General features: G+C 31.8%; 4 protein-coding genes and 1 pseudogene across 5 annotated transcripts; 4 read left to right on the top strand and 1 right to left on the bottom strand.

Moving 5' to 3' along the window:
- Positions 1 to 16,234: 16,234 nt before the first annotated feature.
- Positions 16,235 to 19,544, top strand: LOC7483444 (protein NRT1/ PTR FAMILY 4.6). The gene is made up of 5 exons (XM_002318574.4): positions 16,235 to 16,392; positions 16,489 to 16,594; positions 16,751 to 16,968; positions 17,884 to 18,324; positions 18,417 to 19,544. Exons 1-5 carry the CDS (start codon positions 16,390 to 16,392, stop codon positions 19,404 to 19,406), a joined length of 1,758 nt encoding a protein of 585 aa, XP_002318610.3. The 5' UTR covers positions 16,235 to 16,389; the 3' UTR covers positions 19,407 to 19,544.
- Positions 19,545 to 35,956: 16,412 nt separating this feature from the next.
- On the bottom strand, positions 35,957 to 36,911 carry LOC7484752 (uncharacterized). The gene is made up of 2 exons (XM_002317955.4): positions 36,685 to 36,911; positions 35,957 to 36,525 (listed from the first exon to the last, which is right to left on the bottom strand). Exons 1-2 carry the CDS (start codon positions 36,832 to 36,834, stop codon positions 36,082 to 36,084), a joined length of 594 nt encoding a protein of 197 aa, XP_002317991.1. The 5' UTR covers positions 36,835 to 36,911; the 3' UTR covers positions 35,957 to 36,081.
- Positions 36,912 to 44,529: 7,618 nt separating this feature from the next.
- Positions 44,530 to 47,425, top strand: LOC7484751 (hypersensitive-induced reaction 1 protein). 2 transcript variants are annotated; one of them, XM_002318573.4, is made up of 6 exons: positions 44,530 to 44,691; positions 45,235 to 45,428; positions 45,759 to 45,879; positions 45,999 to 46,090; positions 46,223 to 46,319; positions 46,770 to 47,425. In XM_002318573.4, exons 2-6 carry the CDS (start codon positions 45,240 to 45,242, stop codon positions 47,126 to 47,128), a joined length of 858 nt encoding a protein of 285 aa, XP_002318609.1. In that variant the 5' UTR covers positions 44,530 to 44,691; positions 45,235 to 45,239; the 3' UTR covers positions 47,129 to 47,425. The 2 variants fall into 2 exon arrangements, with proteins under 2 accessions (XP_002318609.1, XP_024437699.1); XM_024581931.2 differs by lacking the exon at positions 44,530 to 44,691 and having other exon boundaries at positions 45,214 to 45,428.
- A 6,720-nt stretch (positions 47,426 to 54,145) lies between these two features.
- LOC127904110 (peroxiredoxin-2E-2, chloroplastic-like) lies at positions 54,146 to 55,244 on the top strand (annotated as a pseudogene).
- A 344-nt stretch (positions 55,245 to 55,588) lies between these two features.
- On the top strand, positions 55,589 to 57,775 carry LOC7483443 (mitochondrial outer membrane protein porin of 36 kDa). Its single transcript, XM_002318572.4, has 5 exons — positions 55,589 to 55,774; positions 55,899 to 55,985; positions 56,630 to 56,691; positions 56,882 to 57,123; positions 57,213 to 57,775. Exons 1-5 carry the CDS (start codon positions 55,726 to 55,728, stop codon positions 57,520 to 57,522), a joined length of 750 nt encoding a protein of 249 aa, XP_002318608.4. The 5' UTR covers positions 55,589 to 55,725; the 3' UTR covers positions 57,523 to 57,775.
- The last annotated feature ends 14,314 nt before the right edge of the window (positions 57,776 to 72,089 follow it).

The following is a 72,089-nucleotide window of genomic DNA, read 5'->3' as shown; positions in this document are numbered from 1 at the left end:
TTTTTGTTCCTCGTATGTTAAGAAGCAATTTGCTACACTGATTAGTAACCAAATAGATGTAAGTGCGAAAAAATTAAATGAACAAGTTATTTGGTTATGAAGGGAAAACCTTTTGAAAAACTCTTCAAAAGACACAAAAAAAAAAACTCTTCAGGACAGCCAAACCCAAGATAAACAATTCTTACTAGTTTAAAAGATTACAAGATGAGTTTTTTCAACTACAAATTCTTTATACCTATACTACCTTGCTTGTCAAGACAAACACTCTGTTTTGTCTTCTACCATAGTAGCTTGCCAGAACACCTGGTGATCTTCAAGCTATTGGCATCTTAGCTGGAACATCTAGTTGCTAATAGTTAATATAAGAACTCTTTCTAGAAGTTTGTTGGCTCTCCAACCCTTAAGCGAACAATTATCATTAAAAAATATATGCTATGAAACTCTATGTAACTTTTTAGTTGGTTGGGCACTCTTTCTCCGCTACTAGTGTTGATCGTTTTTCTAATGTTTCTAATTATCCTTCCTTATATACACATCCATGTGATATGGATAAGAACCTTTGATAAAAAAATATCTTCAAGCTTCCTAATCTATTATGTTCTTAATAGATTGCTAATATGTTTCACAAAAACACTTCTCTAACAATTATCTTCAGATAACTTGTATTTATATTCTTTTGATTAAACGTATCTGATCTTTCTATATAATTTATCCAAACAAAACATAAACAATCACGCTATATCCTATAAGATAAACTTGACTAATTCTTTATCCAATTTGGATAAACTAACAATCTAAACAAATTCATCTTTATCAATGCAAATAATCCTTCATTAATCAAAGCCAATCATTTTGACATTTACAATGAGATAAACATTGGGTGTACGGGCTCAAGCCTATCTTTTTTACGACGACGCCATTTTTTCCATTTCTATTTACTTGGTGAATTGACATATCTATAACCGACTACTCCTCATCAAGACCCATGACTAATAATAGTCTATCAGTAGATATTAGTTAATAACTAGATGGGACCATATTAGGTTCATTGAACCCAATTCAAATTTTAGGAAGAGTTGTCGCTAAACATCTATTTATGCAACCAAGGTTCATGGACAATGACCGATAAAGGTTATTTATCCTAGGGTGTGTTGTTATTATCAACCACGTTGATGTTTTAGTTTTAGATTTTTTCCCCGATCAGTATTTATGCACACTAATTGAAGATGACTCATGTATGCATAACCATTATCAATGGATAACCATTCAAGGTCAAAATATTTGCATCACACATGAATAGAACACCTTTTCACCCCTAATTGATACCTAAGAGTAATGAATTTTAAGGGTTTATTTACTCTAGGAATTGTTGATGGATGTTTGACTAATGCACTTTAAAACAAGGTTTTGATTTTGTAAACAAAATTACAAGATAAGGGTATTATTCTCATTCAAATCCAAATTAATGACTTGTTATAAGTTCATTTATCTTTAACATTTTAAGTGAATGATACATATCAAAAATGAAAAAAAAATGTTAGAGATTAAGCAAACATGATTTAATAAATGAAATATTTTTTAAAACATTAGAATGTTGACCTTTGTTAAGCAAGGTCTTTTAATATGAGTCGAACCCTTGGTGGGTTTTATAAACAAGTTACAAAATCCACTGCAAATTTATGTATAAGTGTGAACATTATCCTTTTATGTAAAATCAAATTCATTTATAAATAACATAAGGGATTGGCCAAGTAATCAAATATAGGCAAGATGCAAATTTTGAAGAATTCGGCCTAGATACGCACAAAAAAAATTGAAATTACATTCAATGTATTCATAATGCACACAAAGCAAGTCATATCAAAATATCAAACACATAATAAATTCAAATGTCAACACACATGTGCAATCAATCTTAAAGTTTGTTCAATTCAAAAAAATCTTATCTCGGTACACACTAAGATAAAAAACTAAACTTAAATAATTATTCAAAAGATATTTGGGGTTCAAAATGGATCTTTTAGGGGGTCAAAGTGGACTAAAAATGGATGAAATAATGGCTGGACAAGAGGAAAGAGTGATGGCGCGTGACAATTATATGCTAGTGAGGGTTGTTATGTTTAGCATGTTGTTCCACATGCCACCAATACTTGATTGATACATGGAAAGGACAATAAGATATGTCACTCCATGGTCTTTCTTTTAGTGCCAACAATGTTATCCACCGTTACTAATTAAGAGATATTAAAACCAATGAAGTTTTGGTTCCTTTTTGTCTCTCTACTAGTTTTGTCTTCTCTCTCTAACTACTCATATAAAGTTCATTAGGTCACATGATATATGTGGTGTTTAGTACTCGTCAAGAAGAGAAAAATTGGGGTGGTGGTGCTTTGTTTAGAGGTTAGAGGAGAGAGAAATTTCAATGACTATTTTTCTTTTTCCCTGATCTACAATGATGTAAGGGTTTTAGCTTTAATTGATGAAGGGGTTTTATAGAGGGCTCCAATATGAAGAGAATGGTGGTTGTCTTGTCAAAAATAGAAGTCAGAAGTGAGGGAAATTAAAAAGAAAAGTTTTGATTGTTTCTTGGTTCGCTACCACTATTAAGAGAGAAGGAACATCATTGTTATTGTTGTCATGGTTTAGTTGTTAGCATCATGGTTCAACTGATGTCATCATAGGTAGGTTGTTAGCATCATGGTTGGGTTGTAGGTGTTTATGGTAGTGGAGGTTGGTGTTAATGGTGGCTAGGGTTTGATTGTGGAAGAGAGAAAGAAAAAGATGAATAATGATTATTATTTTTTTTCACACAATGGTGGTTAGGGTTTCTGGAGAAAAAGATGAGGTTAGGGTTTTTTTTGTAGTAGCTCCCCCTTTTATTTCGGCTTAATATCTCTATTTATACTACTATTCTTAGGGGTATTATTATTTTTTATCCCTTATTATAAGAATATCCTTATATTATCTTTTTTGGTTCTTTATATTTCTTATTTTGCACTTTAGCTTACTTGTCCATTTTGCTCTATATTTTGATTTTCTTATTTTTTGTATTTTTTTTTTCAAAAAATAATGCTAACAACAATTTAATAAGAAAAGTAATCAAGAATTATGAAATGGACGTGTTAATGGTCGAGATGTGTAGAAAGCGTATTCTTGAATTTTTGTTTTTTTAAAACAAAAAATGTTTTGGCATAGGTATAAATGACTAAAATGCATCAAAAACATGTTTTTCTGATTTTGTTTTTATCTTTTTTGTATTTTTGGAATATATTTTGGAATTGAGAGTCAAATTTCAGATTATGATAGATGCTCCTTCTTTACATTGCTTACGATACAAGGCCTTTTTTTAAAAAATGTTTTTTCATAGACTTTATGTAGTAAGTTTGTAAGGAAAACATAGTTTATGGAAAATTTTAGAAAGCTGTAAAGTCAAGAAACGACTTCACTAAGGAATTTTGAAATTTTCAGAAATGTGGTCATTTAAAGAGATGACCTACCTCATGGTCTAGCAGTGACTTATTTAACCATAGTTGAATTGAAGTCTTCTGATAGTAAAGTTAACTTTCTTATTGCAACGCTTTTTCTCCTAATAGCAAGGATGATTCTCCCACTTTTAAGGCTTGACTTCTTGATGACAAGGTTGGTTCTTCTCATTACAGGGCTCTTCTTTTTCTTCATGATGGCAGGAATCACTTTTTCCTGATGGAAAGGTTGAATCTCTATATTTTTTTTTATAAGAGTAATTTGTATAAAAATAAAAAATTGTACAAAGACATGAGAGGCATACCCCAAGAAGTATAAAGACTCATTGCTTAGAGTTGATAGACCTCAGGCAACATGCATAAAACAAACCAAAGAAAAAAATCAAAAGGTTCAATACCCAGAATGCCTGAACAAGTTAGGTATCTAGTCGACCGATTCCTGAAAATCCCATAATCAGTCGACCGGTTGTACAAAGAAACCTAGAAAAGTTTTTGACAAATTGGTTAACTGATTTCTAGAAGAGCTTGAAACCGGTTTTGCAAAATAGCTAAAATGCAAAATAGAGCTCAAAGGACACCATGAGCGGTGGTACCTCATGATACTAGAAGGTGTTATATGGATCTGAGGGTAGTTGGGATCTGATATCGTGGTGCAAGCTCAATCAACCTGGACTGGATAAGCTAAAAAATATCCTTACTAATATCATAATGAGGTCGATAAGTCTATTGAAAGACCTGATTATTTTTCTCATACCAAATAAAGTAAACAATGGCTTAAAGGACTAACCAAGAAAGCAGATGAGTGAAATCCTTCTTTCAAAAGTGCATATGAGCCTACTGAATCAAAGTTCACCATGTCATAGCAGGCCAGCCCATAAGAATCTTGCTCATGGTAGCCTCCTAAAATACAGCGGATAAAGGGCACTGAAAGAATAAATGGTTGTGTCTCAACATCCTACAAAGGATACATAACGAAGAGGTGATGATCTAATATGTATGGTGTTTGTCTATAATGTGAAGCCGACCTAAATAAAGAAGCCATTATATAAAAAGGTGTCTTGGGATGAGACCTGGAAACTAAAGAAGGTGATGCATAGAGTCTGTGGGTTTAGAATCTCTAAGAACCTTTTAAACAAAGTCAATAGTAAACTTTAATGATGGATGACCCTTCCAAACATAGTGATCTAGAATATCAATCCAGGGATGAAAACAAATTAAGTCCCAAAGGGGCTGAAAATCCTGCAGATGACCCATAGGAAAAGCCCAAGCTCCATCTGAAATAATATTTAAGACCTTTGTGTTCCAAGGTAATCCTGTTGAAGATAAGACCTTGAAAGATAAAAGGTCACAAAACTATCTCTCATCTGGAAACTAGTAGTTCAACCATAGAGATGTACTCATACCGTTGCCAATTCAAGAAACGAACTTCCCTATACACTAGTCTCTACTGAGTAGAATCTTCCTCTAGGACCATAAAGTGACTGATGTAAGTCTAACATGCAAAAAGAATCTCCCTCAATGAAAGTAGCTATGAACTTATTGTGCCCATACCGAGGAGTTGTTTGAAATGAGCTGTCATACATGCTTTGGAATAGTTGCTCTATTCCAAGTGTTTACCTTTTTAATCCCCAATCCCCCTCCTTCAGAGAGTAGCAAACTGAGGCCAATGCAACCTTAGCCCCTGAGTAGGTAAGAGAAGAACCTTTTCAGAGGACAAAAACTAGAATACTCTCAATCTTCCTAACAATAGAGCAAGGTAAGATGAACATAGTATACCTGAATGAAGTAAAGAATAAATTTGATCAGTTGAAGACGACTAGTATAAGTAAGGGATGCTAATGTCCAAAGCTTGATCCTAGAGATAATCCGCTCCACCAAAAGCATACAATCATTGTGAGTGAATCTGGTTATGATTAAAAGGATAGTAAGATATTTAAACGACAAAGCTCCTGTCCTAAACTCTAGATGATCTTAAAAAGCAGTTCTTAGGTCCTCATCCACCCCTGATAAATAGCAAAACTCTTATCTTGGTTAATGACTAATCCACAAAGCCTAACAAAGGTATCTGAAGCTCCTCACAAAAGGCCCACCGAGTGCATATCAGCATGAACAAATAATATAAGATTATCAGCAAAACAAATATGGGTGATAGAGTTCTGTTTATATCTCTAGTGAAACCAAAACCTGAGATCATGAGTGGCCTCCTTAATAATGCCTCACAAGTATAAAAAGATAGGGAGAAAGGGGGTCACCCTGCTGAATGCCTATAGTAGACGGGAAGAACCCATGCAATTCTCCATTCAATGCAATGAAAAAGGTAGCTAGAGAGAGACAAGCCTAGATCCATCTAACCATGTGATCCGGAATGCCAATAGCCATAAGTCTTATTATAATGGCAAAACTAATGTTCTACATCACTAAAGCTCATTATGATGGCGAGACTAGGTACTTGAATATGGGAAAAGGTGGTCCTTACCTTAGTACATGCATCTTGCAAGCTTAGCCTTGCTTCTAAGTGCACCTAGTCACTATCCTAACTGATCATTCCCCTAGATAGATCCTTCATAAAACATATATATTTAGATAGATGGTCAAATGGACATTGATATTTGGGAGTTTGGCTTACAATATCAATATCGGTCGACCCTTAAAGCACAACAATTTATGGATTTTATTAAAGAATGCTTATTGAATAAACCATCCATGGAAGATCAATTTTTCATGCCATCTCTATTAGATAGATCCTGAAATTTATTTATAGATATGGTCTATATTATTAAAGGATATGAGGTATGCATAATGCTTATTAGTCCAAACTAGAAAGTACATAAATATGACCTCTATTTTGAATTCCCCTTCTTCAACAATGTGGTAGAGTATAAAACACTAATCATGAGACTAGGTTTGGCATAAGCTCTTAAGTCCCATCTTTTTTTTTATTTATAGTGACTTCCAACTCATTCTTGGTTGGTGTTAGGGGTAGTTAGAGGTTATCCCTTATAACCATATATTATCGTATAGTACAATATCAAGGTATAAGAAAGGGACATATGATCTCTATCACTAGTATTATAAGAGAAAACAACGAATAAGTTGATCTCTTATTTGGCTATTACCAACCCTACATACATTTCCTAGAAGGAGTGGAAAGAAATTATAAAGATGCCTAACATTAAAGGGTGTAGAGTTTTCTAATCTTATATATTAAAACTAATCCTACCATAGCTAATTAAAGGAACCTTATCATATATTATCTAATCAGTGGAGAGCTGCTTTCAAATAGAATATAAGTGAAACAGCTTGTAGGAAAAACATTTGGTTATTGCTTAATGAATGAACAACTATATAAAAGATTAAGATCATCCTTAATCCTTAAGTGTAGTCTCTATAAAGAAAGCCGATATGTACTTTAAAAGATACATGAATGGATACAAAGAGCTTTGGTTGCCTAAACTATTTAAGTAGGATTCCATTAGCATATTATCCTCTACATGTAGTAAAGCTAGTTAAGAAGTATGACAAGTGACAAAGGTTTACTTTTGTCCATCACCAATCATCCTCTAAAATGACACCAATCCCTTCTCTCTAGATATTCTCTCAATTAAGTATGGATATCTTAGACCTTTTTCCCCAAAGCATCAAGAAAGAGATTGTTTATCCTTATGGTTTTAGATTAACTCACCAAACAAGTTGAGGTTGAAGTTATAGCTAACATCATAGCTAGGAAGGTGTTTTTTTTTATGTGAAAGAACATAATATGCTAATTTGGGCTTCTAAAAGTCTTGATAATTTATGATAACCTATGTTTAATTACAATAAAATGAAGAAGCAATGCTAAAGACTTCAAATCGAGCATATACATTTTTTTAATATCCTATCCTCAAACAAATGGAAAACTCATTTCATAAACATGATCTTCTAAAGACTTCAAATCGAGCATATACATTTTTTTAATATCCTATCCTCAAACAAATGGAAAACTCATTTCATAAACATGATCTTCTTGAAAGGGCCTAATAAGAAATTAGATGGGGTAAATAGGGAGTGAGCCGAACTATTGGATGAGATTCTATAAGTGTACAAGATTATCCAAAATTTTCCGCTGGTAAAAACATTATTCCTACTAATGTCTAGTGCTAAGATCATGTTTCTAGTCAAAATCAATTATCCCAACTGTCAAGTCCAATACTATTTCACTTAGGCTAGTTAACAAGATTTGATGACCACCTTAGATATCCTAAAAGAAACTTGACTAGTGACATCCATCAAGAACAATGCATATGGATAAAATACTATCTAATAACATAACATCTAATAAACAAATGGATGCTTCTATACATAAGATCTTGTGTTAAGAAAGATTAAAACTACATATAATATGGGAGGTAAGTGAAAGCTAGCATTGAACTTTGGTCATTTTAAGTTGTACTATCAATAACTTGTAATAACTTACATGAATTATAAAACATCAATAAACTATTCTCTTTAATAAAAATCTTATTTTATGCATTATACTAACTAAATTTTTTAGGCTAAATCCCCCTACCCCATATATAAGGGGCCACTTTGTCCAAGTGTAATGGCCAAGAAAACTTAACCCGGAAGAAGTTACTAAAAACCTATATTAGAAAGGATCAAAACCCATATGTATGACTCAAAGCTATTAGATTTAATAAGATGCTTCATAATGGATGCAATTGAATGAGTGAGACTTATATAGGCCCCTATCACTTAATAAGGACTAGATAATGGATAAATGGCATTGGACACTAAGCATCAGAATTTGAGGATGTTGGATCCTAGGTTACAAGGGATGATAGGCATTATATCCTTGATAACAAGATAGAAATATTTTAAAGACTTTTAATCCTATATTTTATAAGAACCACCCTCGGGAACTTGGATCCTAAGATAAGTCTTACAAATCCTTCCTTAGAGTAAGCAAAACCAACTTACCTTATTTGACCATCTTATTATACACCTTTGTCATCTCTCTTTGTTCAGTTTTCCATATTTAAAGGTAATGAAACTAGATATGAGCTACTTGAAAAATTCATAAAAGTTATCAAAATGTTGATAATGAAAATAAAAGGGAAACATTTGAGAGGAAATTACCTTAAAAGCATATTGAAAGCTTATCATCATCTTTCTACTAAGTTTCATCTACATCCAAATATCCAAATCCTTAAATATTTGACTTAACCATCCAAATTACTCTATGTAATTATTCCCATCATCACCCTAAAGAGTATGAGTATCCCCTAGCAAGACCTTTAGTACCTGTCTATAGTCTACAAATAAAGGTATTAAAGTGAAAAGAATCCACCCTGGCTTAACTTCCTCAGGTGAAGAGGAATATTTTAAAATTAAAATGAGGCTATATTTATACCTAAGTGATAAAGGGGAAGGGAGGGTGCTTTGTAAGAAACTTCTTCAATTGAAGGTGGAACTGGTTGCATTTAGAAGGTTGATAGAAAATAAAAGATGACCTCTACTTATATTGAGGCCCTAGTAGGGGAAGGGACTGCTTCATTTGCCTCATTTTCTTTTCTTGTTTTCCTTTATTTGCTTATATTTAAAAAAAAATAAGAGTAGGATTGTAAAAAAGACTTCCTTTAAAATGGTTCGGTTCACTCTCCTTTTCTTCTAAGAGGTTGAACTTCGAGGTAGTGTAAGTCTTCTTTGAATCTGAATGTACTAAAGAATTGGGTATTAAAAACTCTATTATAGATGATTCAATTATGGGTGACTCGAGTGCTAGGGAGGATGGAGAAGTATTAACAATTTGTCTTTATGTCATGCAATTTTTTGTACTTGATTAAGAAATACTAGCCTTAAAATTCTAAGAGGAAGTAGCATTTTTAGGACTGCAAAAGTCATTTAGGGTTACATTATTTTTTAAAATAACAACTGCTATAAATCAGGAAAATAAAGTTAAGATAAAAGAAATTAAAAACGTGTAAAACTATTAGACATGTTTTCCTCTAAGCTCTCTCCATAAGTTAAAGGGTTTATCTTATAGCTAACCTTCATCGTAAGTATCTGGTCAGTAAATTTTCAGTAAGTATTATGTAGTATATAACAATTATTATATAACTCAACTTGCACTTTCAAGAAATAAGGACACCTCTAAAAATTATTTATCCCATGTGGCTATCAACTTGTACTAAACCATGAACTAATCCTATATCCATTCCTTTATATGGTCTATCTTGACAATAATGGTGTCATATTATGATCTTTTGTCTCAAAATAAGGAGTAAAACTAGAACATTCCTTTTTTACCCATATGTAACATATTATTCAATAACATATTTTGAATAACACTAGGTTAGGTATCATCCTATATGACTTGTAGAACTTTTAAAAAGCTATTTTTATGGCCTACCCAATTGAGTGTAGTTGGCTAGCACATAACTTAAGATGCCGAAGGAACTTTTCTACAAACCCGACTAAGGGTAAATTATACTTGTATATAAATATGCACAACTTGGTGATTAATCTTCCCTCTTCAAAGGGTACCCTAATTGAGTAATTGTGACCTAACATTCTTCTACTATAGTTAATATTAACTAGAGGAATAATGATCTTATAAGGATCATGCAATTAGAGTGTCTCCTTTATAATAACCTCTTGGGGTACCCCAACCTGTTTTTGGGTTCCCTTGCCCCATCTAAAAAGTGTGTATCACTCATTTAGAGCCCCTAACTTGTGGTAACCCCCGACCTAGAAGCTACTCATGATTGATCTACTATACTTATGATCTAAAATATATTTGATAAGGAATTACCTATCCAAAAACTTTTTGATCAACAGAAAATGGCATAACCACTAGGAAGTCCAGTGAAAGATTCTAAAAAATGATGAAAATGACTTGAAAGAATCTTAAACAATGAAAATGACCATTTAAAACCTTTATAAGCACTTACAAGAAACAATTTAAAGTTTGAACATCAATAGAATGATTTATTGTAGAGTTTTCTCATTATAAATTGCTTTGGATTAGAAAGATTGAGATTGAAAGATAAAGTATAGGAGAGATGAAGGAAAAATGCCTTATATAGATCATCCCATGTGACCAAATATGTAAATCACCTAACTTACTCTTATTCAGGTAGGCCAATCAACGTTGGGCTAATGGCATATATCCCATCTAACATGGCTAAGTTAATGGTGACTCTTGAATTTTAAGAGACTTGGACCTTTAGCATCATCAAATGCACACATATATGGACTTCTAGACTCTTTGAACATGCCCATCATACACGTACATTCCTTTATTTATATCATATTAATTACATCTTGAAAAAACGTAATTGATTATACCAATGAAGAGAATTGTCACTTGACTAGGTGTAGGATACATGTCACCCTTCTAAGTCATACTTTATTTTCCACGCTTATTTAACATATAGGCAACCTTGAACACAAGTTAACAACTTTATGAAGGATGGACAAACACCTTAATCTTATTTCCATCCTTGCAACTAGGACTCGAGGGTGTAACTAATGCACTTGAGCGTATGTGTACCTAAAAAAAGGCTCAATAATATCATTATAAGCCTTTATATATAACTAAAAACTTGGATGACATACCTAATCCATCTAACCTGACTAAGAAATATGAAGTATATGCCTTAATGAATACCCTCAAATAACACTTTGAACTACTATAATACTCTTCATACAATCCATACCAAGTATTAAATGCTCACACATCCCTATACCATAATTGAGCCTATAGAACAGTGTTAGGGCATGCTTATACCAAGTGGATGCCTCATATGACATAATCCTTCCAACTCAACAATGAACCACCAATTATTAGGGGTTCTTATCATAAATGATGGTTTCTAGGATAAGTGTCACAATATTTTTTCCTCTCTACCCTTGTGTTTATGCAAGTGACATGACTCATAGCTACATTAATATCCATAAGTCGTCAAGCAAAAGGTTTTAATATCTCAACTTACACTTTCCTATTATACTATCTTTTTTCTTCATCTTTTGATTATCATTTATTTTCTTGCATCTTATTTGAAAAACACATATAAAGCTTATCTTGTCTCTAAAAATTTAATCCTTTTATTGATTTAACCATTAAAGGGTCCCTAAAACCCAAAAGGTCTGGTTTTGCAAGTTTGCAATCCCCTCACCACCATTACTCTAGTGAAGGATCAATCATCTTGTTTTTAATGTGAAAGCTTATTTACCTTTAAGGATGAATACCCTCGTTATTAGCTACTTATATGTTATGTATAAAAGAGAAAAGATATATCTATAAAGGTTTTGTTGTGTTTTATTTTTTTAATATAAAAAACAATTATGTAGTTAAGAATAATTTAGATATTCAATATAAATAAAAAGGAAAATTTGCAATGATAGATGTTTAGGCTGTGCTAATTGACACTCTCTATAAATAAATAATAGGTTTAGAATGTCAATTTTACTATCCTTAATAACTCTTTTTTTCTCAAAAACACTAATTCAAATGGTAATACCCCTCTTAATAATTTACTTTTTTCAAAAAACAAATATGAAAGAAACTAAAATTTCATAAGGATAAATTTCAAATCTTAATTAACCTCCGACCATATATATATATATATAATCATTCCACTTAGAACCACCAACCTAGTGTATAAGCTCTTTTCAACTTGCAATCACTTCAATATAGTTAAATATTTGATTGGAGTTTATCTTAGTATATTTTTAGAGTAGGTTATGAGATTATTGTCAATGTAAAAGGATAATGTTGTTCCCACTTAACAAGTAGTTATTTTCACTCCATAATGTTTTTTAATGACTAATATGACCTTATTGAATAATTGTTTTAATAACTCAATAATTTTAAATTATGAAAAAATTATTGTTTGTGTTACTTTTAGAAAAATAAGAAGAGGAAAAAACACTACATAAAAAACCTATATTTTGAAAATTTTATCTTATCTTTGTTTGGTTCAATTTTTTACTTTAAAATATTTATATATTTTGGATGAACTTGCCAAATAGAGATTGATATCCATGATTATAATATTTTTATTTTTTAATACATACCTTCAATAGTTAACTCGTTACATAATAAAAAAAATATAGTACAATGTTAGTAATAATGTATGATTTATACTGTATGGTTTTTTATACTCAAATAATTTAGGATTTTATAAGATTTGTAATATGTGTTAATTTAATATTAAGTTTGTGTGAAAAATATTGTGTGACTTGTATTTTTGAAAAATAAAATCATGCATAATCTACTTCTTTGTTTGTATATTCTTTTTTTTTTAAGTCCATTTTAAATTTGTTATTTGTAAGGTTTGAATAAAATTGAAGAATAATTCAATAAGATAATTTAAGTCTTTATACTAAATAATGACATTAGAATAGCTTAGAGTGTGGATAACACCACCTAAATAACTTAGTGGTCTTACATAGGAATAGTAATGGGTATTTACGGATCGGGTTTTTTCTAATTATATATTATCCAATATTATCTATCGTGTGAAAAACCTTTAAATTATAATCTGAGTAAAATAAATAAAGTACCGAATAGATTAAATAAAAGGATTTCAAGTATTGTAATTGGATACAATAGAATAAAATATAAGATGTTATGGTGAGAATTAAGTAAAAAGAAGAGTTGAGTGACAAAAATAGAAATGAGAAGAAATGAGGGCCAATGTGTAAATAGGTAAAAGTTAGACTATAAATGCTCTATTTTTTCTCTGTTAGCCGTGAGCTTTAAACAAAGAGAGGGGGAAAAATTGTATGATTTTTCTACTTAAATTCTCATTGATTTCACTAATTAAAGTGAGTAATTAGAGTGATTAACTTAATTAAACATCAAGAGGGGGTTTATTTTAAGGTGGTGAGTGCATTGGAGGAAGGATTTCAAGCTAGGATTTGAAGAGGAAGAAGAAGAAAACTTGATTTTTCTTGCATTCTTTCCTTAAATCCTTATCAAAGTGAGGTAAATAACATGCTCCAAATAATTAATTCCTTTAATTTTATGTTTGATGAAGGATTATGCAAAATTATGATTATGTGAAGTTGTGGATTTATGTTATAGTTTATAGGAATAATGCAAATTATGTTTGAAACATATTAGAAAGCATGAATTATGATTGAGTAAGTGTTTAATTTGAAGTAAAAGAAACAAAAATTATTTTTCCTCATTTTAATTGAATATTTGGCCAAAAGAGGAATAATTTAGGGGATTTGAGGTTTAATACATTTGTTTGGAAAATATGAGAAGATGAAGGTTTATAAGTGTTATTATATGAATGGAGTAAGAATTTTTGAAAGAGAAAAGAAAAATCTTCACTTCTTTCCCTAGGTTGTTTTTGGCTAAATAGAGAAGAAAAATTAGAAAATAGAGTTTAAATGATATTATTGAGGAGTTTTTGGCTAAATGGAGAAGAAAAATTAGAGAATGGAGTTTAAATAATATTATTGAGAAATTTTACCAAATTGAAGACAATTGATGTTGATAGGTTAAATTAAATAGGGACTTTTGTGAAAAAATAAGTAAATGTTTCAAAAAGAAGGGTTTTGTCCTCCTTGAATTAAAAGTCAATTAAACTTAATTAAGGGTGTTGGATTTAATCAAAGAATATGTAATGTGTATTAGAATTTTACCGGTTCAAATTAATTAATGAACAATGACAAAGTAATTTTTGTAGGTACAGAAGAGGCCGCAGGACCTAATTAGCAACAAGGGACCTCTTCACGCGCACAGACACCAGGTAGGTGTTGGACACCTTGGAGTAATTAATTAGTTTATATTTTTTATTGTAGAAGGAATTTTATAGATTGTAAAGTCTAGTGCTAGTTACTAGAAATAATACCCTGGTGAATGGGCAAGCCTTGAAAAATTATTTTCTGGTTACTGGAAATAATGCCTTAGTGAATGGGCAGTTATTGGAAATAATGCCCTTGTGAATGTGCAGTTACTGGAAATAATGCCCTGGTGAATGGGCAAGCCTTGAAAATTATTTCCTGGTTACTGGAAATAATGCACTGGTGAATGGGCAAACCTTGAAAAATTATTTCTTGGTTACTGGAAATAATACCCTGGTGAATGGGCAAGCCTTGAAGATCATTTCCTGATTACTGGAATTTATGCCTGGTTGAATGGCCATGTTAAGAAAATTAATTTACAAATTAATGGGATAATCACTCGATGTAAAATAGATTAATTGTAAAACTTTGAAGTTAAATATGCTGTTTTGTGGGAGACACTCCTGATATTTTTATTTTAGTAGATTTATCCCTATGTCTAGAAGAGAATTTATGAAATTAAAAATTTCAAAAAGAAAATAAGACAATTTATTCTATGATATGAAAGTCACTTTAATGTATATGAATAATTAGTCCTTAATCAATTACTTATTGAAATATACAATTGTTTTAATCATGTTTAATGCGATTATATTTTTAGATACATCGCACTCTAGATCTGGAAAGTAGATGCTTGGATAAATAATTTTGTTATGTGATTAATGTAATTGGAAGAACTAATATTTTGTTGTAATATACTTCCATATCTAAAATTGTAATGTTTAACTTATTATCTTATAATGTTATTATTATTAAGTTGAATTATGGTTGGTTGTATATATATTTGAGCACAAATACTTAAAAAAAAAGACGATGCATGTTAAGAATTTATTAGTTTTATTATAGTGTTCTATAGAAAATAGAATTGAGATATTGAAATATGCTTGAGTTTTTTAAGTCCAAATGATGGGACGAATATTGTGATTGATGTTACAGGTTGAGAAATGATTGAGTCGATAACTTGGTATCTAAAAAATACAAAGAAAACTCTGCCGAAATTTCAGGAAAATTATATATATATATATATATATATATATATATATATATATATTATTTTTTGTTGAATAATAAATAAAAGTCATACAATGGATATCTATATAATAGCCGAAACCTAATAAATAAGGTATGAATATTTAAATCTTTTACTCGATATGTAACAGTCTCAAATTGTAAACTCAAAATATATAAGTCATACAATGGATATCTATATAATAGCCGAAACCTAATAAATAAGGTATGAATATCTAAATCTTTTACTCGATATGTAATAGTCTCAAATTGTAAACTTAAAATATATAATATATATTTATAGTTATCAAATTATATATATATATATATATATATATATATATATATATATTCATTTAAATTAGTTTAGGTTAATATCCAACGATTTAGGGTTAAATCTTCATCTCTTATACTACCATTACCAAATTATATATATGATTGTGGGATGTGGGACATCAGAAATGGACTCTGACTTTTACCTTCAAATAGTGGCACCGTCCCATTATAAGATGTTACTGTAAGGGGCTGTGGGGCACCTGTTTGTTTAATCCTTTATGACCTTGCGTACCTAGAAACTTCAAGTATGGCCGACGAGTATACATTGTTTGCTGCAATGCGGGCAATCATCTAGCATCACAGTTCATTCCAAGTTATACATCATATCTACCTTTAGATTTACAAACCAAAACCAGGATACTATCTTCATAAACTGATAATATAAAGTTTGGATCGATAAGAATAAGTTGGACGAAATTTACATGGGTAAGAGGGTTTGATTCTTCAATGCGCCCCGATATTTGTTTTCGGGTAGGATAAGTGATCCTGAGAAAAGCAAACCTTCCCTCCCTTTCTTCCTTCTCTTTGATATAGGATGAAAACGTCGACATCAACAACGTAAAGGGAAAATGAAGAATCATTTTCATCGAGTCTAGACCTTTCTCCTTGGGTTGGACCACCATTTTCTCAGCCTATAAAAGGACACCATACACCAGAAGTATTTCTTTAGCCAAGGGTGATCCTATATAAAGCTTCTCATAGCTGCAAAAATTTGAAAATAGAGATGGTAAGATTTCGTATAACTCTACTCTCTCTTCCTTTTTGTCTTAGCTTCACTGCTCAGTTCACCAGGGTTATTAATTCCTTTTACCCATTGTTGTAGGATGAAGCACACATGTTGAATACTTGTGAAGGTTACGTAGACTGGAGGAACAGACCTGCCGTGAGAGGTCGGCATGGTGGAATACTTGCTGCCTCCTTTGTCTTGGGTAGTCACTCAATTACCTCATGCTTCTTTTTGTTACTGTAACTATTTGAGAACCTTAAGTGAACTAATAAAAACACGACTTACAGTCTGCACTTATAGATGAATATTTACATACATACATACATACATACATAATTTCTTGTATTGAAAATCACAGTTGTGGAGGTTCTGGAGAATCTAGCATTCCTGGCCAATGCAAGCAACCTTGTTCTTTACCTCTCCATGTACATGCATTTTTCCCCATCCAGCTCGGCCAACGTTGTTACCAATTTCATGGGCACAGCCTTTCTCCTTGCTCTACTTGGTGGCTTTCTAGCAGATGCTTTTTTTACCACCTATTACATCTATTTGATCAGTGCTTCAATAGAATCCCTGGTAAGATTCTTAAAAAAGTTTTAGCTGTTTATATTTGTATTGAATCTCCCTGCATAGTTTCATTTTTCAATAGAAACTAGCTAGTTTCTGCCATCCATTATGCAACATAAATGTTATCAATGGAAACTATATTAACAGTCAACATTTTGGCTACCAATGAGTGGCGTCGCAAGTAGGGAACTGGTTGAGAGAGCATCTATCAATTTGCCTGCCATTTCCCTTTCAAGAGTACCATTTAGTGGAGGGTCAGGCACAAGAATATCTCCTGAGTTTTTCAAGGATAGGCCATAAAACGACCTGACCATGCCCAAACATGTGCCACTGCCAATCGTATTGCTTCAATGTTGTTAACTTTATAGATGGTACTGGAACAAATCTATGCCCTACCGGATAATTAATCTCCTGACCCACCGTTGAAAAAATGTCCATGTTTCTTAGAAGAACTTGATACTTCCGACGACTGTAAGGACACAAGAAAGCTAGAATCGTCCAATCATGCACCTAAAACAACAAGGTAAAATGGCAACTTGTACCCTAGTAAAGTTTGATTGATTTCTAGAACAGAAACGAACACTTCGGAAATGACAATAAGATAAGTGACAGTTTGACGCACGTATGTAATATTTTGTGTGAAAATCTGATTGTTAGAAAAGAAAAGACGTAATCAATGATCCTAACACTCTCTTCTTCAATATAGTAAATTGTAAGACCTAGTGAAAATAAGCCCTCAATCTCCTCAACTTCAGCCTACAAGTTGTTCAAATTCAGTGTCACAGCAACAAACATAGCCAGACTGCAGAAAATCTTTTCGTAGCCTTGCTAGTTTTTCTTTTCTTATCAATCCTCACTCGTGAGTGCGTTTAAAGATTTCCACAACAATTCAAGATCTTTAACTAACTATGATCTGCGGAACAGGGTATGTTAGTGCTTACAATTCAAGCTCGTGTAACCTCGTTGAAACCACCACCATGCTTTTCAGCGAGCACCAGTATCTCATGCGAGCAAGTTGATGGCAGGAAAGCATTGATGTTGTTCGCAGGCCTCTACCTGGTGGCACTCGGTGTTGGAGGGATAAAGGGTTCTCTTCCCCCACATGGCGCTGAGCAGTTTGATGAGAATACTCTTCAAGGAAGAAAGCAGAGATCTGCATTCTTTAACTACTATGTATTCTGCCTTTCCTGTGGAGCTTTGATTGCAGTGACTCTAGTGGTATGGGTTGAGGACAACAAAGGATGGCAATGGGGATTTGGGGTTTCCACTGCAACTATACTTCTCTCTATCCCAATCTTCCTCATCGGCTCCCCAGTCTATAGGACCAAAGTTCCTATAGGAAGTCCCATCACAACTATATTCAAGGTAAAAATCCAGATAGAACACAGTATAAAACCCTTTCATGCTGCAAAATAAGAGCTAGGCAATCTTAACCTTTTTCCCCTTTCTCCCCGTAGGTTCTCGCTGCAGCGGTTTACAGCACCTACAAATTCAGGGATTCTAGCAATTCTGCCATTGGAATGGACACAAGCAGGACATCCTATACCACAGAAACCAGTGAGGGAGAAGATAGAAATACGAAACGAAAGGAACTAAGTCAAACTCCAACAGAAAGCCTCGAGTTTGTTAACAGAGCAGTCAAGAACAAGACAGTCAATCCAATGCTAGAATGTACAGCTGAGCAGGTGGAAGAAGTTAAGATAGTGCTAAGAATCCTCCCCATCTTCATGTCTACTATAATGCTAAACTGTTGCCTGGCTCAGCTTTCCACATTTTCTGTCCAGCAAGCATCGACCATGAATACCAATCTTGGCTCCTTAAAAGTCCCACCAGCATCTCTTCCTGTTTTCCCTGTTATATTCATCATGATCCTGGCACCAATCTATAACCACATCATCATTCCATTTGCGAGGAAAGTGACAAAATCCGAAATGGGGATAACTCATTTGCAAAGAATAGGGACAGGGCTAGTCCTATCCGTCGTGGCAATGGTAGTGGCAGCCCTGGTGGAAATGAAGCGAAAGAGAGTAGCAGCCAATTCTGGATTAGTAAATTCAACAAAACCTCTACCCATCACATTCCTTTGGATCGCATTGCAGTACTTGTTCCTGGGATCAGCTGATCTTTTCACATTAGCGGGCATGATGGAATTCTTCTTCACAGAGGCCCCAAAAAGCATGAGATCTTTGGCCACATCTCTATCATGGGCCTCACTAGCCATGGGATACTACCTCAGTTCTGTGCTTGTATCTCTGATCAACACAATCACAGGTAGGTACCGAGACACGCCATGGCTCTTTGGTAGCAACTTGAACAAGTATCGCCTGGAGAGGTTTTACTGGTTGATGTGCATACTAAGTGGATTAAACTTGTCTCATTATCTCTTCTGGGCAAGCCGCTACAAGTACAAGTCCATGAGAAAATCCCTTTCTCAGCCTAACAATTAGTAATGCAATTAATTAGTTAATATAATGAATTAGACTTTCCATTCTTGTCTGTTATTTTAGGGAGACGAGAGAGAGAGAGAGTCATGGTGTTTAAGATCCTGAAATTCTATTACTATATATTAATTAATTAGTAATTTATATCCTTTTGCAAACCAAATTTGTCTCCCTATCCTACTTATACAACTGTTTGAAAATCCTCAATCGAAAATTAAAATGCAAACCCAATATTAAAAATATGATGACGACGACGACCTTTTTTTTTCAAATTACACATAGTAAAGAGCTTTATCAGGAACGAAAACAAAACAAATTGTAATAATAATAAAATTTAAGTTATGATTTTTATTTTTTTCCAATAACTATTTCCATTGATGAATTGGTCTCATTTTTCTCAAAAATATATTTAAGATTTTAATTGTATTTATAGGAAAACAAAATATAACATTCAAAACTTTGAAGATTTGCCAGAATTATCTTCATTTTCAGTTAACAGTCGTTGTGGTGATTTAATAAAGTGGAACTTTTAAGTATATATTAAGTGTTCTTGTGTTTTGAGGAGTTTAATTCAACTGGTTAAATTCTAAATTTGTTTTTTAAAAATCACTAATTTAAATTCTATAAATTTTAGGATCACTAGAAATTTACATAATCGTTAACTTTAAGACCCATAGAATATATATATATATTTTGTTGTGCTTCTAAAATATAACTGTTTTTTACCCATATTTAAACTACTAAAAAAGTAATGTTATGTTTTATTTTGAAATCAAAAGCATGAGATTTTTTTTTTTTTTAGAAAAAAATGTGTTTTGCTTTTAAAGTAATGTTATGTTTTACTTTGAAATCAAAAGCACGAGATTTTTTTTTTCTTAAGAAAAAAATGTGTTTTGCTTTTAAAACTTAATTAAGCACCCCCATGCTTTTAATTAAAATCAAAGAAGTTTATTGTGAAGTCTACTATTTTCTTAAATAAAATACATTTTAAAAAAAAAACATAACACTTTTGATTGCCAAATATTGCTTTGCTAATTCTATTTTCATCTTACAACACAATATTAAATAGCAATGAAAGCCAACCACAACATAACAATATTAAACAAATTATAATCAAGGTTAGGATACCAAATTTAATTTGGCAACGGACTGGTTTAGAATTGGGAATATAGAGCTTTGGGTTTTTTATTTGTAAAATCTATCTTTTCTATTTTTTTCAATTTAAAAAATGTTATTTATTTATCTTTGTCAGAGAATAATATAAATTCTATCTTAGAACTTTACCTAACAATTTAAGTCATTGAGTTGAGATGGTTCTTTAACATGGTATCAGAGTCTTGATGACAAAGCGATCATGAGTTTAAATCTCATCATCCTTATTTATTTGATAAAAATTAAGCATAAGGTAGTGTGAATTTATGTAAGTTTCAAGTTTAAAGGGCTTTCACTTGAGAGAGTGTGTTAGAGAATAATATAAATCATATTTTGGAACTTCACCTAACAGTTTAAGCTATTGGATTGAGATGGTTCTTTAACAGTTCTAACAGTCAATAATAAAAATTATTAATTAATTTATTTGCATTTCCAATATTTCAGATGAATAATTTGAAGATTAACAAAAGGTTAATTGGAATTGACAATTGATTAATTAGAAAATAAAGGGTTTTGAAAAACATATAAAACTAATGTTATCATATTAAAGTTAATGAAGTCTTAACTAAGATTTTTATTCATGACATTCACCTTATATTTTTTTTTTTATATAGATTTTATTTTGAAATAGGACTCCTTAGACAAAAAAAATCATTAGTAAATGTTGTAAAATGTTAATAAATTTTTGAGGAGATTATATTTTAATTTCATAATATTAAAATATAAATACTAGTATCTAAGATACAATATTTAATCAGGTTTCATTTTTCTTAGTGAATTTTCAAGAGTTTTTAATTATAGATATTATTAAATACAAGTAATAAGAATTAAAAATTAAAAACTATTATTGATTACAATTTGTTATATTTTATTACTTTTTACAAACGACTACTAAAATTAAAATTGACTATTTTAAACAAAACCATTAAAAAATCATCTATGGCTATACTCTTAATTTATATTCACCTCATATATAATTAAAATTAAAATATTATAAATTACATCAAAATTAAGAAAATTATTAAAATATTAGAAATGTTCTTCGTTATTGCCTTGTTTTATGTTTGACTCCTTTGAATGAAAGGATTTATATTGTTTTTAACAAACTGTAATAATATTGAAAAAGACTCCTTACTCAAAAATAGCATGAAATTTATATTTAAGTGTCTATATTCTTTAATATTTATTTTTTATATAATAAAAACATAATTTCTTTAAAATAATCAATCAAGTAGGATATTTCTATATCACTTACACTACATATTCTTTGTTTCTTTCTTCTAATAAGATGAAATTACAATTATGAATTAAATTCTAAGTGAAGGTAAATAGCAAACTTATAAAATCAAAAACATATATAAGAACACCAAGATATCAAACCTTAAGTTAAGTATATTCGTTCCAATGAGAACTACATATCTAAGAGAGACCAGGTGAATGAGAGAGAGGAGTTGCAAGTAATTCAAAGGGTATTGGAATTAAAACAAAAGGAGAACAAAGTTGTAAAAGAAAGCATGTAAATAAAGCAAGAAAATAAAATTATAAATACTAGAAGAAAAATAACTTGAATTGAATTGAAGGAAGAAAATTTCAAATGTGAAGCCTGACATCGTTTCCAACTATCAGATGACCTATTTATATCAAGATATTATTTCAATTACATTTAAACATGTAATTCTAATTTTATTAAATAACCTATATCATAGGAGGTATATTAAATTTTAATATAAACTAAACTCCTTATTTTGAGTATAATTCCGCCTTTTGATCATTTATGTGAATTCAAACCCCCAAGTTTAATTATTTTTTCTTGGTTGATTATGACTCTTAATCACCTAGTTAATTGCTTTATATTTTTCTTAATCAATTAAGATTCTTTAAGCTTGGTTAATTAGTGCTGAGAATAAATTTTATCTTTTCTTTTCTTGTTTAAACATGAAATTATTATTTTTATTTCATTAACATAGGGATATTTATTTTTTATATAACAATGTCCCCCATGTTCCTTTATTTTTTAAATGAAAGAATATTTCCTCGTCATATTTGTATTAAAATTAATCTATGAAATTGAACATTAATGATGTGGAAAGTGACATTATTTATCCAAAAAATTCTATCATGTTCTTAAATGCGTCGGAGTTGTTGGCCAATTTATTATTTTTTGAATGTTACATGTGCTCTAGTCTCTAAACTTGATGTTAGATTTTAACAAATCATAGCTAGATTCATATACTAGCTATTATATTACAATTCAACTCTTTATCTTTGACAAAAATAAAATAGCATTATCCTTAAATGTTTTCAAAAAGAGAAAATTAATTGAGAACCTTACACCTCATTTCTTGATGCACTAGAAAATATGAATAAAGAATGTTTTGGCCTACTTTATAAAAACATACACAAGAAGAATAAAATTGTCATTTGGCTTAAGATATTGAGAAATAAAAAACTTATCTGCATGATAACCATGTAAATATTAATACATGAAAGAAATGAATCCCAATATGGCTCAACATCACCCTCGTAGATTATATCAGATGATTGGGTAAGATGCAATGAAGCTTGTCGGGTGCAACAGAATGGCTTCACAAAACTTTAGTGAATAATGGAAATGTCAAAAGATCTTCAATGTTATTTAGTTGTCTAGAATCACCACCAAACCTAATAGGCAACTATTGACCATTTTTTCTCTATTTTGGTCAAAATCCAACATCTTTTTTTTAGGTATATAATGCAAACTATTACTTTGAATGAATTAGTCTTAATAAAAAGCCTATACCTTATAGATAAGGAGATTTGTGCTTCCATACAAATTTCTACAAGTCTTTCCAAAGACTTGTTGTTGGGTGCATTAGAATTTAGCGTGTTGATAAAGAGAGGAAAAGAAAAAAAAATAGATTTTCCCTCTCAATAAGAACATGTGGCTTTTTGCTATATTAGATATGCAAAAGCCTTAAATATTCCAAGTCTAAAAATCCAAATAAAGCATATTTGAAAACAGTAGTAACTTTGACTAAATATAGGATAGTTGTCTTAAAACCATTTATATTTAGCCACATCTATGTGGCTATAATGCATTAGGCAAATACCAAACAAGATATAAAGATCATCCTTTTGTGATGAAAGGTAATGTTTATGGAGTTTTATAGTACACACATGCAGGGGTTACTTATACTTTAAGAAATTTATCAATATGAGGGCAATCCATAACCTAGACTTTATTTGCTTAGGGGAGAGCCTATTTAGATCCTCTTTTGAAGACTTTTTTTTTCTTGAAAGGCATGTAAAAACCCTTTTGTTCATTATAAAAAGGATTGATGTTTTTATGTCTCTTCTTGCATTTATAAGATAATGACCTCTATAGGTACTACTTTCTCAGTATTAATGATAAGACTATAAGAGAAAGGAAAATAATATAGTTTAGAGAAGTATCATTACCTTTAGGGATCTACACTTTATGCTAGTGATAGATCCAGTGTCAAGTAATAACTATTGTTCGTATGAACCCTACAAGCCTCATTTTATAGTTGTATTCATGATTTGTCCAAGGTATTTTTTTTTTCTAAAGTATTATGTTGTGAATAAAGTTGGTCTAGACATAATAACTTTTGAAGACCTAAAAAATATGGAGGAAGTAACTAAAATAGCAAAGCATCACTTTGTCTACTTAAACATACAAAACTATTAACTTTGTAGGCTATCGACCATGGTTTTTGTTATTATATAAGAAAAATATAGACCTTATTCACACCAATTTCTTAAAAGAGATGGTAGAGAAATTCATTTTCTATAAGAAATCCTCTTATAAAGGAAATTAAAGAAAAACCTTTGAAAGTTTAATAAAAGGTCAAGCAAAAGATATGTTCAAGATGTTTCTAGTAAAAATTGTTTTTTTTTTAGTTGTATCTTTTTTAACCCTATTTGATGTTTTAGAGAATTCTTCTTTATTTAACTCCTTAAAATACCAATGATTCATCAGTGACATCCAATCCTATTAAACCTCTAAACCCTTATATAATAAAAAGAAGAAGATAATAATGATGACGAGACTCCAATTATTGGTTTAAGGTATACGCCTAAGGTAAAATTTTAACTGTAAATGATGTATTTGTTGTTTTTTCTTTTACTTGTATTATCCTACTTCTCTTGCATTCTTTAGGTATTAACTCCTAAAATTACTCCTCTACCTTTAATTCATGTTATAAAGATGATATTGAAAACTATTTTCCATCCTCTTAGATTGAGAGCTTTCTAATCATTAATTATTACTCCTATCACAGCTACTCCTAAAAGTGGACACCATCAAACATAGCTACTACTTTTGTTGACCAGAGTGATACCCCTTCATTGTCATTAAAAGAAGTTAACCACTAGTTTCTAAAGCTACCTCTTTTGTGCCCTCAAGGATAAAACCAATAAGAATATATACACTACATGTAAAAGGTGGTTGTAGACCATTAGAGTCCACCTTTGTAAAGGTGGATATTGTGTTACTATAAACTTTTTTCTTTTTAGAGAATAGTGGTAAATATAAGAGGAAAATGACGACACTAGTACAACTGCAATTGATGTCCAAGAAGCCCCCCTACTTCATGAATATAAGATTGGAAATGTCCTCATATTACTATGGCATGAAGTGAATATAGCAGGAAATAGAGTAAAAAGCACCCTAAAGGGAAAAATCATATCATCTATTGAGTCTTATATTACTAATTAGGCACTATTAGTTAATGCTCCTATGAATTTTATAGAATATAAACCTTTATCTCCTATCATTACTATAAAAGTCTAAAATAATAGGAACACCACATTTTTTTTTATTATTAGGAATGAATAAATCGAGCTTCAAGTCATGTTAATGATGACAATCCTATTTTCAAGCAAAAATGTAAGTTTTTGTTATTGATTTCTCAATCTTTTTATATATGGATATTAATAGAAACCTTTTCTCTTATTTAACCAGGAAATGTTAATGATCTTCTCTATAAAATATTATCCTCTAAACCAATAAAGATTTGTTCTTCTAAGTTGAAGCTTGATGGAGACATCCAATAAAAAGAGATTTTGTTAGCCAATGTCAAAGAATTGTTTGCCATACATACCCTAGAAGACAATATTTTAGTCAATCAAGCCTCAATTAATCATTTGCAACAACTTTTAGATTTCTCAAGAGCCTCGTGGTTTAATAGATCTTAACACATATGAGTCCTTAGCATAATTGTAGAAGAGTATTAATCATTTTACCAGTATTGAGTAGTCTATCACAAATATGATATATGATTATAAAGTTTCTCATGAATTTTTAAAAATCTAAAGGCAGTCTTAGAATACTAAATATTTGACTACCTTTTGTTTAGGGATGCCTCAACACAAATCTAGTCCCAAGAAACTAAGGTTATGAAAGAAGAGTTTGTCATGGCTAAAAAGGAGTTTAATAACACTAGGTACTCTACAACAAAAATGATACATGATTATAAAGCTTCTTAATAATTTTTAAAAATCTAAAGGTAGTATTGGGATACTAAATATTCAACTATTTATCCCTTAAAGATGCCTCAATACAATTCTAATCCTAAAAAACTAAGGTGGTTTGTATGAGGAAAAAGTTGGCCAAGGTTAAGGAGAAGCTTAATAAGGCTAAAGCTAATTTGACCTTTTATAAAGATCAAGGCTAGAAATCATATAAAGAAAAATATAATTATTTAGGAGTCAATAAACAACATGTTGGCACTTCTCAAACAGTAGAAACCAATAAGGAAGAAATTCTTAAATGATTTTTATGGTGTTAGCTCAACCTTAGAAACCATTAAAGCTAGAATAAGTAGCAGTTTCCCTTAGTAAACAATCCTAATATTTTATTATATGTACTAAATTTAATATTTATAAAATTCAATTTTGCATATTTTGGTTTGTTCTTTAACTTCTTGAATACTGATATTCATTCCAATTTTTATGACTGATTGTACTTGAATAAGAACTAGCTTGTTATAATTGGAAAATCAAAAACCTAAGTTATTTTATGAAACGAGGCCTAAATTACAAATAATATATATTTATAAAAGTGTTAGACTTGTGATCTCTAGACTTATCTTCTAACTTTTTTAGGGGTACTAACTTCTAGTGTTTTTTTCATGTAGAGTAAGTTTTTTTTTTTCCAATATCAACCATTGATTAATAAAGAATGTAACACCTCATCTTGATCAACTAGATGATATCACCTCATGTAATAACTTTAGGAACAAAATATAGACCCTCCTTGTTTTGGGATCATTTCCCAAGTTTTGGATTCTTATAGTCAATTGGTGGTATGGCCTTTCTCACCGGATCACCTACTAATACAATCCAACATGTACCAAAAAATGAATAATCCAACATATACTATTAAACTTCATCAAGATTACTAACTTCTTATGTTTTTTTCATGTTCAATTAGAATAAACAACTAACATTCTTGACATCTTTTTGCATAACTAATACAATCCTTAGTTATACTTGGTAAATGAAAGTCATGGTTCATGATAAGCCATCTCATCTTGATTCTAGATTGATGGGATCTTAAGAGTCTTTCATGAACCTCAAACATAACTAATACAACTTTTTTTATCTTAAGAATCCAAGCAAGAGTTTAATTTTATGAATCTAGATAATATATTAACTAAGAGAACATGGTTAGTCGCTTTCATTCTAAAAGATCTAAAAACATTTTAGGAAGGGTTTTGCAAAAATGTTTTAATCTTCTTTCTTCAATCAGCATTTGTTTTATTAAGATACTCTTCTTGTACTTGGCAAAACATCTTAGTAATGGTTTTAGTGTTACTGTCTTATACAATTTCAACCATGGAACTTATGTTGCTTTGGTCATTGGTACCACCCTATTCGATATTAGTAATATTTGATCGATTAACAAATCTTATAGAGATGTTGGGATTATACAATGATGATCAAAGGCCACTTTATATCATAATCTACATTGAACTAAGTCGTTGGCTTTTGTATTGTATTCTTTTATTGAAAAAAAAGGATTAAAAAACCTTTTGATAAGGTTTATAGCCACTTCATGTATAGAGTTAAGGTAGGATGTTCACATTTATATTCATCAACTAGCTGGTTGATAATAAACAATGAATCTCTTATCATTGTGATTAACTATACCCCTAATTCTATCAGTCTTTCAAGACTTTATATTAAGGCTTTAGATTTAGCATGATTATTTGTAAAAGGAAAATTAAGCTAAAAAAATGTAATTTAATAACCTACTAGGGATATTATCCCCACTCCAACCTTGTTTTTAGTTTTTAATCCATCAAACTATAACTACTATAAAATAGATTTTGTCATGATAATATTTATATCTTGTTCCATCTCATAACTGATGTTAATGCATAGGTGATTAGCTAAGAAACCATCCAATGCTAGGTTTTTAACTACTTTTTTATGACATAGAATGCAAGTAAAACTTATGCAATTTTAATGTTTATTTTATAATACAACTTGTCATGGCATGCACTACGTCGAATGATGGATCTGGCTCTTGGATCGAGGGGAGTTTTGGGTGTACTGGGATTAATTATGATTTTGAAGGAGTCGCCACCTAGTATCATGGTCATTAGAAAATCTACTGATTTGTGAGAGTTTAGATAAGAAAACTAGTTGTGCATAAGAAAGACGCATCTCCTTCAATGCACCCTACCTATGGTAAGCAACATTGTTGATTGATTGTTTTTTTTTTATAAGTCACATTTCTATTCGTTAGTATATCTAAGATTCAAGATAGATCCCTCTTAATAAGAAGGTTTTTATCTTATCAGGCTAAATCCTATCCATTTTATGACCCAAATTTAATGTTGTATTTCTTCTTACTTTGTATTTTTAATACCTAAGGATATAATTTATAATGTAATTTTATACTCCCAAATATTAAAGTTTACAGTTATTTCCTAACATTTTATTTTTGTTAATTCATTTAATTTAATATTGGAAATATGCATTACATTGTAAAATTCATATCCCAAATGTTAATTAAAAAATTAATTTTTATGGTTTTTTTTTTAATTTTGGTCAAGTCGTAATAGATAACCATAAACTAGTTATAATTTCTATTTTTTGTATTTTTTTCATAGCATGATAAAAATAAAATTTTTGTTTTCTTATAAAATATGCATGAAGAACTTTTAGAATCTGTCTGTATGCACACGAATAAAACATTTTTTTATTTTTCTTGAATAAGGAATTTTTTTATGTTTTTTGCATTTTTAATTTTTTTGAAAAAAAAATGTTATTTTTAATATCGAATCAGTATCTTACAGTGTATGTTTATAGCTTTGATATTAAGTGAAATGGTTGGAAAAAAACATGAGAGGCCCATAAATAATTTTAAAATGCTCCCTGAATTTTTTTATAATTTTTGGAAATTATTTGGGGTTTGTTTGGCAAAACAAATATGTTTTTAGGATGGTTTGAATTAGACAAAGAACAAAGACCGATCCATCCCCGGTTAGGAGAAAAGAGTACATATGTATCGTGATAATGACGACCAGGGGGGAGATCTATTGATAGATATTGTCTCTCATATACCCGTGACTTCAGTACACTCTAAGAGGGATGAATCAGCTGGGCGTTATGATGATTCTACTTCTTGACGAGCAGAGGCATCACTGTTTCTGGTATCAGATGAATAGGAGCAGACAAATAGGCCTCCACTGAAGGCGCCAACTATTGCGCCTACACCATATTTAGACCCTGCCTTTTTGGAACATATAATTAAATTTGTGGCAATGGGACTAGTTGGAGCTTCCAGCACAACACATAGAGGAGAGAAACTTGTCACTCTAGTACATTAAGTGAAATGCATGAAAGGGATTGGGGTGTGTAACATATTCAGGAGAGGAAGATGCTGAGATTATAGGATATTGGTTGAGAAAATAGAAAGGGTGATTAATCAGATTTTGATGCCAAATGAGCTGCAAGTTGATTGTGTGACCTAGTTCTTATTCGAGAGTGCCCACTCTTGGTGAGAGACTATTAGGGAGAGGAGGTATAGAGAGGTATTGACTTTGTAGGATTTCATAGTAGAATTTGAGGAGCAACATTACTCTTGGCTGTATAGGAAGAATAATGAACAAGAGTTCTTAGATTTGAAGCAAGGAGATATGACCATCCTGGAGTATAAGAGGAGGTTCCAAGACCCATCTATTTTTACATCTACATACCTCTGTATTGAGCAACACTAGATAGAAAGATTGCAAAATGGACTCAAATCAAATTTGAAAAGAATACTAATAGTCATGCAGTTTCAAACAGTGTGAGAGTTAGTACGATTTGCTCAAGCTATGAAGAGAGTCGCTAGGGATTAACAGAAAAAGGAAGTTAAACGAGGACAAGTGATAAAAGCGAATATGAGGTATGAGGGACTTTATATTCTCCACTAATAGGCCTCCCCTCCTGAAAAAGGAAACAATAGGCAACCATCTAGTTAGTTCTAAAATAGAAGAGGGAGTTTCACCTTATAAGAGAGTTCAAAAGGATTCATATAGATTAGTGGAGAAGGATCCTCTGGTGGACAGGCCCGTCAAGGGGCAACTACTATAGAAAGGTCAATTGAGTAAAGAGGGCCCATATATTCACTATGTGCTAGGTGCAATTTGAGACACCCTAGGGACTGTTCATCTATATCAGGAAAGTGTTACATTTGTATTGGAGAGGGACACAGGTGGGGAGACTACTAGTATTTGGGTAGAGGTTGCTATTACTATAGAGAGACAAGCCACATAAAGAAATAATGTCCCCGTCGATCGGCAGCAGCTACTCAGGGTCAGAGAACTGCTATACAGAGTCGATAGCAATTAGTCATTGTTGATAGACCGGTCAGAGAACTGCTATACAGAGTCGATAGCAATTAGTCATTGTTGATAGACCTATAAAGCCGGCCCAGTCTATGGTAAGTGCTAATAAAAGTCGACCTAAAATTCAGGAGGAGAAGACCCAGGACCGAGTGTGCCATATGACATATCAAATTGTAAATAACTTGCATGTATTGCCTAATAGAATGGATATGAGAGTAATTGTTAGTACATCATTAGGAGAAAACATAGATGTTGATGATGTATATCAAGGGTTTGTAGATTTTATATAGGGAGATTATAATTAAGGATAAACTTGATGTCTTTGAGTTTGTATGACTTTGATGTAATATTGGGTATGGATTCATTGAGTATACATTGAGCACAAATGGATTGTTTCACCAAAAATTTTGTTGTTTACTTGTATTCTTTTTTTTTTGGCATATTTTCTAGTTAATAGAATAGATATTGAATCTTGTCTTATTGAGTGTGTCAATTTGTTGATCAAGTAAAATATTTTTGAATTATTTATGCTACTTGCTCTTTGTTTCTTCCTTCAAACAAAAAGAAATTACAACTATAAACTAAATCTTAAGCAAAGGCAAGTAATAACCTTGTAAAATCAATTGACATGTAGGGAATTAAGATATTGAATCCTAAGCAAGGTATATCCATTCCAAGAAAAACCACACACCCTAAAAAGAGTAGTTGAATGAAAGAGAAATATATGTGTGTGTGTGTGTGTGTGTGTGTGTGTGTGTGTGAGAGAGAGAGAGAGAGAGAGAGAGAGAGTAAAGGATAAGGGAATTAAAATAAAGTTTACAAGGTAGTAAAAAGAAAGAAAGGAAATAAAATTGTAAATACTAAAAGAAAGCTAACTTAAATTGAATTGATGGTAAAAAAATCGCATAAGTGAGCCCGACTATCATTTCCGGCTATCGGATGACCTATTTATATCGGTATAGTGTTTTAATTCTATCTAAACATGTAATTTTAATCCTAGACATGTAACATATATTAGATAAGGAGGCATATTAAATTCTAATATAAACTAAACTTCTCATTTACTAATAATCACATGAATCCTAACTAAGCTAAATCATTTGGTTAATTTAACCCATTAAAAATTCTCATTTTGAGTATGATTGAACCTTTTGATCATTTAATCGAATTCAAACTCCTATGATCGATTGTCCTTTGTCAATCATGATTCTTAATAATTTTGTTGACTAATTTCTAATTTTATTAGTAGAGTAGGACTCTTTAAACTTTATTGATTATTCTTCATGGTTGATTTTATTATTTCTTTCTCTATTTAACCATGAGTAATTATTGTTTTTATTTGGTTGACATGTGAATGATTATTTTTTATGTGAAAAAAATATATTTTTAATGTTATAATATTAAAAGTTAATGAAAATTGAATAAATTTTTTATTCATATCATGCATGTATTCATGTCATGCATAACTTTTATTTGAGTAAAGGACTCTTTAGATGGAAAAAAGAAAGTATTTCTTGAATATTGTGATACAATTGTAACTTTATAGGATAAGAATTTTAATTTTATAATATTAAAAAATAAATATTGTATTTGAGATTCAATGTTTTATTTATTTATTTTGGAGTTGTTGGAAGATTTTCCAATCATTGATATTAGTAAATATAAATAATTAAAATTCATAACATTTAATTAAAACTTTTATGTCGTATTTCTTCTTACTTTGTATTTTTAATACCTAGGGATATAATTTATAATGTAATTTTATACCCCCAAATATTAAAGTCTACAGTTAATTCCTAACATTTTATTTTTTTTAATTCATTTAATTTAATATTGGAAATATGCATTACATTGTAAAATTTATATCCCAAATGTTAATTAAAAAAATTAATTTTTATGGTATTTTTTTAAATTTTGGTCAAATCCTAATAGATAATCATAAACTAGTTATGATACCCATTTTTATATTTTTTTCAAAGCATGATAAAAATAAAAATTTTGTTTTCTTATAAAATATGCATGAAAAACTTTTAGAATTTGTCTGTATGCACATGAATAAAACATTTTTTTTATTTTTTTGTATTTTTAAATTTTTTGAAGAAAAGCAATTATTTTTAATATCGAATCAGTATCTTATAGTGTATGTTTACAGCTTTGATATTAAGTGAAATGGTTGGAAAAACACATGAGAGGCCCATAAATAATTTTAAAATGCTCCCTGAATTTGTTCATAATTTTTAGAAATTATTTAGGGCTTATTTGGCAAAACAAATATGTTTTCAGAATGGTTCGGATTAGACAAAAAACATAGACTGATCCATCCCCGATTAGGAGAAGAGAATACAATATGCATCGTGATGATGACGACCAGGGGGGAGATCTATTAATAGATATTGCCTCTCATGTACCTGTGGCTTCAGTACACTCTAAGATGGATGAATTAGTTGGGCGCTATGATGATTCTACTTTTTGACGATCAGAGGCATCAATGCTTCTGGTATTAAAGGAACAGGGGCAGACAAATAGGCCTCCACTGAAGGCGCCAATTATTGCGCCTACACCATATTTAGGCCCTACTTTTTTGGAACATATAATTAAATTTGTGGCAACGGGACTAGTTGGAGCTTCCAGCACTACACATAGAGGAGAGAAACTTATCACTCTGGTACATTAAGTGAAATGCATGAAAGGGATTGGGGTGTGTAACATATTCAGGAAAGGAAGATGCTGAGATTATAGGATATTGGCTGAGAAAATGGAAAGGGTGATTAATCAGATTTCGGTGCCAAAGGAGTTGTAAGTTGATTGTGTGACCTAATTCTTATTAGAGAATACCCACTCTTGGTGAGAGATTATTAGGGAGAAGAGGTCTAGAGTGGTATTGACTTTGTAGGATTTCATAGTAGAATTTGAGGAGCAATATTACTCCTAGCAATATAAGAAGAACAATGAACAAGAGTTCTTAGATTTGAAGCAAGGAGATGTGACCATCCTGGAGTATGAGAGGAGGTTCTAAGACCCATATGTTTTTTCATCTACATACCTCTGTATTGAGCAACACTAGATAAAGAGACTGCAGAATGGACTCAAATCGAATTTGAAAAGAATACTAGTAGTCATGTAGTTTTAGACAGTGTGAGAGTTAGTATGATTTGCTTAGGCTATAGAGAGATTCGCTAGGGATTAACAAAAGAAGGAAGTTAAACGAGGACAAGTGACAAAAGTGAATATAAAGAACTTTGTATTCTCCACTGATAGGCCTCCCCTCCTGAAGAAGGGAAAAAATAGGTAATCATCTAGTTAGTTCTAAAAGAGGAGAGGGAGGTTCACCTTATGAGAGAGTTCAAAAGGATTCATATAGATTAGTGAAGGAGGATCCTCTGGTGGACAGGCCCGCCAAGGGGCAACTACTACAAAAGGGTCTATTGAGTAAAAAGGGCCCATATATCTACTATGTGCTAGGTACAATCAGAGACACCCTAAGAACTGTTCATCTACATTAGGGAGGTGTTACATCTGTATTGGAGAGGGACATAGGTGGGAAGACTACCAGTATTTAGGTAGAGGTTGCTATTACTATTGAGAGATAAACCACATGAAGAAATAATGTCCCTGTCAATCTGCAGTAGCTACTCAGGGTTAGAGGACTGCTATACATAGTCGATAGTAGTTAGTCATTATTGATATACCTATGAAGCTTGCCCAGTCTATGGTAAGTGCTAATAGAAGTCAACCTAAAAATCAAAAGGAGAAGACCTAGGCCGAGTGTACCACATGACACATCATATTGTAAATAACTTGTATGTATTGTTTAATAGAATGGATATGAGAGTAATAGGAGAAAACATAGATGATGATGACGTATATAAAAGGGTTATAGATTTTATATAGGGAGATTATAATTGAGGAAAAACTTGATGTCTTTGAATTTGTATGACTTTGATGTAATATTGGGTATGGATTGGTTGAGTATACATTGAACACAAATGGATTGGTTGAGTACATTGAGCACAAATGGATTGTTTCACCAAAAATTTTGTTGTTTACTTGTATTTTTTTTTTGGCATATTTTCTAGTTAATAAAATAGATATTGAATCTTGTGTTATCGAGCATGTCAATTTATTGATCAAGGAAAATATTTTTGGATCATTTATGCTACTTGCTCTTTATTTCTTCCTTCATACAAAAAGAAATTACAACTATAAACTAAATATTGAGCAAAGGCAAGTAGTATCCTTGTAAAATCAAGTGAAATGTAGGGAACTAAGATATTGAATCCTAAGCAAGGTATCTCCATTCCAAAAAAAACCACACACCCTAAAAAGAGTAGGTGAATGAAAGAAAAATATATATATATAAAAGGGAGGGAGGGAGAGAGAGAGAGTCACAAGTAATTTAAAAGATAGCGGAATTAAAATAAAGCTTAAAGAAAACAAAGTAGTGATAAGGAGGCATATTAAAATATTGGTACAGTGTTTTAATTATATCTAAACACGTAATTCTAATCCTAGACATGTAACATATATTAGATAAGGAGGCATATTAAATTCTAATATAAACTAAACTTCTCATTTACTAATAATCACATGAATCCTAATTAAGCTAAATCATTTGGTTAGTTTAACCTATTAAGAATTCTTATTTTGTGTATGATTGAACCTTTTGATCATTCAATCAAATTTAAACTTCTATGATTGATTGTCCTTTGTCAATCATGATTCCTAAAAATTTTGTTGACTAATTTCTAGTTTCGTTAATAAATTATGACTCTTTAAGCTTGGTTGATTATTGTTCATGATTGATTTTATAATTGCTTTCTCTATTTAACCATGCGTAATTATCGTTTTTATTTGGTTGACATGTGTTGTTATTTGGTTGACATGTGGATAATTATTTTTTATGTGAAAAAATTATATTTTTAATGTTATCATATTAAAAGTTAATGAATGAATAAAATTTTTATTCATGTCATGCATAAATTTTATTTGAGTAAAGTACTTCTTGAATATTGTGATACAATTGTAACTTTATAGGATAAGAATTTTAATTTTATAATATTAAAAAATAAATATTATATTTGAGATTCAATGTTTTTTTTTTTTGGAGTTGTCGCAAGATTTTCCAATCATTGATATTAGTAAATATAAATAATTAAAATAAAAAATATTTTAGGTTAGGTTAGGATTAACATATTTTTAATTTTCTATTTGATTATATTTATTTTTAACTCTATTTGTTTATAAAAATGACATGAAAAAGAAAAGATGATTCTCACTCTCACTAAAGAAAAGACATGAAACTTTATTATATAAGTATCATATGAAGAATATTATTTAAATATTTAAGTATACTTGTAAAACAATTGTATAAAAACTTTAAAGATTATTTTTAAGAAGTTCTTGTTATATATATATATATATATAAGAAAATAAAATAAAAAAATAGAAACTAATGGTTTGTAATTTAACTGATGATCATCATCACAGCCAAACCATTTCTAAAGAATGGTTAATTCCTTACAACCTGCAATTTGTTCTTAGTACATGTACCATGAGTCCATATTAATCCACATCCAATCACTTTTAATAAGCATAAATATACATGTAGGAAAAACATAGATGTAATAAAAAACGGAAAACAGAGATGAGAAAAGGGGGAATATTAAAAAAAAAAAAAAACCTAAAACTCAATCAGCTTCTTGTAAACTATCAAGAACAACAGACCCAACCAGCAAGCCGGCAGCACCAACCCCAAGTGCCCCTGCCAACACAGCTTGTACGGCCACCAGCCCTGCCGAGTCATCAGGTATAACGACAATCGCCACCACTGCTGCCACCATTATGGGCAGCGCAGCCGAGGCCAACGTAGACGGCGAAAAGCTTGCCGTTTTCTCCAACAGACTCAACAAGCCCAGCTCTTCAGCCTTAGAAAACACACCCAATTTCTCTATTGACGATAAAGTGAACCCCAACTCCTCGGCTTTAGATAAGAGTCCTGCTTTTTCTACGTTGCTAAGGACTTTACGTTTCTCGAGCTTTTTGAAGACGTCAAATTCGATTTCTTCACTGCCTTCGAAAAAGATCCCTGCACCGTACCATTGTTTCTTCCAGCTCTCATCAAACTTGTTTACCTGCATGCATATATAGGCATTGCTTTAGTTGGACAGAGAGAGAGAGAGAGAGAGAGAGAGAGAGAGAGAGAGAGGAAATTTGGATGTCTTTCTTAGCAATGAACCATGGCGAAGCTATCGTAAAGGGTTTCTCGTTAAAGAACTGAATTACTTCATTACCTTCTTTTTGGGAGCCATGGCAACGATTGTAAGGGCCAGCTGTTTGGCGGGTGACTGGAGGCCAAAGCGGGACTTGGAGGTGTGGAAATGGGGGCGATTTAGTCCTCGAAAATAAGCAGCAGAAGATAATGGTGGTGCCGTCACCGCCATGGATGGTCTCTGATTATACTATTGAGAGGGTTTTTTTCGATTCGTAAATCGTAACGAATGAGAGTGGTTTCTCTGTTGATGATGAAGCAGTTGCCACGTAGGATGGTCTTTTGTGTAATCTTTATTCTCCACCAATCAAATCAGTTATAGCTTTATCCTCGACATTGCATTTTTTTTTTTTTTTATCTTTTAGATATAACTTCCTTGACCATTCTTCGCCCGTGTTGGATAAATTTTATTTCAGTAAAAAAAATTATGTAGGTATTTTTAAAGCAAACTATCTAAATCAATAAATACAAAAAAAATATTAATATAGTCCAATAATTTTTTTTCTAATATAAAAGACTGAATGTATAGGTATTGCTAACATAATTTTTAATATTAAAAAAATATAATTGTGAATTGAAAAGTCAATATTTACATATAATAAAAAAAACGAGAATCATATGCGTTAATAATAAAAAACAAAAGTCGTTTGTTGTAATCTATTTTTGGGTCCCCGCACAAAATATATATATATATATATATATATAAAATAATAATAAATAAAATAAATATATAAATATATAGTCGGAAGAATGGGAAAAATAATAATAGCAGTAAGAGGCTGGAGCGCACAGAAAATGGTCAAAACAATTGATTAAGGAGGTTAAAAAATACAAAAATTAAAATTTTGACAGTATATACTTGAATGATGAGAGCCATGTTGGAAAAGAAAATTCAATTTGAGAAGAAAAGTCCAAAATTGGATGTTTATAGACTCAATTGGATTTTATTGAAGGTTTAATTGAATTTATAGAGGGTTTGATTGCAAGAAAAATTGATTTTTAAGTCAATTTGGGCTTTAATTGGAAGAAATTAAAGTCCTGGGGTCAAATTATAATGTTTGAGAGTTGATTTGGTCAAATCAGGGGCTTAATTGCATAAATATTGAAGTTTGATGGCCAATTAAGGACTTAAATGAAGAAATCTGAAACTAAGGACCAAACTAGAAAAGGCGCGCAAATAGAGGGGCTGTAATTAACCAAATCAGGGGCCAAATTGAAGAAATTGAAAGTTTATTGATCAATTGAGGATCAAATTGCATAAATCAGAGAATAAGGATGAAAGTGAAAAAGGCGGCCAACTATAGGGCCGACGATTGAAGTTGGCAGGGATGCAATTGAATTGATTCTTAAAATCAAAATTGCATTTGAGGACGTGAATGGACAAAGAATAAATTGAGGACTAATTTGGGAGTTGACGTGTTTTGGCGCCATATTTTATTTAAATGAAACAGCGCGTTTTGTTCAAAACGACGCCGTTTCATGTAAAAAAAAAAGGGAACAAAACAGTGTCGTTTTTAGCGACACTGTTCCTCCTCCTTCTTCCCCTAAGTGTGCAGCAAGGGAAGATAGAAATTTTTGTCTTTCTCATTTATTTCTTCCCCGCGTGCTCACACCCCCTCATTGATGAGACCCCCGGGGGTCATGCCCTACAATCCACACCCATTGGCCGCTTAGCCCGGCATCATGGCAGGGCAGGAAGACACCGCTCCCCATGCACAGCGATAGGGCGGCGATAGGGACGCCCCCGCTCCCCTTTGCCCTATAAATACCACTCAACGCCAACATAAAAAAAAAAGAGGGAGAAAAAAAAAAGAAAAGAGAAGAGAAAACAGAAAGAAAAGAAAATAAAGGAGACGATAGAGAGAAGAAGAAAAGAAGACGAGGAAGTTTGAAACAAGGGAGAGGGACTGTGAGAGAAAAGTGAGAGGGACGAGACTGAAACAGGAAGAGGAACGGGAGGTGAAAAAAAAAACAGACAGAGAAGAACAAGAAAAAAGGGAAACATAGCAGAAGAAGAGGAGAGAAAACAGAGGACAAGGGTAGAGCAGTAACCTCTCTCTCCACCGTTTGAAACAGCAGCACCGCCGCCCGGAGCTTCTGTTCATAAGTCACGACCTCAGCCAGACCAGCAAGGCACCACCTCCTCCCGCTAGGTACCTCTTCTTTCCCCCCGCTTTTACTTCATTTTTGGCTTTATCTCCTCCTACATGCAGAACGAATATCGTTCTGCATGTAGGAGGATGGGAGGGGGGAAATAATCCCCCCCTGTTTTTCTTTTCTAGGTCGGGCCGGTTCTGGCCCAGCCCTGATGTCTGGGTCGGGTCCGGCCCAGACCAACAGAAGTAGAGAGGACTGTTGGGCCGAGATCGGCCCAACCCTTTTGGGCTAAGTCCGGCCCAGCCCACATAAATATAATATTATATATTATATTATATTATATATATAAACAAAAAAATTAAAAAATCTGAAAAAAAATTTGTTGATTTTCCCGCATATTTTTATCAAATTTGTTTAATACTAGTTTGTATTTTTATACCGTAAAGATACAAATCCGATAGTAAAATATCTGGTTTTCGTCAAAACATTGCAAAAAATTTATAAAACAAAAAAAGATATTTTGTGTTTCATGCATACGGCCAAGTCTCTCAAAGATAAGAAAAATCATCGCATCGTATTTTCATACAACAACAAAAATCATATTGTTTTTTTACATGAAAAAATTTAAAAAAAGGTTTTAGCATGCACTTTGGCTTTAATAACAAGTTTGTTAGAGCCATGAGAACTAGTCCAATATTTCAAAAATTCTAAAAAAATATTTTTGTCTTCTTTATGTATCTGAAATTACGAATTTATACGTAAAACGTATTCATGATATTAAAAATGTAGTTTTTTTATATAGACGTTAGAACAGTTAGGATTTTACCCGATAAGATAAGGACCTCCTTATTGAGGAGGACTTTTCTTGAACCATAGACGGACCAACAATTAGAAATATAATAACACCTTAGCTTTTTATCAGACAATCAAACAATGTAGCTTACCTTAGGTAAGACGTATTTGGGGTGCTAATACCTTTCCTTTACGCAACCAGTCCCCGTACCCGATCTCTGAGACCAGTTAGGGTTCCTAGTGACCAAAATACTCGGTGGCGACTCCCATTCCATTTTTCACCGATAAAAGACAAGAATTTCTTGTCTCCCCATATTTTCTAGATAGATACATTAGATTGAAGTGGAATATTCGTCGCACACATGCGACATCGTTAACGCAACCCCACATGTAAGATCTCAAGATAACTTTTAATGTAGTAGAAAAATAAAAGAATACTATGAGTGCATTAATAACAAATAATTTTTATTTTTATAAATATATCATAAAAATAAAGTTTATTTATATAAAACATAAATAAAAACCTATAGATGAATTAGAGTAATCTCTTCAAAGAATTAAATACATAAAAATAATTAAACAAACCATTGTTATTTGAAAAGGCTAAATAAACAATGTAACAAATTAGAGAGAGGAGGTTTTAATTTAAATATAAATTTAAAAAAATACTTCCAAATAAATACATATATAAAAGTATCAATTAAGAAAAATAATAGAAAAAAGAGAGAGAAAAATAAAGAAAGAGGATAGGCATTGTTGGGACTAACAAGTCAGACCTGCATGCTTGCCTCATTTTGAAAAGGGCATACACGGGCCTATAAGGGTAGGCCCGCATGTTGGCCTTTTTTATTTGGAAATAGGTCGGATAAAATGTCGTCTGCTTTAAATTGTTTTGACAAAAAACAAAGGTAGGCAACGCATCACATGTTTCTACTTAGATTCTAGCCACAATGATGGCCAGAAAATTAGGGCTAATGGTTTTTTTTAACTTAGAAACCATTTCAAACTCATGTTTAGTCTAAAACACCTATAAAACATGTTATACACCTTAATAAACCTGTATATAGCCTCAAATAACTAAAAAATCGATCCATAAACCCTAAAGCAACTTGAAACCAAAAAATTTATTGAGTTCAAATTTACCATTTTAGACGATAAGAAGACCAAAGAACACCTTAGTAAGACTCCCTTCATCAAATAGAACCATTTACACAAAGATCGTCTCTTTGTGGTCTAAGTTGATGTCAACCAATACTTTTTTTGTTTACTACCAGAATCTAGTGATTCTCTTTATCCTCTCAAATCAGGAGCTAAACAATAAGAAAAACAAATTATGGACCAAAATAAAAAGAATTAGAAAACCAAAGGGACCTAAAAGAAATAAATTAAAAAGTATAAGGAACCACCAAGTTTTCATGATTTTTCCACTTCGGTCCTCGATCTTTTAATTATGATCTTTTTCAATAAATTAGACTCAATTGACCATTAATTTAGCTATGAAATGGTTAAATCAAAGAGAAAAAACTTGGATGACCAAAGTGAAAAATAATTAATGCGGGAGTCCATAATGAATTGTGAAAGGAGCTACATGGCATGGAAATAATATTTTTCCTATGCCTTTTATAGTTTCTTATAACTAGCCAATTATGTAAGCTCCTTTTGGGATTATTATTCGGTAATGTCTTTAATGAGTCTAAGTACTCATACCTTATGAGATTGTCTTAGATGCATTCTTATGAGATTCAATTTAAAAATTGATTAAAAAAACTTAATTCATTGAGTTATTTGATAAATCTATGGGTCATTATATCAACCAACAAGAGGAGATCAATTTTATTTGTTTTTTATTTTCCTTAACTAGTTGTTGACATGGTTAAGATTGACTACATCAATTAAGTCATTAAGAACTTGGTTGGGTTGAACAAGTTTATTGGGTTAATGTCTTATTTGATTTAACTAAAAACCTAACACATGTTATGTTATGTTTATTGGGTTAGTTCTTTAAATTAAATTAAATCTCACTATAGTAAATAATATTAACATATATACAAAATATCCTTAACAAGGTACTCTTCAACTAATTTCTTGCACTATCAAAATTTAAACTCTTAATACTTAGTCCCTACTTTTTAACCTCAAATTAAACATTACTTAAGTAGCAGGTTAGATGTCAACAAGGTTCGTTCCCTTCTTTATTTATTTATTTATTTTAATTTAAACCTTAAAACTAAGACTCTGAGGAAAGGAATTTTATTTTCTTGGATTCATTTAAGTATATGAAGGATGTGCTCTTAAAATTATTTGAAAATGTTTTTAATAAATTGATTAAAAAATATTCATAATCATCAATTAGTACAAATGAAATCACATATTAATTATAACATTTGATCACTACACAAAATTTAATTTGGACTCAAGCTCCATCATGTTGTAGAATATAAAGTTAATGATTTTGTGTTTTCAACTAAAACATTAATAATATGTTTGGTACGAAGTAATTGTAATAAAATGTATGTAATGTAATGACAAAAGCAATTTAATGTAATGAGATGATTCATTCCATTGTTTTTGTTTTGTTTGGTTGCAAAACTTTTAGTAATGTAATGGAATCTTTGACAGAATTTTATTTTAGTCCTTGTAATTTTAATTTTTTTCATGTTAGTCCCTATATTTTATTTTTTTTATAGATTGTCCTCGTATTATGATCCAATCTTGATGTTTCGATAGTTTGTATACAAGTGAAATTTGAGCAATTTGACCATGCCATTATATTCTTATCGGTGCTAAAATTTTGTAACATGGTCGCAATTATGTATCATAAATATTAACTCATATAATTAGAAATAATATATTTATCTAATTACATTATATTGCTTGCAAACCTAGAAATCCAGTTCTTTAAAACAAGGGAAATTTGAGATGCCAAGGATTTTCATACTATAATTTTTTGTGTACTCAAATGCCCTCATATTTTATATAAAGTAGTCTAATATACTCTGATTTTTATTAATAATTATACAAATGTTTCAATTGACTAGTACGTAAGTACACTAGAATTAATATAAATTTGAACAATTATTATGTGTTTTAGTGACTTTAATTTAGTACAAAATAATAATAATATAAATTATGTATATTATGTAATTTGCTGATATATATGTTATTTTATAATTACTTGATAATTGTAATATTATGAAATTAAGTTTATTTTTTGATTCATTTTGATATATTATTTTCAACCTTAAAGTAATACGAGTTTATCTTAAAAAAAAAAGATAAATATTTTATTGTTAAATGTGTATTTTAAATTTTGAGGATAAAATGATAAACTTGTTTGTATTGCTTATGGACAAGGATGAAGCAAACACAATAAAAATATATTATTAAGTCCTTTGATTTTTAACCAAAAACAGATTAACAATTATATTTCCAACAACTACATTCTTAGCAATTGAATTTTTAGAAAACATCTAATAATCCACATACCAAATATTACTTCAATACTTATTGAATTATTGAGTTTCCTTTTCTAGGATTTTAATATAATTTTGACAAATATTTATAAAAAGAAATAACCATAAAAAATGTAAAGGAAAAAAAAGGAAACCAATGAAAACTTTGAAAAAATTGTATCTTATAAATACTATTTCTTTGCCTTAAAAACATTTATCTTTTCTATTTTTAGATTTTTAATTATTTTTAATTTTCCTAGGTTTCTCAAATATTTCGTTTTTTTTTTTCTTTTGTTCTAGGTTTTCAAGTTTTTAAAAACTTAGCTTCACGCTTTTTTAGGGTTTTAGAAAACTTTTTTTTTTAGTTGATTGAGAAGAATTTTCATTCAAAAATTAATGAAGGGACACATGAAAGTGAAAATAATTTCTTATAAAGGCCTATGAGAAAATATTATTAACCCAATGATAGTCCAAGAAGGGAAGAAGGTTTAAAGGACTCAAATCCAAAACTCAAAATCTTAAAAAACTAAAAAACTTAACCAAATAATAAGTGTAAAAATATAGATATTCAATATATAATAACTAGTTTACTAATAAAGCAGATAATATCTATTATATCTAACAATTAAAACTTAAATATAATTGTGAATTGTTGATAATTAAAATATAAGTACACAATTTAAACTTGTGAATGACTAGTGATTAAAATATGCTAAATAATATAGAAGAAAATCGAACCAACAAATTACATTTATAGGTTTATACAAGTTTTAGACTTAAATGATATCATTTAAGAAACATGTCAAAAAATAATATTTTATAATGTTATCCAATACTTAAAACTTTTGAATCAAATGATATATTCTTTAATACTTTGTATTAAAAAGATAATCTGGTCTCGTATAAACTAGTTCGAAGATAATTTTTAATTATAAACCAAAGATTAAAAATAAAAAAGAAATCAAGTTGTTCCAACTTGATTTTTGTAACAATTCGAAGTGAAGTTATCTACCACCAATAAATAAATGCTGTAAGAAAACCAATAAAACTCTATAAAATATTGTTATATTTAGTTGCACCTCTAAAATATAGAGTGAGTATATGGAAATTGTTTTGCTACAATACAAGATATATAGAGGCACATGGGTGGTAGCATGCATCTAAATGAAAAGGAAAAAAGGAAAAAAAAAGTGATTTATTCTAAACAATATAATTGAATTCAAGTGATTTAATATTTAATTTTAAATATAATAATTATAATAAATTATTAATTAAATTTAATTCAACATATAATTTAATTCAAATAGATGACACAAAAAAAGTGGCAGTGAAAAGTGATAATAAAATAATAATTTATATTCCTAAATGCTATAGAACATAGTTGATAAATCAAATTGGTAAATCTAAAGTCTTGATTACATGTCAGGTATATTAACTTGGATTAATAATTTTTTTAAAAGTCAACTTTAATTTTAATTTAATTATAAATTGAGTGAGTTAATCGAGTTAAACCCATACATTTTCCATTAACATTTTTGACATCCGAATCAGGCTAAGAAACAAGGTGACCGGGTCTTGTATCAATCTAACAGGGCGGGTTTAACAGTGCTATAGAAATAGAATAACAAGAATAGACGTCGCTCGTCAACAGCTCTGTTTCGGCTTCCTTTCCCTTTGCTTAAAGCCAGGTAAATTTCTCATCTCCCTCCCTCCCTGCGATTTCAATTCATTATTATTATTATTATTATTATTATTATTGTATCTGAATTTCAATTCCTTTAAATTCTATACTTAATCCTAAGGTGACGTTATGATTAGAAAAATTCTGTGAACTTGTAATTTAGTATGGAAAGTCCTTTGTTTCACATCATTCTCTCTCTTAAATCTCCATTTGCTTTGCTTGTTAATTTCTAAGTCCCTTTCTCTAAAAAATACAACAGAGGTGATTGAGATTTGTGTTTTTCCCCCTTCTTGGTTATGTTTCAGATGTCTCAAAATGTTTCCTAAATTTTGAGATGGGTTTTGTTAAATTTTTGGACCCAAATTAGGATGTTCTTCGCAGTTTGTGCTTTTTTTTTTATGTTTCCTATTTCCTGTGCGATTTTCAGTTTTTCTGAATCTGAAAAGGCATAATAACATAGACTGTAATCAAATCTGTATTAATTTTGCCTATCTTGTTTAAATCCCTTTTGGTTGGCTTATATGTTCTTTCGAGATGTCTTTGAGTGCAGAGAAGATGGGTAATCTGTGTTGTTGCGTACAAGTTGATCAGTCTTCAGTAGCTATAAAGGAGACATTTGGAAAGTTTGAAGCAGTTCTTGATCCTGGATGTCATTGCCTTCCTTGGTTCCTTGGAAGCCAGCTCGCAGGCCATCTGTCTCTGAGGTTGCAGCAGTTGGATGTCCGATGTGAGACCAAGACGAAGGTCTGTTTATTCACTATTCAAACACTTTTAACCCTCTCTGTCCTTTTCTATCCTTTTCTTTCCCTTTTATTTTTATAAATATGCTTTTTCCTTAGAGTGGGCAGGACATATCTACAGCATGAGCATAGTGAATCATAAGTATGCATATATAAATCTATACTGCCTTCACTTTGTATCCTATCTTGTCTTACTCTGCCTTCAATAAACAGTTGTCCAGCTATCAACAAGGGATGGTAATTTAGTTTTTATACATGTGGGTGCTTGCAACTTGGATGATTCATGGCACTCTAGTGGTAGCTGATACATACTGATCTTTGTTTTTACTTTTAGGACAACGTTTTTGTCAATGTTGTTGCATCTATTCAATACCGTGCCCTGGCAGACAAGGCAAGTGATGCTTTCTACAAACTAACCAACACAAGGACTCAAATCCAGGCCTATGTTTTTGATGGTAATAAGTGTAGTACAGTTGGATATTTTCTATTCTTGTTACCTTTGATTTCTGATTCATTTATTCTTCACATTGTAAGCTGAGCAGGTCTTCCCTGTATATATTTTTTTTCTCTTTAGTAATAAGGGCCAGTGTCCCAAAACTTAATCTCGATGATGTGTTTGAGCAGAAGAATGAGATAGCCAAAGCTGTGGAAGATGAACTTGGAAAGGTAATAATCATCTAGATTAAGTATTTGGCCTTGTCATATTGTGAAAGTGAATACATAGTTAGAGATCAAGCTTTCACAAATTTTGGCATTTTCCCCAACAGTCTAATGCCATCCTCTAATAATTTCTTGCAGGCCATGTCTGCTTATGGATATGAGATTGTGCAAACGCTCATTGTTGATATAGAACCAGATGAGCATGTGAAGCGGGCAATGAATGAGATCAATGCAGGTAAAGTATTGGTATCTCTAAACTGAGTTGATTAGTGCAGAACCCCTTTTAATGACTTCCGTTACTGGGATAGGTGGACAGTTTAATTGCAGGTGTTGAACAGTTATATTTGCAGACAGACAGTGTGCATTTCACCAGGTTGAGATTTGTTCAACTGGTTCTTGTAATTAGCTCCTTTCTAAATTGCCCCCTTTTATTCTGAATGCAGATTTTCCCATCATCGATATGTTGTTTTGTATTTGGTATTAATCTTGCACTGCATTTCTTTGGTCCAGAGGATATCCTACCCATGTGAATTCAACAACTCCTGTAGTGAATAATGGCTATTAACTCCAGTCACTTTCATGATTCTTCTGATTGGATTTTTCTGTGATATCAACGTTGAGAGATTTCAGAATCTTTGCATGTGCCACTCAACATCTTTTCCTGATAAACCTTTCTCTTTCTCAGCTGCAAGACTGAGATTGGCGGCTAATGAGAAGGCAGAGGCTGAGAAGATTCTACAAATCAAGAGAGCTGAGGGTGAGGCTGAATCAAAGTATCTCTCTGGGCTGGGTATTGCTCGCCAGCGACAAGCAATTGTGGATGGCTTGAGAGATAGCGTGTTGGGCTTCTCTGAGAATGTGCCAGGGACCTCTGCAAAGGATGTCATGGACATGGTCCTGGTCACCCAGTACTTCGACACAATGAAGGAAATCGGTGCTGCCTCAAAATCCTCTGCTGTGTTTATTCCTCATGGACCTGGTGCTATTCGTGATGTTGCTACTCAGATTCGAGATGGACTTCTTCAGGCTTCGGCCCACAAGTAATTGTGCAGATTTTCAAAGCTTTTACAGGGTTTGTGTTTGAGAGGAGCTAATGCATGCTATATATTTCTGTAAAGGTTTCGTATGTTGAATCCTGGGTTTTGGTGATTTTTGTTTTGCTGTACACATGACTTCATGTGAGAGTTGCATGAATCTGATATTCTCTCAATTTTGGAAGTTTGTGAATGATAATTGAATGATGCTTTATACTGTGCAAGTGGATACAGTAGAAGGCAAACATTAAACAGTACATATAAAAAAGTGCTGCTGTGGTTAAATTAGTAATATTTTTTTCCCCAACGATGATTGCTAGTATTCCTCATTTTCTACTTGCAGAGTTTAGCTCGCTACATGTCTCTGTCACTTCGGTTTGTTAATGGAAGTTGATCCTTAAAAGTCTTAAATCAGTAAGTAAAACTAGCCAGGGAGCAGCAGGGCAAGGGAAAAAAAAGAGTGGCGACTCTCTCTTGATCTTATTGTGGCAAGTTCTCATCGTCCCCATTGCTTTCTCGACTAAAAATTCGCCCTAATTTTCAGCTCCTGTCTGAAGGTGAGAAGAATATGCAGTTCTGATTGCCAGTTTGATTTTCCTCCTGATCTTGTTTACATTTCCTAAACATGACTAATGATCTCAATAGTATGAGGATGAATCTGCCGACATTATGTTTCTAGGGATGACTTTCTGCCAATTTTGTTCGATCTTTTCCGCAACATCGTAATTATCAGGTTTTCTATGTATCTTTTCAGATTTTCTTGATCAGGTCTTGTAGTCATGTTCATGTGTAGAAAGATAGATTCTCTTGTCCTAAAAACCCGTTTGATATTGTGATAGTAATTGTTTTTCAAAGTACTTTTTACTTGGAAATGCATCAAAATAATGTTAATAAATCAAAATCCAAAACAGCTTCTTAAATCGTTAAACACACCATGCTTAATATTTGTGAGATTATAAGCTTCAATAGAAAAAAAAAAAAGTTTGAATTCCTGGAAAGGGTAAGATATTGAATTAAGCTGATGTGTATGTTTTACCACCTTCAGCTACTTTAGAAACAACGTGGCAAAGTTCCTATTCTGTATTTTTGTTTTATTAGTTTTCTTCGCACTCAACTATTTTATACAAGAATAGTATATGATGGTCCCAGCAACGATTGTGACCGGCAAGTTTATACATGATTTGGATAATTCGGGGTCTAGAACGAGTTGGCTTTTGATTAAAATAGGTGGAGAATTGATGGTTGAAAATTTGGATTGATTCATGACTTGATTAGAGAAAAGATTGAGTCAAAATTTATTGATTTTTTTTTAAAAAAATTATATTAAAATAATATTATTTCTATTTTTTTTATAAAATAAAAAATTAACTTAAATTAATATGAGTCATACCAGACTTGTAATCCAAAACTTACTACGAGTCGCGATTCCAGATTAGATTTAAAAACTATACACTAAACTATTTGTTTTTCTTTTCGTTTTATGATTTTTCATGAAATTTTATATTTTATTAATTCATCCTTTCCTTTCTACAAATTTTACTTTTTAGAAAGCATAAATAATTTTTATTTATGCATGGATTTCTATATATAAAAAAAAACTTTCTACTATAATTGTTACTATAATTGTTAAAACAAGTTTTAATTGAAAAAAATAAAAGTTATAGCTTAATAATTTTTATAAGATTGTATGGAAAAATGAAAATAAAATTTAATTTAGAAAAATTGTATAAAAATTAATAAAAAATTATTTTTTTATTAAATATCCATGAAATTATTTTTTAATTACATAAGTTAGTGATAAGATATTATTATTTTTAAAATAAAGAATAATATTAGCATTTTATTTGGAAAACATGTTATTATTGAATGTTATTAAAAAATAATAATTTTATTTCAAGATAAGTAGTCTTAATTTCACAAATGATTTTGTTTCTAAATCCAAACTCCGGCCATATCAAAACTCGTGGCCACCATCCCTCTCCTCAGCCTGAACAGATGGAAATGAAGATTAGTGGGTATCATGGCTTGAAAAGACGTCAAATTAAGAACTTAAAAAATGCCACTGCACAATGAATAAATACTATATTATGTTTAAGTGATGACTGAATAAATAGTTTTTTACATCTCGGTGCATAGTTAATTTCTAATAAAGCCCATGATTTAATTTAAGCTATTTCGTTAAAATATCATGAGAAAATTACATTTAATCTTCCATGATTTGATTGTTTTTTCACTTTGTTTTTGTAATTTAATAAATTACACTTTATATCCGTAGTTAATGGAAATTTTCAAACGATATGAAATTACTAAATCATCCTTATATATAATATATCAAAAATTCATAAACAACATATTCCACACTCTCTTTTATCAAGTCATGAGTTCTCTCTCCCTTTCTCTTCTTCTCTTCTCTCTCTTCATCTCTTTTTGCTTCAACTCTAAATCAATTCAATTAAATCTTACAGATATCCTCCAAATTAAAAACACAAACTTCACTAGATTGCACAAGTTTCATCCTACTTTTGCATGACCGATTGTTTATAGGGTGAGATGCTTGACAAGCCAAGCAAGACATAGAAAATGGATCAGGTTGACAATTACACAAAGGTCCCCCAAATTTTCATCCCTCTTTCTAATCCTACCTCTTTCTTTCTTATCTTATGCTACTTTATCTCTCTCCTTCCCTTTGTAATTACATAATGTCTTTATGTTTTAATCTATTGACTAAATTCTTACTTTTATTTTGCTTCTTTTTTTAAAAGATTTCAATTTGTATATGGTTAGTAATAAAATGTGGGAAACATGAGTGGTTTTCATATGATATGAATCATAGGTTGCAAAAACCTTAGATATAGATGTTTGATAAATGCCTCATTGCATTAAAGCACATTGCAGAAGTGAAAGCTCATAGAACTTGTACACACTCTGTATTTCTCATATATCTTCATGGTACTAGCAGGATCATAAATCTCTCTTTTCCAAGTTCGTAAAGTGAGGATGTTGGTTCTGCAACTGTCCCCACCTTTATGCCTAGTCAAACCTCATATAAAATGAACTTTAAAAAAAAACATGTTTTATCATGAAGACATCCACTTTGTGTGGTTCTCAAAGCTAGAGATGAAGAGCTTGAGAATTTATGTCTCATATTCTAACTTTTCTAACACCACATTTTTTCTTTCTAAGAGTTGCCTCATCATATGTTTCTTCTTTTGTTCTAATTTTAGAATTATAGTTGCAAATTAGGGTGGTTGTGAAGATAAATGCCTTTAGTGTTTTTTATTTATCCCAAAAACAATCCTCTGAATTAATGGAAGTATATCATTTCTTTTTGCTGCATTTTTATTTGTTAAACATTTTATTTAACAAGTTATATCTCCTCCCCCTCCTTCTAATAAGATTAGAATTAAGTCAGTTTAGAGGGAAGTTGAACAAATAATTCCCATGAAGCAAATGAAAATGGATTGGATTCTTTGTATACCTTTGGAAAACATGTATTCCAATGTAATTTCTAACTAATGTCATGGAGTTTTTCTGTAATTTTTTTTTCCAGCTTAATGAGAAGGCCTCTTCAGCATATACATTTTATCTCTTTTTACATATAATATTTGAAGAGATATTTCAAAGTAACAGGCTGAAGTATCGATGGAGAAGAATTAATTAATGAGACTTTCAAGCTGGTGCTAGGGCTCTTGGCTACCATGACAAAAATAAAGGATTCTTCTAGTGGTCAAGGGAATTAGAATGGTAAGAAGATGAAGAGAATGGGGAGGTTTCAATGGAGGTAATGGAAGAAGAGAAAAGGGTTTGGTGGAAAATTATTGATACATTTGAACTAAAAGAGAATGAATGGATACAATCACTATATCAAAAGAATGAGGGATGTCCACCACATGTTTGATAAAAGTTCTCTTTGATTAGGGTTTTTAATATGACGAAAAAGTTGTAATACTTCATATATAAGGGCTTTTTAGTTGTTAAATAGGATATAATGGAAAACCTATAAATAATCTAATATTTTTTATTATTTTTTTTGTACTAAAACTGGAGGATGTACGATGTTATAAATTTATTAAAGTTTAGAATGTAAATGTAATTTTTCAAAACACAGAAATAAAGTAAAAAATGATCAAACTATAAGAGGCTCAATGTAATTTTCTGAAATATTAATCACATTGAAATCAAATGTTCTATCATAAATCCTCAACTTAAAAACAATAAAAGACCCAACCCCCCCTCCCCAAAATATCCTCTTATACTAGAAGAAGATAGAGAAGATGAAGCTCTTATTTTCAAGTTAAGAATCAAGCCTAGGATAATATAACTTATTAAAGTCGTGATATTTTAATAAATTTTTAAGCATTTTAACTTACCATTTCTTTTATTTTTTAACAGGTAACTGTTACTCTTGTTGTTTCTTTTTCTTTGTTCTCTCATGTAGAGATGATAATAGATGTCTCTTACATATGTCATCCTCTTCTAAGGAACTTTTGTTTTTAGAAAAATATCAACTCCTCCTACTACATTGGCTCCTAAAGTTCCTAATTTTAAGGTAATTTAACTAATTACTTCTACTATTATTGGACATCATGAAAGCATTTGACAAGGTTTCAATACTAAAAAGACAGATTCTTCACTACTCACTGCTGCTAAACCTACTATCAAAACTAATTCTCTCAAACCTTCAGTAATGAAGCCTCTCATGGATTATGTTATTCGTGTTGAAGGTGTATGCACCCTACTCAAAGCTGTTTTTTTAGGGTACATCCCTTACTAGAAAGGATAGTAGCAGTGAAGAAAGAGAAGAAATGAATGAAGATATTAATACAATTGCTTCTAATTCCATTGAAGTTCTATAAGGAGCTTAATTCATGAATGATTATATTCTCTTGCTTCCATGGTATAAGATAAAAAAAAAATAAAGGGTAATTGCATTAAGAGCAACCCTAGAGATGAGTTTATGTTATCAATCATCATCTTCATGTCTACTCAATAGTTGATATCTCTAAGGAACATGTAAGGGTTAAAGTCTTCTCTTCCTTTATGTTACTAGAAAACTATTGCACGTATGCTTTTAGATTTCTTACTGAAGAGAAAAAGGTTATAATGCCAAATTAACCCACTGTGGTGTCTTGTCTAAGCCAACATGTAAGTCATTGTGGTTATTTAAAGAATTTCAATTCTTGTGTTCTAATGTTAATAAAAACTTAGTTTTTTTTTTTTTTGTATTAGAAAAACTTGAAAATCTTACTCTTTCAAGTTGCTACTCCACCATTAATGGATATCTCATCTCCTTAAATAGACCTTGAGGAAAAAGACCAATTGATAAAGTCATTAAAAGCTAATATTAAGGAGGTTGTGCCTATTTTTTCCTTAAATGACAATAGCTTAAGTAATAAAGTCTCTACTGATTAGATTAAATAGCTATTAAAGGACACCCTTTCCTTAAACCTTAAGGATTTATTAGATCATAGTGTAAGAGAAGTCTTGGCACAATTGTAGAAGGATGTCAATCTCTTTACTAGTACTAGAGATGCTGTAATAAAAGTGTTACAAGATTACAAGGATATCCATACGATGGATAAAGATATGGCTATACATGAGGTATTGATGCACCAACGTGTCTGTTTGTGGTTGGTGATAATGACTTTGTTGGAATATACGAGAATATAAAGGACTGTATGGGAGTGTTTCTAGATGTGGTTTTGTATTGTTGTGGTGAGTTAGACAATGAATATCCATCTCTAGACATGTCTGTCATTAGTTGATCCACCATTATCTAAGGGAGATATTAGAATTTCAAGCTCTTCATAAACAAGATGCTAGCCTTTTTACATTGCTTATACTAACTGTTTGTACAAAATATTAGTGATGAGTTTATTTGAATTCTTTTTGGGAGGCATGTTTTCTATAGCTTTAGAAATAAATTTTTAATCTTAGTCCCATTAGACGTGCCATTCTATTTGTTACCGATTATAGCTATTTAGGAACGGACCTATGATGAGGCAATAATGATCTTTAATATATCAATCTAAACTTCTTTTTTATTGATACATACATGAACCCTAGTCTAATTTCTAACTTCTAATTAGTTATTTCATTAAAGATCTCACTTTGAATATGACTATATTTATTTGGTTGTGTGCATGTTCAAACTTTGTTGATAACTTGCTATCTTTTGGTCAATTGTGCCTATATGTTCACTAGATCAATTGGTCAATTTCTCCTTCAACACTCCTCATTGATTAAGAACTCTTCAAGCTTAGTTAATTCTTCTACTTTATGATCAATTTCAGCTCTCTTTCTCTACTTTGAGGTGAACAATCAATATTTTCTATATTTAAAACATATATGTTTAGTTTAGGTGTAATAAAAAATAACAAAAATCCCTCTTAAGAAATAAACTTAAAATCATATTTGATAATTCAATGAATTTGAAATAATTTAATTACTTTCAAATTTTAATATCATTGCTTTTTATTTGTTTGCTTTTTAAACACTTTAATAGTTTTGGTACTCAAATTAAAGCACCAATAAGGAATTAGTATATAGTTAAGACTGATTAAGATGCTTATTTATGTTATTTCAAAATTTTTAAGATTTATACATTTAAAAATAATGTGTAATTTCACATGTTTTAGGTGTTAATAATTTTTTTCATCAATGTTGGTTTTTTTCGGTAATTGGAGATGAGATTGAATTTACATTAGTATGGATCAATTTACATATTAATTTTTGAATAAATTAATATTTTATTAAGATTTTATTAAATCTAAAAAGTGTTATTGATGAATCCGTGAAATGTTGTTGTTATATTGAAAAATCTCTTTACTATAAAAAAAAAACTAAATAAGAACTCCATTTATTCCTGCCTTAATTAGTAAAATTTCCATAGCTTCAAAAAAAATATATATATATATATAAGTTGCATAATTTTTTTTTACATCGTACATAAATTTTAAATTTGAACAAATAGAAAAATCTACCCTAACATCGTACAAAAAATCTACCCTAACATCAAAAAAACTAATATCAAATCTTTACCACGATTTCTGTCAGGGACAAACTCCTAAAAGCCACCCTCTCCGACTTCAACTCCGACAGAGAACTCCAAACCACCACAATCTCTTCCCTAACATCCAACAAAAAATCAATCCTCTTCGTCATCCCAGGCGCCTTCACCCCAACATGCTCTCAAAAACACCTTTCAAGCTTCTTGGAGAAATTGGAAAAGCTAAAGTCAAAGGGGGTTGATACAATCGCATGCATTTTAGTGAATGATGTTTTTGTGATGAGAGCATGAAAGGAGAATTTGGTATAAAAGATGATAATGGAGTGTGCTCTCGTCTAATGGGAATGGGGATTTTACAAAGGCAATTGGGTGAGAGTTGGATTTGAGTGATCAAACTAGCTAGTTGGGCTAGGAGTGAGGTCAAGGAGGTATGTATTATTGATGAAGATGGGGTTGTTAAGGTTTTTAATTTGGAGGAAGGAGGAACTTTTACTTTTAGTGGAGCTGATGATATGCTTAAAGCTCTTTGAATTTTCTTTTGCTTTCACTTTACTTTGATTTTGGGTTCCTCTCCAGTTAATAAATTATGAAAACCTTGAATCCTTGTGTTCTGTTATACAATGGGGAGGAGTTTTCTTCTTGTCTTTTATCAAGTAATGATTGAAAAGGTTTTTGCCGAAGTTAGTGTTTTTAGTGGCTGAGTATGGTGCAGACTAGTGGTTAGGGTTTTATGTTTATTAAAGAGTAGGAGAGTTTTTTTTTTGCATGGAGTTTCTTTTGATTTTTCTTTGATTCTCTCTCTCTCTCTCTCTCATTTATGGTATGTAACTTGAGCGGCAATTTTGTAATTTTAACTTGAGTTCCTCTCTGGTTAAATTGTCCAAACTTTTTTGTTGATTTTTTTTATGCATGTAAATGAGGATTTAAATTATTATACAATTTAATTATAATTTCCAAGAAGGGTTGTTATATGTTTCCTTTGATCCATCTATTGTAATTTGCTAAATGTGGTAAAAGTTATTAGAAGTAATTAAATCCCATGCAAATGGACGGGGCTAACGAAATCACCTCTGCGCTTGCGATGAACAAGAAGTTAAATAGCCAGAATTGATGAAGGCAAATTTTGATGATTGTTAGTGAGACTTTGATCACACGAAAGTGTTCATATGAAGTTGTTGGTGCTCGGTCGTGATCAACCGAGTAAAACCCACTGAATTGCTAGTACGATCGATGAATAGGTTGTCTATGTGCTGCTTCACTGAAATATTTTAGAGAAGAAGACATTAGGCAATTAAGGTTAGGGCACAATGGGCTAATACATGTGCGTAAAGTTTCTAACCATGTCCATGTAAGATAATCTGTTTCCTTACAGAATAGTTGGTGAAAAGTCAATGAATTAATCGAATCGATTAGGCCACCTGTGACAGGACTTGAACTTGAAGTTCTTGGAAATTTCACATTTTTTAAATGTTGCGTCAGTCAGTACACGAGGAAACTTCCCCTTTGGCTTTCTCTCTCCATTCTCAATATATTCTTTTCTTGCCAGCGACAGAACAGGTTAAATGAGAATGTTAAGATTTCTCGATTGTTAACAACAAATGGGCGGGTGTCCTGGCTTATACTTCGATATTGGCAAGAAAGCCAGAGGTATAATTAATTACCACCTTCGGCTCTGAGCCTCTTAATCTCATCTTTGTTTGTCTATTACAACTTCACTTCCCTCGATATATACATGTATTTTACTTGTTTCATTTTTGTTTTTCTGAATCAGATGTTCTCTACAAAGATTATGCTCAGCAGCCACCAACATACTTCAATTACCAATGCTTCAAGTGGAATTTCGATCTTTCCTGTGAAAGTAATCTGTCTCCCTCTTCATTAAGATTTTCAATTATGATAAGTTCAATCCTTACTTTTCATGCATTGTCTCGTGCCTTCATTACTGTCTTCTGAAGAATTGGATGTGTACCTTATGCGTGCCTGTTGCTTCAATTTGCATGAATGCGGAACAGAGTAATTAGAAATGGTGTTAAGAGTGTAGAAACTACACCCTGCATCACTCGCATCTAGTTTCTGACTTCTCAGGTTTGATATTCCTGCATTTTTTGAACTTTGACGGAGATTAATCTCTATATAGTTAATTATAATTAAGTTCCTTTTTAACTTTGAGATCATCAGATAGATGATCTCAAAGTTTTCACATTTACAGTCTGTTGTCATACGTTTCCCTCCCCTCAGTGATCTGCATTCGATTGTGTAATGCATATGCTTCATTGCTCTGTATAGGCAGCCAGATGGGTAGAGTATACGGGCATTTCGTAGCTCAAATGAGTTTGAAAGAATGCATATAATCGGATCACTGATAAATGGATCTGCCTGTCTTCTTTTTGTTCAACCCTGGAATCTGAACATGTTTTCCATCTAAGGTTGGATTTGGAAAAACAAAATATTGAGCTAATTATCTAATAATTGTCAACTTGTTGATTTTCGTGATTCTTGCAGCTCAAGAAATTTTGCCAGGACTCACAACAGTTTTCAGATTTACAATTCCTGATTCTAGCAACGTAAGTAAGAAGTTGAGTCACCTTTAGCTACTCTTCTGAACATCTATTTACAGTCGTTAACGTCTTGAGACTTTTGACAACGAATTATCTCTCTTTTCTGACTTATTTTGGAGCATATTAAAGCATGACACTCTGAGATGTAGTCATCATGTTTAATGTCCTCTAAAGGCAATGGTAACTGCAATAACAGGTGGAAGTGAGATTCATGCAAAACTATTTTGGGATTACATCAGGCGTTGGCGTGAAGGCATATCAACAAGGATCCTTCAAAGGAAATGGATATAACCCGATTGTAAATTTCTCTGGTGTGATTGGAAGCACTCTTTTCTCCCTTGGGACTGACATTAGCTTTGACATATCATCAAAGACATTTGACCAATTCACTGCCGGCTTAAGCTTCAACAGTCCCTTCCTTATTACTTCCTTGACATTGTGAGCAATCTTGTGCCAAAATTGAGGGGGAAAAAGGAAAAAGAATAAAGAGTTATCTTTTTGTTATCTGAACATTTCTTATACTGCAGGGATGATAAACTTGACACTTTAAAAGCTTCCTGTTATCGCGAATTGAACCCTCTCACCAGGACTGCCATTGCAGCAGAATTGAAGCATAGCTCGTTGTTGAATGGGTCAACAACACTGACAATTGGAGCGCAGCACGCGTTGTTTCCATTTACATTGATTAAGGCTCGTGCAAACACAGAGGCCAAAATAAATACACTTATTCGGCTAGAATTGTGGGAAAAAGTCCTCCTATCCATGAATGGAGAGGTTGATTGCAGGGCCACAAACAAGATTTCGAAGATTGGACTTTCTGTGGCTCTCAGGGCCTAAATTTACATAAAACCTGTGCGTTTAGTACATGTCTGTTTCTTAGCTAACAAGATGAATTTCCAAGAGTCTCCAGTGGGGGTGAGAAGCAGATGGATTACTTGAACTACTTCATACTTCGATATGTCATGTGATCTGCGTAACATGAAATAAATAAGCGAAAGCAAAGGCGACACCCAGATATTCCTTTAATGTTATGACATGTCATTACTATGAGATATTTGCCATTATATAGATTTCAAAACATTTGTTTGGACTTTTTCTTGGAATCAAAATGGTGGGAAGACAAAAGTTTTAAATTATAAAGGTTCCTCCTTGAATCACTACAAACAGCTTCTCCATACAAGCACATGTCTGACAATTGTTTAAGCTTCAAGACTCCTTTCTCATCCTCTCCTGGTTTAATATATATATATATATATAACCGTGGGTGTTTGGGCTAGCTTACGCGCATCTTAACTAATCCCTTGAAGCCCTGAAGTTAATGACCAGGTAAACCTCCAGTGACCCTGAGGTTTGTGATATTCAAACTGGTAAGACCAAACCCAGGGTCTGACCAATTGAGCTACACACCTCAGGGTTTCCTTGTTTACTATATTAATTAGATAGGTGATGTGCGAAACGCCGCAGGCAACATCATTTTTTTCTAGGAAGACGACCCGGGCGTTTCCAAAGAAGTAAAAAAACCTCGAGATTTTGGTTATTTACTTGATTGGTTTTAATAAAGTCATATAATTCCAATAATATAAATAAATAAAAATAATGACAATAAAGAAACTGATAAAAAAAATAGCAAAGAAAACAAAAGTAAAAATAACTAACCCAAGCTCATCTTGGTTAACATACCAAATCTGCAACTTAGTTATGATTCTAGGATAATCCTGTTTAAAGCAAATTGAATAAACCAATGAAGCTCAATTTCAAATGACACAATGTTGAATGGAAAAATTAAAAAAAAATCAATTTAAAATAAAAGGCAACAAATTGTTTTTTTACTCAACCCGAATTAACCCATTAACCTTGCGAAAAAGAAAAGCGAAAAAAAAAGCATAAATATCAATTCCCAATAAATCAAACGTTGTTGAAAGATGATATTTGAAAAAAAAATCAAATTTAATAAAGAATCTAGAACAAAGAACAAAGTCAACCCATGTTAATATTCAAAACTCATGGCTTTGGTTATGAGCCTGAGATTAACCCTATAGAAGACAAACCCTTAAAAATATAATAGTAAAATTCTCAATCACAAAATAATAAGAGATGAAATTGAAAAGAAAAAAAAAGCGATAAAAAAAAATTGAAAGCAATAAAAAAAAGGGACCAAATTTAATATAAAAATAAATTGAAATCAAATATTGTGAGATGAAATTGAAAACAAGATTCAATTAGAAAATTGATAAAGAAAAAAAGAAAAAAAAGGATGAAATTGAAAACAAAATTCAACTAGAAAAAGATTAAAAAAGAGATAAATAGCAATTATGAGAATGAGAATCGAATTTGATATAAAAATTAAATAAAACTAAATGATGAGGGACAAAATTGAAGAAACAAATTAATTTATAAAAGATTTTTTTTAAAAAATAGCAATCAAAAGGATGAGGACTAAATCATATACAAAAAACAAATGAAATGAAATTTTTGTATTTTACCATGGAGAAGAGGAAGAAATTACGGAGGTGAATAAAAAAGTCCACCAAAGCCACACCGTCAGTTTGCCACCGACACGCACCCCACCACCTGTAAGATCTCAGTACACCGCTTTTAATACCTTCGTGGAGGGCAGTGTTTGACCATCATAAGAGCCCTTATGCACCACCCGAAAAGCACGGGCTTCTTCCACTCGAATGCAAGCGCCATCCATTTTCTCCTTTAAATTATATTTTATATATGTTAAATTAGTCAATTTTCCCTGAGTCTATTTGATAGTTATAAAAAAAGATATAATGAAATGACTAAAACACTACTGGACCAAATTTCAAGAAAATAAAATTTCAAATGTAATTCAATAATTATACTATGCAAAAAAAAAAAAAGTCAAAAAAGTCTTTGTCTTCTAGTTGTTTTTTTTTTCTTTAAGGGTAAATTCATAATTTTACTGTGCAAAAAAAAAATGAAGAAATAGATTTATCTCTATTCAATTTAGTAATGTCAATTGAACCTCATGGAAAAACCATTTTACTCTTCAATTTGTGCTTCTTTGATTTATACCATGAAGAGCAAAAATATCATTATATTATAGCAATATATTGTAAAATGATTCTTACTCCATAATTTTTACTGGTAGCATTAGTATATTGATTGGGGTTTAGATCAACCACTTGTATCTTGAACTTGGAACAGATGCTTATAGCCCCCACATTTATAAATGGGCATCCATGTTTAAATATATTCAATATAAGTTTTCCTCTCATATCTAGCCTACATCATATTCTATTTAATTTTATTTTATTGTCATCTAATACTTTAGAAGAATTCAAACTTTCCACATAGATTAGTTAGTTTTAACGAATTATACAAAAAACATAAACTAATTATTATTTTTTTCTTTAGTTAAAAGGAACTTATACCCCCTTTCCTAAAAGGTTTATAATTTGACCTTTTATTTGTAAAAAAAAAAAAAGAATAGAAATACACTCAATGCTTTTGATAATTATTTTTTAATAATATTTTTCTTCACCCCTTAAGCTATTCTTTAAAAAAACACATTCTTTTAGATTATTGTAAATGTATTTCATCAATAATAACCCTTTTGTCTTTCTTAGCTCTTTCTTCTTCTTCTTCTTCTTCCTTTTCTTTTTTTAATTTTATTAGTAATTTTAGATCTTGATATTGGATTAGATGTTCCTAATAATTTAAATAATTATGGATTTCGATATGTATGATCTAGCATATAGGGTTTTGTTTGGTTTATTGCTTTTAATATGTGATTTTAAACTTTATTTTTGGTTCATGTCAAATAAATAGTTGTTTACATCTAAAATAAACATACACATATCAATCACAAAGAACACTAATTATTCACCACAAAACAAGGAAAGAAAGTTGAAACTAATCGTGAATCATCATAACTGACTATGTTTAAAGAGCTTGATCAACCAAGAGAGTTAAATGAGTAGTCAACTATTCAACCAAACAATCAAAAGGTTATAAGCAAATGCAATGTGTTGATTTTAATGAAACTTTTTCAGTAGTAGCAATGCTTAAATCTATTCAGATCCTACTTGTTACCTTGGTTATGAAATTTGATAGATGAATGTCAAAACTTTGTTTTTTAATAGGAATCTTGCGAAGGATGTGTATATGACACATCTTGATGGCTTTGTACCCAAAGACCATGTCTCAAAGGTACGTAAGTTACAAAGGCCATTTATTGAGCAAATCAAGCTTCTCAAATTTAAAATCTTTGTTTTGATGAGATAATCAAAGAGTTTGATTTCATACAAAACAAATACGAACCTTACATGTACAAGAAGGTTAGTAGGAGTGTATTTGTATTCTTAGTCTTGTATGTTGATGACATACTTCTCATTGGAAATGACAACTCAATCTTAAAATCTATCAAAGTCATGGTTATCAAATAACTTTAGTATAAAGAACTTAGGAAAAACAACCTATATACTAGTATAAAGATCTATAAAGATAGATCTAAAAGGTTGATTAGCATGTCCAAAAATATATATATTATGCAATGATCTAAGATGAGATATCTTTCAATATCACTTGTCTATATCTCTCTAAGAAAATGTGTCCATAAACATAATAAGAGTGATAAAATGAGTAATATCATATACATTTTAGTTATATAATCTATAATGTATGTCATGTTATGAATTAGGCTTAATGAATCATATACATTGAGTAGTGCAAGTAAATACTAAGCAGATCTAAGTGAGAGTCCCTTGAAAGTAGTTAATAATATTCTCAAGTACTTGAGAAGTACTATGAATATGTTCTTGATGTATGGAGAAAAGGATCTCATTATGAATGGGTTCATAAATGCTAGTTTTCAATCTGATTAGGTTGACTGAAGGTTATAGTTAGGTTATGTGTTTTGTCTAAATATTGACATGGTTGGCCGAAAGAGTTCTAAGTAAGAGACCATCATTGAATCAACTACCAAGGCCAAGTACATTGTAACTTCCAATATAATAAATGAGGTTGTATAGATCAAATGTTCATCTTAGAACTTGGATTGGTTCCTAGGATGGTTGATCCCATAAATATCTTTTATGACAATAATGGAGCCATTACATAAGTAATGAAACCCAAGTCTCATTTTAGATCCAAGAATACACTATGGTGTTATCACATGATATAAAGATGATGTGATCATAGAAAAAATGCTAACTAACAAGAACATTGTAGACTTTCTATCTAAATAACTGTCCTAACAGAAAAATGAAAGCCATTTCTAGGCATTTAATATGAGATACAGAGATAGATAAGTGATTAGCTCTATTTCAAATGAGAGATGAAAATATTATGACCCAAGAGCCAATAGACATTAGCCCGTGGAGGTGTAAACATAATATATTTGCTTAATAAAACTATTAAGCCATTCTTTTATCTTTTAAGCTTATTCTAATTACATTCGATATGAGATAGATGAGTGATTGACTCTAGTTCAAATGAGAGATGAAAGTGTTGTGACATAAGATTTAATACATATTATAGATTTAATACATATTGTTTAACAAAACTATTAAGAAATTATTTTATCTTTTAAGTTTATTATAATTACATTATGTACTTACTTATTTGATAAAAGTCCAAATAATAATTTCTTTATGATATATGGTGTGAGACATATCTCATATATTGGGTATAACTATTAAATATCCCTAGTTATAGCTTTGTTAAGAATAAACTTCAATATAAATTGTATGCACTTGATCTTTATCATATAATGATAATGGGGATTGTCACTTGTAAATTATAATGATACTAAGAATAGAGTGTAAATACTTATTAGGGAACAAGTTTATTAGATGTGGCTTGTATAAGAACCTAATTGATATTTACCTAGTTTCTATGGGAAACTCATAGAGATAGGTGCAACTAGTCTTTTGATTTAAGGTTATGAGATTATCTTGTATGGTGCACCATGTAAGTTGACACTTTTTGGATGGGCCATAAAAGGTTGCACAAAAATTAGTGATTGGATATATGTTGAATCATATGGAGGTTTATGAATAACCATGATGAGATTTGTCACTACCTGTAAACGAAGTTAATGTCATTGGCCACTCATTAAGTAGATAACTTTGGGAAATATGTGCTCATACTAGTAATTAATTTTATAAAGGTCTTAAATTATCATATATATGAAGTTTATCTACTAGAAAATGAGAGCAAAATAAGAATTGGTTATATATGGCAAACACATTCTAGACCCTATATCATTTTATAACAATGTATAATGAAGAGACCGAATTGCATGGTACCATACTTAGGAAATCTTGATTGAATATTTTCAGTCACTCTGGGTGTTATAATATAGTGTTAGCTTATGCATTTAACTCTATAAGACAAGTTACATGGATACAAGTATTCATATCGTGTTCGATACAAGTAATGTTGCTAGCATTAAAAATAAAGTTGAGTTATACTATAAACACGATTGAAAGCCTAGAGGATCACACATATAAAAGAATCAGAAAACATGGTATTAATAAAACTAGTAATTTCTAAAGCTGCAAGAATGGATGCTAAATATTTGTTAAAGCATAGACTTCCTTTCCAGTATGATTCTATCTCTAGGAATCTTGAAAGAATAAGTCTGATAAGGTTCAAGACTGTAAATCAAATATTTGGGCTCGGCTTTAAGGCTGGCCAGGCTAGGAGGAAAGGAACTAGAAGAGGAAGACATTGTCATCCTATTAATCTAAGTATCATTCCCCAAGGCTGCTTATTGTAATGCACTTTGAAGATATGACAAATGTCCCTACCTAAGGCTTAGCTGTTATGGGCATCAACATATTGGAACAAAATGACACTAAAGTCACGAGCTGCAGTGAGAAAAGAAAGGTCGTGGAAAGAGAAGAGTTACTACCACAACTAACTGTCCATATTGTGGAAGAAATGTTTGCAAAGACCTTCGAGCGAAAGCTGGTAGGTGGTGAAAGGTTTCAAAGATAGGCTCTTATAGTTTTCAAAAAGTAAATGACAATGGTGTTTTAAAGTGCTTTTAATGTTTGTCTATATGTTTGTCTTTGCTTTCATATCAAGTTGGCAATCTTGGCTCAAGATGTCAACATATGGTTTTCGTTGTAGTTGAGCCTTTCCTTTTGATCAATGAAATCATGCATTTTTGTAAATTTCTCCATCTTTTTATCTTTGCTAAAAACACACTTACACTAAACACCTTCTGCTTTCAAGAAATTTGAAAGCGGATCTTTCACTAAATCATGAGCATATTACATTGAGAATGAATGGATAAATTTTGATGAGTACACAATTGCAATAGAAGAAAATGAATGGGAAGAAAATGATGTAAAAGATTCGCTAAGCTAGTAGAACATTTAAAGCGAGCTTAGAAACTGGCAAAAACAGAGTTAAAGACAATTAATGTTGGTACAGGGCAGGATGAAAGAGATTTGAAAATAGGGACTCTAATCACTACCTAGTGAAAAGGAAAACTTGATCTCACTACTACGCGAGTATGTCGATGTGTTTACTTGGTCCTACACAAAGATACCTGGTTTAGATACTAATATTATAGTATATAAAGTGCCATTAAATAAAGGAAGTATACATGTGAAGCAGAAATTACAAAGAACTTGTCCAAATATGGTGCTCAAGGTGAAAGCCAAGATAGAAAGGCAAAGAGATAGTGGTTTTTTGGAGGTGGCTAGGTACCCACAATGAGTATTTAATCTAGTAGTATTTTCCAAGAAGGGTGATAAAATCAAAGTATGTGTAGACTATATGAATTTAAATAAAGCAAGCTTGAAAGACGACTTTCATTTGCCACATAATGTCCTGATTGATAATGTGATGCGAAGCTCAATATACTCATTTATGGTTGGTTTCTCTTGGTACAATCATGTTTATGTAGGGAACTATTATATTCTACATCATTGCCAAGGTCTCTTCGGCCTTAACTGTCACCAATATTCCATTCACAATATACTTCAAACATTGATACAAGGATTATGACACAGCATCAGCGGCGTGTATCCAAGGCCTTCCTAATAACATGTTGTATGACGAGTGGATTTCCATCACTTGCAAGGTTACTAAAAACATTTGCGAGCCAATGAACAACTCTATTTTAATGGTCCCTACCACTTGCATTATGGAACCATCATAAGCCTTAGCTGTCATGGTGCTTCGTAGCATATGGGTTAAATCAACTGGTATTTCATCTAACACATGCTTTGGGATTACATTTAAAGCTGAATCGTTGTTTATTAATACTTTGCCAATGGAACAATCCTTGCACTTCACAGTGATGTATAGAGGTTTATTATAACTCAATCCTCTAGCATTCAGCTCGACTTCAGTGAAGTATAGGTAATTTATCGCATGGATTCTTCCAACTAGATGATCCATAGTCATCTGGGCCATGTCTTGGGGCATATATGCATCGTTCAACACTCTTTACAGCGTATTACGGTGGGGGCTCGAAACTCAGAAAAAAGAGATATCATGGATATCCTAGCAAGGGTTTTCTTTAGCTAATATACCACACTATACTCATTGTGCTTCATCAACTTTAGGAATTCACCAGCTTTTTCCTCACTTACGGGTTTGTTTATTTTCATATCTTTGATGACATCAACAACCATTTTTCCTTTGTCTTTTCATTGTCTTTCTAGTTTTTCAGGTGTAAAACACCTGCCACTTCGAGTTAGTCCATCAATCTCGGTCTAAAACATAGAAGTAAGACCCTTAATATTAGGAGAATTTCTGTAATTATGAAGTAATGCATTATAGTTTCCATTGTAAGTAATGGTAGGCCTTGTTGAGACAAGCTTTGGTGGATCATTCTCGGTATATTGAAGCCTACACATCTTTACTTTTTTCCCTTACAAACTTATCATGTCTACGACATCATCCTTTTCCTACTTCTCTATTTATAACGGACCACATGTCATCATTTATATCACCTTTTGGTGAAACTTTTCATATTCATCAATGTTATGTCTCATTGCTTTGTGGAACTTACAAAAATTATCACTCTTTCTTGAACCTAATTCATTTTTTGTTGGCAAACACCTGGCTTGCACTAATATATCATACAACCTATCCATGGTTACCCTTAAAACCTTCTCTTTCTTTCTTCCAAAGTCCACAACATTTACTCCCCCACTACTTAAAGCATGATTAAGTAGGGGGTTGGAATTAATGTTAGGGGCATCTTCAAAGGTTATCCATCCTGCTTTGAATAATCACAAGAGCTTCCTCTTGATTGCTGAGCAACTATCAATACTATGACCAGGGTTTCCAGCAAGGTACTCATATGTTAGATCTAGTTTGTACCAATTTAGGAAGGAAGGCTTTAGTGGTGGAAATGAAAGAGGAGCCACATGACCTATACTTAGCAATTTTACATACATTTTTTTTAAGGGCATAGGTAGAGGCAGGAGTTGTTCTTAATTTCTTTGGTAGGCTCTCCTTAAAATGTTTCTGGCTTAGTTTTATGGCGGATTGGTAAGCTGGTTTATCAAAATAGAATTGATAAAGTTAATAGTGGATATTTAGGAAGACAGGGTTTGGTAGCTTTGGATTTGGTAATTCTTTTTACTCTTATACCCTTTATTCCACGTTGCTCATCTCAACATCCTTTTTCTTCCTAGTAAACCCTTTCTTCCTGGTAAGTTTTGATATTCTACCAACTCTTATCTCTTATTCTATTCTCTCAGCAATAACAACAATATTATAAAAATATTAGGTAGAGCTACTCATAAGATGCTCATAATACGAGGGGACTTAAAAGTATTGGCAAATAGAGTCACTATCTCTTTCTTCAACAAAGGTGGTTATACATGCATTGCCTTGTTTTTTCACCTATAAGCGTACTCCCTTATGGTTTCCTTGTTGCTCTTCTCCATAACCATCAAGCTCGTTCGGTCTAAAGCGATGTAAATATTATTATTGTTTCAAGAAAGCATCAGCAAGATCACTTTATTTTTTTACCCTTATGTTATTTAAGGCCATGTATCAGCTTAACGTAGAACCAGTCAAGCTATCTTGGAAGAAATGGATAAGTAACTTCTCATCGCATGACTTATGTTATTTTTTTACAGTATGACCTCAAGTGCATATTAGGACATTCTAGTCTTGTTACTTGACAAATTCTGACACCCTAGATTTCTTAGGCACCACTATATTTGACACCAAGCATATCTCAACTGTTCTAACTAGGGCACAGGCGTCAAATCTCTCAACAACCCTCAATCTTTCATCTCAGATAGCCCACTTATCTTGTTTGGGATGATCAGAGGATTTAACCCCTGTAGGATCCCTCAATTGTTAGATTTATAGTGGTTAGTATTTAAACAGACATAATCGGGCGAGTCATCAGAATGCTTGTGATTAGTACTTAAAAGTGCATTTTTATCAAGGTTTTATATCATCAATTTGCACTTGAAGTATCAATAACTCCTTAACTAGAGCATGTTTTATAATAACAAGTCTGATAATATAAAATAGCTTTAATTTATGGTAAATGTTCATTTTAAATACAGGTATATCTCACAATTTAAAGGATTGATTGATGTGATTAACTATTGAAAGTGAAAGGACAAAGAAAAGGCTAAACTTAGAAAAGAGATGCTGATTCAATTCAAATTGGAACACTGTTCAATCATTGGGACATATCTAGAGCTGTAGATCTTGGATTTCAGTTTGGTTTATATGGCTAAAAAGCTAAGAAATAAGCCTACAACGTTCATGAAGAGTAGAAGACCCAAATCTGTCGTTTTCAAATTCAAAGCTTGGCCCCAAAAGAGAAGTCAGAATCTGTCTTGCAATCTAGCCCAAACACTGCTCAGAATTTTATCCATATCTGGAGTTCTAGAAGGTACAATGACATCAAATGTGGTGGGTGGAAAGATAAGACAAGTTCTGATGTTAGTAATGACATTTCATCCAGACAAGAGCTTGAGGACTATCTACCACGTCCACCAGAAGCACTACTCAGTATTTTAGCCATATCTCGAGTTGTAGTGATCCAAATGCTCTGAAATGTTATGGGTGGAAAGAGGAGATGATTTCCAACAACTTTTATAAAGAACACTTTGCCAAATTCTGATTGCATCAATGTCATTTCATCCAGGAAAAATGCTTGAGTACTGTTGTCCACCAAGTCCACTAAATTAATAGTTGGCCACTATATCAATAATCAATTACCAAATGAATAGTTCTGAATTTTAGCCTATAAAAAGAGGCATTTTCTATTCATTTAGGCATCTTGGTTTTCAGATCAAGATCATTTTCTTGCTTACTCTCTCTTTGTAATGTTCAAGTTTTATTTCATGTTTTATTTTCATTAATCTCTTGTTTATGCTTTTTATTTCCTTTACTACTCTTAGTTAACTTATATCATAATTATGTTCTTATCTTGTTTATTTATGTTATTCTTCATCATTATGTCTAGCTAAGTTAATGATGTCAAGGTGAAAAGGTTTCACTAATGGTGTTAGAATATGTATAATATAAACTCAACATGGACTTCAATGTTTATATCCAAGAAAGTTTGTTATTAATATGTCTTATCTTTTTATCATTCTTAATACCTTGCTTGTTAAATGGTTAATTTAGATTTGTGTTGTATAACACTTGGTACATCAAATGCTTGATCCTTCATAGTCTTCGGCCGACATCTTTGTTATGAGAGGAACTTGATTTGTTGTTAACATAAGTTAACATCATGAATTCCTGACAATATTTAAAAGTATGGTGTTACCAAAATAAGATAATTAATATGATCATGTTAAGAATTTATAATGAACTATTAAGGATAAATTATCCGATTGGAACCTCCTTTGTGAGTGGTTTTCAATTGAGTAATAAAAAGAGTTTATAATATACTTATTTCTAATACCATTAGTGGATCCTCTAACCTTGACAACTGTTTTTATCATTATTTAATCCTCACATTAATCTCATAAGTCAAAGATCTCTTTAACTCTTTGTTACATTATATATATATATTATTTATAATTTATATAGTTGACCTCCCTGTGGATCGACCCCGGTCTAGTAACGAGATTTGACCCCAAGGTTTGTAAGTCGAGGATAATCAAAGCTATTGACGGCCGTAACATAGTTATTTATTGGTTGGATGTCCCTTCCTCAGACTATGCTCACAAGAGTTACTCGAGTAAGCTATCCATCTAAACCATATTATTCTTAACGCCTTCCGTCTCTTTATGGTAATGGGCCTCAAGGTGAGCCCTTTATTCATTCTTCATCCTTTTATGAAACTTAGTTTGTAAACTCTAGCAAAGGGACGTATATTTTGAATACATGTTATGCGTATTCCATAATTCATAAACATAAATGCATATGGATGCATGATGATGTATATTAGATATGGATTAGTTATACCCCAGGTTGATATATGGCCATCATTCCTTTTTTTTTTATCAAATATAAGAAATTTTATAGATCAAAACGAAACTAAGCTGGAGACCAGCAATTCAGAATATACAGGCATGTATATATAGAGGCTAGGGGAACAGGCACCTTTAATCAAATATTAGTACATTACAAACTAAAACATAGCCTAACAAATGGTTACATAGACAACACTATAGATAGCAGCAGATTACCTAAAAAAGAAAACAAAAAGAACACAAAGCCTAGACAGATAGGCAACTAGCAACACCAACCATCAGCAGGAGGACATGTTTTAAAAACCCAAAACAAGACCATGTAAACTCAAAACTCATGGAGAAAACAGCAGCATCAAGAACCATAGCATCATAATTGTCAGAGATCAAACAAAGTAAAGTCATAAAGAAGGAGAAGGAGGGTCAAAAACCTCATGTCTCCCCTAAAACCTGTTGGCCACCCCAGGTTAAACCTTAGTAGAACTTCTGCTTTTGGAGAGAACAGCAACATCGGTCTTCAATTGCTGGCCAGAGTTAACCACAGTATGTGCACCAGCAACCAAACTTCTGTTACGACTCATGTACTACTTCCAAACCCTAGAAGGCTCCCCTCCTTTAGCAACAGTAGCCATATCCTGCATATGATCATCAATAACATGCACTATGGTTGAAGGAGTACAAGGCATTGCATATGGGGACTGCATGGGAGGGGCTGCAACTTGGCCACCTTCAGTGAGTTTGGCCTTTTTACGATCATGAACTTTCATCTAACTATCAACCACAGCTGCCACTTCAGCACACATTGGATCCATGCAATACTCACTATGAGACATGCCATTATAAACCTGTTGTTGTTCCATAGCAGCTGTCTTTGCAAAAGGGCCAGAGCTAGAATAGCCAGGACTTAGATTCGTAGAAGAGGAAATTGTCTGACTGTGCTTCTTTCTCTTATTACCACCAACTTTGGTGCAGATAGAAACGGTATGGTCAAGAACCCTACAATGTTTACAAAACCTAGGAAGGGACTCATATACAACATATTGCAACAGAGGCATTCCATTAGGCAAAACAATATTGATTGAAGTAGGCAGTTCAACAACCAAATCCACCTCTATAAGCAATCTCGCATACAAAAGCCTGGACATAGAAGTGGTGAGCATATCACAGTGAATAGGTTTACCAATCACTCTAGCAAACTTAGACAAACAAGCTGAAGACCGGCACTTTAAGGGGAGGTTAGGGAATTTAACCCAAACTGGGACCCTGGACATATCAGTAGCAGCAAAATCAAAGTATTCAAGCATAGACTTTAAAACCATATGCCTTCCAAATACTATGTAAGGACCACCACTCAGGACTATAAGTTTATCATTTTTAGAAGAGAATGTATAAATCAGCCATCCAGAGTCATGCATGGTTAGCTTAGCATTACATTTCCAGGTGCTGGAAATGAGGTTGTTCAAAGCAGTATAGCCAGGGAATTTCCCAGCAACATATCCAATTATGCATAATTTCCACATATCCTCATTGTTGCCTAAATCATCATCCAGTAGGGGACAAGATGTAGCATTGTTAAAATCAAGATAATGAACTAGAGATGGAGTCCCACTCCAATCATCATCAACAAAAGGTTTACGAGTACCTGGTGAAGGGTCGTCAGCAGGAACTCGTCCATGTTCACCAGAAGAGACACCTCCAACAACAACTTTCATAGTAGAAGGAATGCATAGGGAAGCATCACAAAAAAAAAAAGCAAGGACCCCAGAAGGTCGGGGAACTAAGGGACTCCGTTCAGGGTTAGGGGCATGCCCACCACCAGAGCTAGAGGGAAGGGAAGAATCAACTTTAGCATCATAACAATGTTCAACAAGCACTGGGTCAGGACCAAAAGGACTAGACCCATACATAGTAGCTCTAGAAGGATGACTTGACTAGACAGCACTATAACCAACCCCAACGGAGTCAAAACTAGAAGACACTAGAGAAGGGGATACTAGAGCAGGAGCCGACTTATCCTGCTTGGCAAGGGATTTTCCCTGATTCTGAGCACTAGCATCACGAGAAGAACCAGTCGAAGGTTGTGAAGGTTGACAAGAACAATATTGCTGGGCAAAATAAAGTAACGCAGATTCTTCTTTGATTTCACCATAGGAAACTATAGTGAGTCAAAAAGGTATCAAAATCAGACAGAGACAACAATCACCTCGTTTGAAATACTTAAAAAAAAAGAACGAAACACACCCACCGTAAAGAAGAAACGTGTTCCCCGAGAAGAGAAATGTTATCACAGTGAAGAGCTCTTTCTCTCACTACCCGAGAGCTTCTCTCTCCTTATGGCCATCATTCCTGTATAAACGGGTAGGGTTCTGATTTTTTCATAGCTGTCAAGACAAATTAATCTGAGTTAATGCTTAATAAAAATATACTCATCACAAAGAGATATTGCTCAAAAGGTTGGGTCTAAGCCCTTTTCATTAATAATTGATGAAAACTTTTACATTTGGAAACTAGTATACTCATCATCATTGTTTACAATGAGAAAGGCAAAGCCTTTGTTTTCTATGTCCCTAAGAAAAGCATCAGTCTTAGTCATACTTTGTTGATATTGATAAACATCTTTTTCCAACGTACTAGGCATTGTGGCTGATTCTTCAGGCATAGACAGAGGCTCGGTCAATCTACTCATCCATGTTTCTCATCTTCTCCAAGAGTAACATGTTATTCCTATTCAATTGATTGTTGTTGGTGTCAATCACCTGGTTATGGCACTCAAGTGGTCCATTCTTTTCTTCCAAATGTTTTGCCTTAGACTTTTCTTTGTCAAGCTTTTTTTCTAACAGGTTGATCTCAATTTTTTTATTATCCAAATCAGTTTTAGAGGCCCCGGTAGCTTTTCTTTTGGCTTTTACTTCAGCCAACTCACTTTCCAGCATCACATACTTCTTGTATAGCCTTTCATACTACTCAATTTGGCTTTCTAACTCAACTTGGGTCCTTGAAGACATATCA

This window comes from Populus trichocarpa, chromosome 12, assembly GCF_000002775.5.
Source record: "Populus trichocarpa isolate Nisqually-1 chromosome 12, P.trichocarpa_v4.1, whole genome shotgun sequence".
NCBI classification, from domain to species: domain Eukaryota; kingdom Viridiplantae; phylum Streptophyta; class Magnoliopsida; order Malpighiales; family Salicaceae; genus Populus; species Populus trichocarpa.
Note: the sequence above shows the minus strand (reverse complement) of the source record. Positions and strands in the feature narration are given on the sequence as shown.

Excerpts from the sequence above, each read along its gene's own strand:
- LOC7483444 (XM_002318574.4), top strand. Across the intron at positions 16,595-16,750 it reads TGCTGCCTCCTTTGTCTTGG|TTGTGGAGGTTCTGGAGAAT; the intron begins GTAGTCACTCAA and ends TGAAAATCACAG. Across the intron at positions 18,325-18,416 it reads CCATCACAACTATATTCAAG|GTTCTCGCTGCAGCGGTTTA; the intron begins GTAAAAATCCAG and ends TTCTCCCCGTAG.
- LOC7484752 (XM_002317955.4), bottom strand. The coding sequence starts at position 36,834 with ATGGCGGTGACGGCACCACCATTATCTTCTGCTGCTTATTTTCGAGGA. Across the intron at positions 36,526-36,684 it reads CCATGGCTCCCAAAAAGAAG|GTAAACAAGTTTGATGAGAG; the intron begins GTAATGAAGTAA and ends ATATGCATGCAG.
- LOC7484751 (XM_024581931.2), top strand. The coding sequence starts at position 45,219 with ATGTCTTTGAGTGCAGAGAAGATGGGTAATCTGTGTTGTTGCGTACAA. Across the intron at positions 45,429-45,758 it reads GATGTGAGACCAAGACGAAG|GACAACGTTTTTGTCAATGT; the intron begins GTCTGTTTATTC and ends TTTTACTTTTAG. Across the intron at positions 46,091-46,222 it reads TGGAAGATGAACTTGGAAAG|GCCATGTCTGCTTATGGATA; the intron begins GTAATAATCATC and ends AATTTCTTGCAG.
- LOC7483443 (XM_002318572.4), top strand. The coding sequence starts at position 55,726 with ATGGGCGGGTGTCCTGGCTTATACTTCGATATTGGCAAGAAAGCCAGA. Across the intron at positions 55,986-56,629 it reads TTTCGATCTTTCCTGTGAAA|CTCAAGAAATTTTGCCAGGA; the intron begins GTAATCTGTCTC and ends TGATTCTTGCAG. Across the intron at positions 57,124-57,212 it reads CTTATTACTTCCTTGACATT|GGATGATAAACTTGACACTT; the intron begins GTGAGCAATCTT and ends CTTATACTGCAG.